This window comes from Triticum urartu, chromosome 7A (genome assembly GCF_056163025.1).
Source record: "Triticum urartu cultivar PI428250 chromosome 7A, HENAU_Tu73, whole genome shotgun sequence".
Lineage (NCBI taxonomy): Eukaryota > Viridiplantae > Streptophyta > Magnoliopsida > Poales > Poaceae > Triticum > Triticum urartu.
The window spans coordinates 47,395,627-47,467,715 of record NC_141879.1 but is presented as its reverse complement, the minus strand read 5'-3'; the positions used below and the strand labels follow the sequence as shown (position 1 = coordinate 47,467,715).

General features: G+C 43.6%; 2 protein-coding genes and 1 long non-coding RNA gene across 3 annotated transcripts; 2 read left to right on the top strand and 1 right to left on the bottom strand.

Annotated features, from left to right (window-relative positions):
- Window positions 1-8,599: 8,599 nt before the first annotated feature.
- On the bottom strand, window positions 8,600-9,331 carry LOC147957556 (uncharacterized). The gene is made up of 3 exons (XR_015610452.1): window positions 9,127-9,331; window positions 8,860-8,943; window positions 8,600-8,750 (listed from the first exon to the last, which is right to left on the bottom strand). It is a non-coding gene; the product is annotated as an uncharacterized LOC147957556 (long non-coding RNA).
- A 9,373-nt stretch (window positions 9,332-18,704) lies between these two features.
- Window positions 18,705-20,915, top strand: LOC125518261 (ribosome-inactivating protein 3-like). Its single transcript, XM_087537766.1, has 3 exons — window positions 18,705-18,877; window positions 19,725-19,783; window positions 19,875-20,915. The coding sequence occupies exons 1-3, from the start codon at window positions 18,818-18,820 to the stop codon at window positions 20,665-20,667; spliced, it is 912 nt and encodes a 303-aa protein (XP_087393892.1). The 5' UTR covers window positions 18,705-18,817; the 3' UTR covers window positions 20,668-20,915.
- Window positions 20,916-44,642: 23,727 nt separating this feature from the next.
- On the top strand, window positions 44,643-59,492 carry LOC147957555 (uncharacterized). The gene is made up of 4 exons (XM_087531763.1): window positions 44,643-44,960; window positions 47,337-47,339; window positions 59,042-59,122; window positions 59,223-59,492. The coding sequence occupies exons 1-4, from the start codon at window positions 44,643-44,645 to the stop codon at window positions 59,490-59,492; spliced, it is 672 nt and encodes a 223-aa protein (XP_087387889.1).
- Window positions 59,493-72,089: the final 12,597 nt, after the last annotated feature.

Below are 72,089 nucleotides of genomic sequence, written 5' to 3'. Positions count from 1 at the left end.
CCGCCTGTTCTCCCAGCTGGGCAACGGTTTTCCCGCATTTTTTGACAGCTGCTTGTTGTTTGCTCGAGCTCGAGCTCGCCTTCTTCTGTAGACGTTGTCGATGTAACTTCCTGATGTGGCGCTCATAGTCTGTGTCAACAGGCTTAGGAGCTGGTGGTTGAGCCATACGAATGAAGTGGTCAACTACTTCCACAGGCACTTTCTCCCTTGGCGGCGGTGGCGGTTTCGGTCCAAAATGGGCGTCGACTTCTGCCTGCACTATGGCATTGGTTTGCTCCTCGGTCCTGTCGTAAGCCCTCTCAGGAAGAGGAGTAGTGAGGTTTGGACCATATTTATATCGCTTGCCTCCGCCTGTACTTCCTGTACTATGACCTCGACTCGTACCGCTACGCACCATAGCTGCGGGGTGTCTCTTCTGTGATTGCTGAGGCGGCGGAGACGGCTGACGGGGCTGAGTTGAACGAGGAGGAGTGGCCTGAAGCTGTGCCGGACTTGCAATGGCCTGAGGTTGTGCCGGACTTGGAGGAGGAGTGGACGTCTGACGCTGTGTCGGACTTGGAGGAGGAGTGGCCTGACACTTTGCCGGACTTGGAGGAGGAGGAGTGGCCTCACGCGTTGGTGGACTTGGAGGAGCGGGAGTCTGCTGACTCGGTGGCGGACTTCGACGAGGAGTCGGGTGACGCGGTGTCGGTGGCCTTCGAAAGATGATGCAATCCTTTCTCCATAGGATGATACAATGTTTGGCATCTCCAAGTGTGTGTTCCTCGTCACCTCCAGGAATGTCAAGCTCTAGCCCCGAATATTGGTCCACCACCTCATCAACCACGACACGAGCATAGCCTGCTGGAATCGGGTTGCAATGGAAGGTTGCATCAGGGGAATTTGTATAAGCAACGCCGTCCGCCACCTTCAAGGATATGTTCTTAATTTTGAAGTGTAGCTCGCAGTTAGTGTTCTCCGCGATATCATCCACGGGGTATCTATCCAGCATTGCGTCAAATGGGGCGGAACCCACGCTGCTTCTCGGCATGGATGGGGCGGTGGTATCCAATGCTGGATCATCCGCTAGCTGCTGCAGCTGCTGAGACCCCCTTTGTTGGCTAAGTGAGTCGATCTGCTCCTGCTGCCACTGGAATTTGATTGCCAAGTCCGCGTGCGCTGATTCTAGGCCTTGAAGGCGTTCATAGTCGAGCTTCCTCTGCTCCTCCTCCATCTTCCTCTTCTTCTCCTCCGCAATATTCTTTCTCGCACGGGTTTTGTAGTCGGCGTTCCAGTCCGAAAACCCCTCATACCACGGAATAGCGCCCATGCCTCGTGTTCTTCCCGGGTGTTCAGGATTTCCCAGGGCACGCGTAAGCTCATCGTTCTCTCTGTTGGGCTCGAACAACCCGGATCGAGCCTCTTCTATTGCAACAAGTAGCTTATCTTCGGCTCCGTCCAGACATGCCTTCTTGGAAACTTTGCCTATCTTCGGGTCCAACTCCCCCCCATGCGCATAGAACCAAGTCCTGCACCTGGGGGGCCAGCTCAATGTTTCTGGAGTGACACTTACATCCAGCATCTCTTTCTCAGACTTATCCCACTTAGGCATTCCCACCGCATAGCCACCTTGCCCCAGCTTGTGGAACTTATCCTTTTTTGCGGCATTGGCCTTGTTTATTCTTGACCGTTCCTTAGATAATTCTGAATCCTTGAATTTCATGAAATCGTCCCAATGAGCACTTTGATTCTCTAGTGTTCCCTCGAATACTGGAGTCTTCCTTCCTCCCTTGACGTACTTGTCCCATTCACGATTCTTGTGGTTCTTGAATGCAACCGCCATCTTCCTAAGAGCAGTGTCCTTGACTTTCTGCACATCTTCTTCTGTGAAATGATCTGGTAGGGTGAAATGTTCCATGAGAGTATCCCAAAGCAGACTTTTTGTCTGTCGTCGACAAAAGTAAGATCTGGACGTGGCTTTGCTGGCTCTCTCCATTGTTGAAGGGAGATCGGGAGTTGGTCCTTCACAAGAACTGCGCACTGACGAACGAACTTGTCCGCAATCTTCTTAGGCGCTAATGGTTCGCCATTAGGTTTGATTGCCTCGATATTATACTTTACGCCCTCCTTCAACTTTTTGTTCGGTCCTCGTTTCGCCCTGTTGCCTGAAGATTTGCTCGATCCGGATGGCTGAAAGAAGAAAGATCGATTCGTTAATATATCTTCAACTCATTTAAAACATGTGATGATCACGAGATGCCTGCTTATATAAATATATATACCTCTCCGGTGTTGTCATAATCGTAGTTCATGACTTCATCAATTCGGTCGTCGCGATCGAATATCATATCACCCTCTCCGGTGTTGCTTAGAAATTCGGAGCCGTCATAATCTTCTTCATTCTGATCATCATCTGGCCCGCGTATTATATCGAACATGGTCTGTTCTCCATCTCTGTTGGTATTGTCCGCCATAGCTTTTATTTAACTATGCCAAAAGAAATATAAAACAATTTAGTATTCAAATTACATCGTCTCGAATAATAGATATAATCTTGAATACATCGTCTCGAATAATAGATATAATCTTGAATACATCGTCTCGAATAATAGATATAATCTCGAACACATCGTCTCGAATAATAGATATAATCTCGAATACATCGTCTCGAATAATATATAATCTCGAATACATCGTCTTGAATATTATATATCGAGTACATCACTGGCTAGGTAGCTAATAAAGATCGAATACTACAGAAGAATCTAGGACACTCGCGGTTCCTGCGGCGCGGGCGGTGGACACCCAAAGAGACGGAACCCTCACAGGATCATAGCTGAAGTGAGATCCCTGAAGAAACTGCCAGGTATTGGAGAACCTACCGCCCTCTAACGCAACCATGTAGCGATGGACATGCTCGTCCTCCTCCCTGACACGGCGACGTACCACCTCCGGCGGGGTCGGCTCCCTCCGCACCGAAACTGGCCCACGCGAACACCACCAAATGAGATCAGGGTCGACGACGGGACCCGAGGCCGGGTTCCTAATCAAGCGGCGCGCCCCTCCAGGCAGCACCTCCCAGTGCCAGCCCGGCGGAGCCCAGTCCCGGACATGGGTCAGTCGGACGTCGTCGCGGACGGGTCGACGGCGAGGATGCGGGCCGGGCATCGTCGAGAACAAATACTAGCTATATGCCCGCAAAAAGTAACATTTTTTTAATGATTGGATTTTGATAACTAAAATTTCTAACATTTCTATATAACTAACATTTCTAATATTTCTAGAACTAAAAAAAAGAAAAATTTCTAACTTTTTTATAACTATTTCTATAACTAAAAAACAGAAAGATTTCTAACAATTCTAACTTTTTTATAACTATTTCTATAACTAAAAAACAGAAAAATTTCTAACAATTCTAACATTTCTAATTATTCTAACAATTCTAACATTTCTAACTATTTCTAAAAAACAGAAAAATTTCTAACAATTTCTAAAAAACAGAAAAATTTCTAACAATTCTAACTTTTTTTTATAACTATTTCTATAACTAAAAAACAGAAAAATTTCTAACAATTCTAACATTTCTAACTATTCTAATAATTCTAACATTTCTAACTATTCTAACAATTCTAACATTTCTAACTATTTCTAAAAAACAGAAAATTTTCTAACAATTTCTAAAAAACAAAAAAATTTCTAACTATTTGTATAACTAAAAAACAAAAAATGTATATGTGTGTGTGTGTGCGCGCTCACCGGCGAGGCGAGAGGCGACGGGGGGCGGCGACGGGGACGGCGACGGGCGCGGCGACGACGGGGATGACGAGACGGGGACAGGAACGGGGCGGCGATGACGGGGACGGGGACGTACGGGCCGGGGCGGCGACGACGACGGGGACGTACGGGGCGGCGACGACGGGGACGGGGACGACGAGGGACGGGCCGGGACGGGGCGGCGGTGACGACGGGGACGGGAACGACGGGGCGGCAACAACAGGGACGGGGCGGCGACGGGGGCGGCGACAAGGGATGGAGACATACGGGGGGCGCGGCGGGCGACGGTGCAGAGGAGAAGAAGCAGACGAGAAACTGAAATTTTCGTAAGTGTTGTTTATATAGGAGGGGCCTTTAGTACCGGTTGGAGCCACCAACCGGTACTAAAGGCCTGTTTTGGCCAGGCCAAGCGGTGGGAAGCGACCCCCTTTAGTACCGGGTGGTGGCTCCAACCGGTACTAAAGGCCCCCCTTTAGTACCGGTTGGTGCCACGACCCGGTACTAAAGGGGGTGCGCTGGCGCAGGTGCGGTGCGGCAAGTTTAGTCCCACCTCGCTAGCCGAGGGGCGACCGCACTGGTTTATAAACCCCCGTGCGGTAGCTCTCTCGAGCTCCTCTCCAAAGCAGGCCTACTGGGCCTACATGTTCTGTGCTTCCCTGTTGGCCTACTGGGCATTTGCGGGCCTGCATCCTGGCCCAACAACAGGTTGGGTTTCTAGTCGTATGCCGGCCGCTTTGGCCTAGTAGGCGGGATTTTTTTATTTTTTTTGCTTTATTTATTTTTGAGTTGTTTTTTTGTGTATTTAGAGTTTCTTTGTGAATATTTTTGCTTTAGGTACAAAAAATTACAAACTTTCTGTTAGTGCCCGTAGTTTTCAAATTTGAATAGTTTAAATTTTGAATTATTTGAAATTAGTGTGAATCACTAGTTTGTGAATAACTTAACTTTAAAAATCAGTAAAGGCATGAAAGAATTTGTTTGCACATAAAATTTCTTCGCGTTTCAAATGCCAAAACACATAATTAACTACCCTAACTATTATAGAGATTCCCTTCTGTGTGTGAAACACAGAAGAAAGTGATGATAGTGAAGCCGATCACATCCCAGATCTTTGGGTGTGAAACTTTTTCTTCGCGTGTGTCCCTTTGCGCCGTAACCATGGAAAATCTTCATCATTTAACGGGATGCTCGGGTCAATATTCACTGTGAATGGAGCAATTTCATCAAACTTTTCATAATCTTCTGACTTGTCTGTCTTGTCATCCACTCCCACGATGTTTCTCTTCCCAGAAAGAACTATGTGCCACTTTGGCTCATCGTACGATGCATTCGCTTCCTTATCTTTTCTTTTTCTTGGCTTGGTAGACATGTCCTTCACATAGAAAACATGTGCCACATCATTGGCTAGGACGAATGGTTCGTCTGCATACGCAAGATTATTGAGATCCACTGTTGTCATTCCGTACTGTGGGTCTTCCGTTACCCCGCCTCGTGTCATATTGACCCATTTGCACCGAAACAAAGGGACCTTCAAACCACGTCGATAGTCAAGTTCCCATATGTCATGTATATAACCATAATATGTTTCCTTTCCCGTCTTGGTTTCTGCATCAAAGCGGACACCACTGTTTTGGTTGGTGCTCTTCTTATCTTGGGCGATTGTGTAAAATGTATTACCATTTATCTTGTACCCTTTTAAAGTCATTATATTCGAAGATGGTAACTGGGACAGCAAGTACAGGTCATCTTCAATAGAGGTGTCATGCATGGTACGTGTCTGCAACCAGCTGGCAAAACTCCTGGTTTGTTCACGTGTAATCCAGTCATCAGACCGCTCCGGGTGTTTGGAGCGTAGCAAATTCTTGTGTTCATCCATATACGGAGCCACCAAGGCGGAATTCTGTAGAACTGTGTAGTGTGCTTCAGTGAGAGAATGTCCGTCCATACATATTATTTGTTCCCCTCCTAGCGTGCCTTTTCCATCCAGTCTGCCCTTATGCCGCGATTCAGGAACACCAATCGGCTTAAGGTCAGGAATGAAGTCAATACAAAACTCAATGACCTCCTCATTTTGATGGCCCTTGGAGATGCTTCCTTCTAGCCTAGCACGGTTATGAACATATTTCTTTAAGACTCCCATGAACCTCTCAAAGGGGAACATATTGTGTAGAAACACAGGACCCAAAACGTTAATCTCTTCGCATAGGTGAACTAGGACGTGCGTCATGATGTTGAAGAAGGATGGTGGGAACACCAACTCGAAACTGACAAGACATTGCACCAAATCATTCTCTAACCTTGGTATGATTTCTGGATCGATTACCTTCTGAGAGATTGCATTGAGAAATGCACATAGCTTCACAATGGCTAATCGAACGTTTTCCGGTAGAAACCCCCTCAATGCAACCGGAAGCAGTTGCGTCATAACGTGGCAGTCATGAGACTTTAGGTTCTGGAATTTTTTCTCTGCCATGTTTATTATTCCCTTTATATTCAACGAGAAGCCAGACGGTACCTTAATACTGAGCAGGCATTCAAAGAAGATTTCCTTCTCTTCTTTGGTAAGAGCGTAGCTTGCATGACCCTGATGTATGCCGTCTTTTCCGTGCATACGTTGCTGGTCCTCTCGTGCCTCAGGTGTATCTTTTGTCTTTCCATACACGCCCAAGAAGCCAAGCAGGGTCACACAAAGATTCTTCGTCACGTGCATCACGTCGATTACGGAGCGGACCTCTAGGTCTTTCCAATAGGGCAGGTCCCAAAATATAGATTTCTTCTTCCACATGGGTGCGCGTCAGTCAGCGTCATTCGGAACAGGTTGTCCACCAGGACCCTTTCCAAAGACCACCTTCAAATCCTTGACCATATCATGTACATCAGCACCAGTACGGTGGCGAGGCTTCGTCCGGTGATCCGCCTCACCTTTGAAATGCTTGCCTTTCTTTCTTACGAGATGCCTGCTCGGAAGAAATCGACGATGTCCCAGGTACACATTCTTCTTACAATTAGCCAAATATATACTGTCGGTATCGTCCAAACAGTGCGTGCATGCGCGGTATCCCTTGTTTGTCTGTCCTGGAAGGTTACTGAGAGCAGGCCAATCATTGATGGTCACGAACAGCAACGCCTTTAGGTCAAATTCTTCCCCCATGTGCTCATCCCACGCATGTACACCTGTTCCATTCCACAGTTGTAAGAGTTCTTCAACTAATGGCCTTAGGTACACATCAATGTCGTTGTCGGGTTGGTTAGGGCCTTGGATGAGCACTGGCATCATAATGAACTTCCGCTTCATGCACAACCAAGGAGGAAGGTTATACAAACATAGAGTCACAGGCCAGGTGCTATGGTTGCTGCTCTGCTCCCCAAAAGGATTAATGACATCTGCGCTTAGACCAAACCATACGCTCCTTGCGTCATCTGCAAACTCCTTCCCGTACTTTCTTTTGATTTTTCTCCACTGCGACCCGTCAGCGGGTACTCTCAACTTTCCGTCTTTCTCACGGTCTTCTCTGTGCCATCGCATCGCCTTGACATGCTCTTTGTTTTGGAACAAACGTTTCAACCGTGGTATTATAGGAGCATACCACATCACCTTGGCAGGAATCTTCTTCCTGGGGCGCTCGCCCTCGACATCACCAGGGTCATCGCGGCTGATCTTATAGCGCAATGCACCACATACCAGGCAAGCGTTCAAATCCTCGTACTCACCGCGGTAGAGGATGCAATCATTAGGGCATGCATGTATCTTCTGCACCTCTAACCCTAGAGGGCAGACAGCCTTCTTTGCTTCGTACGTACTCTCGGGCAATTCGTTGTCCTTTGGAAGCATATCATTTATCATTACCAGCAACTTTCCAAATCCCTTGTCAGATACACCATTCTCTGCCTTCCATTGCAGCAATCCCAGTGTGGTGCCCAGCTTTTTCTTGTCACCTACGCAATTCGGGTACAACAATTTTTTATGATCCTCTAACATGCTCTACAACTTCTTCTTCTCCAAATCACTTGCGCAGTTTCTCTTTGCATCGGCAATGGCCCGACCTAGATCATCAACGGGCTCATCTGATGCCTCTTCTTCAGCTTCTTCCCGCATTGCCGGCTCGGCTTCGTCCCGCATTACCGGCTCAGCTTCTTCCCCCATTGTTGTATCATCGTATTCAGGGAACCCATGGCCAGGATAGCTGTCGTCGTCCTCTTCTTCTTCATTGTCTTCCATCATAACCCCTCTTTCTCCGTGCTTGGTCCAAACATTATAGTGGGGCATGAAACCGGACTTAAACAGGTGGACGTGAATGGTTCTTGACGTAGAGTAATTGTGACCATTCTTACAGCGAGCACATGGACAAGGCATAAAACCATCTGCCCGCTTGTTTGCCTCAGCCGCAAGCAGAAAAGTATGCACGCCCTCAACGAACTGGGGAGAGCATCGATCATCGTACATCCATTGTCGGCTCATCTTCATTACACAACACCGAATAGACCAAATTAATACAAGTTCATACATAAAGTTCATACAACACTTAAATGCAACAAACAAATAACTCTCTAGCTAAAGCATTTAAATGCAACAACAAATACGATCAAGATCGCAACTAAGGTAACAATGGATCCAACAGCATAATGATACCAAGCCTCACTATCGATGGCATATTTTCTAATCTTTCTAATCTTCAAGCGCATTTTCTCCATCTTGATCTTGTGATCATCGACGACATCGGCAACATGCAACTCCAATTCCATCTTCTCCCCCTCAATTCTTTTCAATTTTTCTTTCAAGTACTCGTTTTCTCTTTCAACCAAATTTAACCTCTCGACAATAGGGTCGGTTGGAATTTCCGGTTCACATACCTCCTAGAAAAAATTTCTATGTCAACTTGATGGGCATAATTTGTCATAAACACGAAATGCAACTAGTTTTAAAAGAGAAAATATATACCACATCCGAATCATAACAAGGACGAGGGCCGACGGGGACGGATATCAAAACCATGGCACTATATGTATAACAAACAACGTACGGGTAAGATAATTATACGAGTAACTATATATCCAAATCACACAAACATCAATTTTTATATAAAATTTCATGAACAAGAGGCTCACCACAAGGTGGTGCTGGCGACGGGACGGTGCGGGCGATCGACGGTGGTTACGACGGAGATTTAGAAGGCACTAAGTAAACCACACCTACATATGCAAACTAAGTGTTATTTTTGACCTCAAATTGCATATAAATCAAATACTAGCACATATATATATATATATGTATATATATATCCTCCCAAATTACTAAACTCACAAATTAATCACTATATAAAGCATTGCAAGAGCTAATCTAGCAATGAGAGATGAAAGGACAAAGTTGCTAACCTTTGTGATCATTTGAATGGATGGGGGCCTTCAAATCTTGACAAATTTTGGGCAAAATGTGTGATGAGCGCGAGAGGAAGAGGGGAAGAACAGAGAGGAAAGGGGAAAGGGGAAGAACAGAGCGAGCTCGGGTGGACGAAGGGTTTATGTAGGACGACCTTTAGTACCGGTTCGTGCCAAGAACCGGTACTAAAGGGGCTGGAGGGGCCCCGGTCTGACAACATCCTGCCACCACTCTCATTAGTACCGGTTCGTGGCACGAACCGGTGCTAAAGGTTCGTCACAAACCGGTACTAATGAAAGCGGCCCGGCTAGCCGTTGGAACCGGCACTAATGTATACATTAGTGCCGGCTCAAATATAAACCGGCACTAATGTGCTTCACGTTTGACCCTTTTTCTACTAGTGCGCAGTTAGGAATGCTTCATCCCAAAACTTTAATGGCATAGACGCAGCAACAAGAAGGGAGAAACCTACATCAACAATGTGCCTATGCTTGCGTTCAGCGGAACCGTTCTGTTGATGAGCATGGGGACAAGACACGTGATGAGAAATTCCTATTTGTTGAAAAAAGGAATTTAACTTCTCATACTCACCGTCCCAGTCCGATTGCATGGCAATGATTTTGCTATCAAATTTTCTCTCAACTAGGGCTTGAAAGTTTTGGAATACTTGAAAGACATCGGAACGTTTTTAAGCAAATAATCCACGTGTACTTGCTGTAGTCATCAATGAAGCTTACGTAATATGTGTGTCTACCAACGGAAGAGGGGGCAGGACCCCACACATCAGAAAAATAAGTTGCAAGGGTTTTGTTGACACACTAGTAGAAATAGAGTAAGGCAATTGATGACTTTTTGCTGTCTGACAAGCATCACAAATAGTTTCACGATCATGCTCACCGGCGAATGGGAGCTTATGTTTACTAAGAATTTGATAAACAATAGAGAAAGACGGATGGCCTAAACGATTGTGCCATCGTTCTGAAGAGACCTTGAAGGCTCCATGAACTTGTTTATTGGACTTGCAAAACTTGGGAATCAACGGATAGAGACCTTGCACACATCTACCGCGATAGAGGACCCTCCTTGTGACCTGATCCTTGATCAAAAAGAAGAACGGGTGAAATTCTATGAAGACACCATTATCAAGAGTGATACAATGAACAGAAACGAGATTCTTTGATGCAGCGGGAACATGTAAAACGTCTTTAAGCTGGATATCACAATGTGGGGTTTTAACAGTAGACTGACCAACATGACTTATCATCATACCTGGAGCATTCTTTGCCGTGTTGATCTGATCTTTGCCGTGGTATCTCTCATGCATGGTCACCTTCTCGAGATCCGAGGAGATGTGCTCGTTGGAGCCCGAATCAACATACTAGTTTGAGTCGGGACTACCATAGGAGATGTCTGCTGCAGCGGCAACACGCTTCTTCTGGGAGTTGTCCTCTGCATAGCGCCATTTGCATTCTTTTGCAATATGGTTAGTTTTTTTACAGATCTGACATTTATTTTCGTACTCTTCGTACCCAGCAAAACGGCGCCCTTGATTGTTGTTGTAGAAAGGGCGCGGAGGGCCGTTGTTGTTGTAGTAGTCCCCACCGCCGCCGTAGTTGTTGTTGTAGTTTCCACCACCGCCGCCACGGTGACCGCCGCCACTGTTGCTGTGATTGTTGTTGTAGCGCCGTCGCCGCCGCTGCTGTTGCTGTTGTTGTTGCCGCCCTTGGGGAAGCCGCCGCGGTTGCCTTTGGAGAAGCCACCGCGCCCTCAAGAGGCGGCGTTGGCGGATGTTTTGAAGGCACCCGATCCAGAGCCGTGGAACATCTCCACCCTTTGATCAAAGTTCGACACCATGCCGAACAGATCATCAACGGAGAGAGGCTCGGTGCGGACATCTAATGCAGATATAAGAGGTTGATAGTCCATATTGAGGCCAGAGATGAGAAAAGAGATTAACTCCCCCTCGAGAAGCGGCTTTCCAGCCATGGCAAGTTCGTCTGCAAGCGCTCGCATCTGACCAAAGTAGGCTGCGGCAGATTGGGAGCCCTTTTGGGCATTGGAAAGGGCAGCACGGCAATTGTCTGCACGTGATCTGGATTGAGCCGCAAACATGTTTGGGAGAGAAGACCAGATGGCATGGGATTTTTCTAGGGAAGCGGCCTGTACTAGGACTTCTTTGGAGAGGTTGCGGAGCAGATATGCCACAAGCTGTTGATCTTGAATCAACCAGGCGGAGTAGGCTGGGTTTGGTGTGGTTTGATCTTTTCCTTCTGCGTTTTTGGAGGTAATGGTGGCTGGTGGTTCTGGGACTGTTTGATCAAAGCATCCGAAGAGACTTGCCCCTATGATCTGAGATCGGGCTTGGACTCGCCACAAAACATAGTTTGTGTGAGTAAGAGGTTCTGAGATTGTATTGTTTAGGCCAGAGGAGATGATTTAGCTAGAGGAAGACATGGCGATGGGAGATGGGCGAAAGTTGAAGATGATGGCTAGATGAGATGGAAGAGGGAGGCTCTGTATACCATGTTAGGATTCGTAGAAGCGTCTCAACTGTCATATATGACAGCCCGCGGTTATATATTGATTGGGGCGAGGCCAGCTCTCGCAGAAGCATACATGATTCGGTTGCAACAACCAGAAGAGATACATGGAGATAAGGGAGTACAAAGATAAACATAAGAGAAAGGAGATCTCCCTAATTACCTAAGCTTGTGCGCCAAGTTCCTGGATGCTGAGCGTGACAGAAGGTTGTTTAACAGAATTGAGTCGGCGCTCAGCAGCCTGCTTGGCAAGCACATCGGGAGGAGTCTCTGCCACAGCCTCGTAGACGGAGGCGCGCCCCACCCACGGAGGAGGCGGCGGGGGGCGAGACCAGTTGATCTGGATCTCGGCGCGAAGAGGAGGCAGCGGGCCGTTGGAGAAGCTTCGGGGATGAGCAGCAGCGATGCATACCTGGGGAGGGGGGCTCTGGACGAAGGAGGAGGTAGGGGCATGGACCAGGAGGTGGCCGGAGCGGCGGCTGCCGGGAGGTCAACGCGACCGGCGCTGTGGATGGGGGACTGGGACAGGAGCCCAGGTTATTTTCTGATGTTTCAGACTTCAAATTAAGGGTTATGCTCGTTTCTTGCAGATATCAGAAGAATAAAGTTGGTAAGTTCACAAAATGGCTTCGATGATCAGCTTGCGGTAGCATTAGTTTGCAATTTTGTATAGTGCATATGAATCTCTGCTTTCGCGTTATCTTGAGCACCACCTGTCATTTTCTCTCCCCGGTCATAGACACACATGTCTGATAACTGTACCACCACAGGACAACGATGTCGTTGTCGGCAGCTTGTCAAGCAAACTCAAACAACAAAATCAAGATTGACAAACACAACCCAGATTAGTCTCTCAATTGTACAAAGACCATCATTCATACCACTTAATCAAATCTTACCCGTATGCCCATCTCACGGTTCAAGCAGCTCAAAGCACAAAATTCCACATCAATCCAGGATTATTGTCATTCTACAACCTTTCGCACATCAAGCAACGCCTTATTGAAAGATAAACACATTTGCTGGATCTATTACACAGGCAGCATGATCAAATGTTAAAACCCATAAACTTCCATTGCCAGACGTCACTACCAAGACAACGATTCATAGCAAAACACACTATGAAGACACGAGGGGATTGATTGGCCATATGACCAACTAGATCATTGATAGTGTGCATTGCCGTGCCCGCCCATTTTGGCGATAGAATAATAAGAATTTTCATAAATATATGTAAGCACTTGGCCTACTCATAAGCTCATAAATTAAACCATGATGAGGTTTGTTGGCACATCCATCCATTTATACAATAAAATGATATTAATTTCGCTTCGCATTCGCCATGCATGATGTGGTGTGGGCAGCGGCAAAGCCTGTGTCCTCATCGGTACGCGTGCTGCTCAAAACATGGCTTTCTGCTAGCCATGTTCGCCCTCGCCGTCGCGCCTCGTCGATCTTGACGGCGTTGATGTAGTCGGTGTTGGAGTAGCATGGGTTCTGCTTGGCTCGGACTTCTTGATGATGTAGTGGCTTTGTCGGGGTATGCAAGGGGTTCAACTCGCGGTAGTATTACTTGGTGGAGACCGGCGTCGGTGTAAAACCAAGGCGCGCTCATATCGGCATAGCCAGTGTGGTTGTCTCAGCTAGACTCCGAGTTTACGGCAGTCCACCAAAGCAAGGGAGCCGCTACACGGGGCCGCCTCCCACTGTCGCACCTTGTCTTCATGGGCTCCGGGTTGCGAGTAGCAGCATGTGGCATCGTCTTCTCCTTCGGGTCATGGACACCACTGAGTAGTGCCATCTTCTTCTTTGTGCTGCGGGCGTGTGTCGTCTTCATGACTCTGGGTCATATGCTCCATCTTGATGAGGTAAACATTGATGGCGTCATCCTTCAATCTCCACACCTCCATCCTTCATGGCACCAGCTTGATGATTAGCGTCGTCCTAGTGAGTTCCATGTCGCCATCCACCGCGGCACGGCGGCGGCATTCTCCCAAGCTCCACGCCTCTGTCCTGCGCGGTGCCGGCTTGATGAAAAAGACGACAGGCGACATCCAAGCGAGCTTTGTGTCGCCATCCTCTGCGGCACGCGGTGGCATTCCCGTGAGCTCCATACCTTCGTCTTCAATGGCGTCGTGTTGAAGAAGAAGAAGACGAGCGTCGTTCGGGCCACCTCCGTGTCACCATCCTCCGCGGCACCATCTTGACAAAGTGAATGTCGGGGGCATACCTCGAGCTCCACGACGCCAATCTCCGAGGAACGGCGGCAACCACCATGCGAGCTCCACGCCTCCGTCCTCCGTTCCAGCATGACAAAGTAGACGGCGGGCGTCCTCCTTGTGAGCTCCACGCCGAGATCCTCCGCGGCACCAGGTTGATGATATTGGCGATGGGCGTCGTCTTGGCGAGCTCCGTGCCTCCATTCTCCGCGGCACCGGCTTGATGAAGGAAGACGTCGGCGGCGTCCCTTCAGCTCCACGACGCCGTCCTCCGTGGCTCCGACTTGATGACTTAGATGACGGGCGTCGTCTTGACGAGCTCCCACGCCTCTATTCTTCATGGCGCCAGCTTGATGGAAGATCGGCGGCCTCGTCGCCAAGGGCAGCCACCACAAAGAAGTCCAACAAGCTGCGCGCCGGCAGCACCATCGGCATTGCCATCGTCTTCAACAGCGTCCTTTAGGAAGGTGGCGGCGGCCGGCGGCTGCGAGATCGCATGCTCCACAAACGTTGTCTCCGGTGCCGATTGTGTGATGACTTGCTCGTGCGCATGCATGTTGTATGCTAAGGAGAAAGAAAAAAAATAGATGAATTGGTTCAAAGTCTCACCCTCGGGGAACGTGAGCTTCATCATGGGATGTGTTGCTGGCTTGCTGCGCGCGTGTTGGCTGCGACGTGGTGGCTAGATGTGGTGAGTTGTGGTCTCCCTCCCGGTTGTAAGGTCCTCATGTATTTATAGGCTGGAGGTGGAATCATCGGCCGCCGCACGCCGGTGCAAACTTTTCAATACTTCTTCTTCTTGCACGCCTTGCACAAGCAAGGAAAGAAAATATAATACTTACCCTCTTTAAGTCATGCATGCCTTCCAATGATGATGAACAAAGTCGGTTTGCCTTCGTTTGTAAAATTGGGCAAACTTCCGATTACACGCACACGTCCGGTCATGCCTTGCACCAGGTATTCTTGTTTTTTCTTGGGATTGTACTAGGTATTCGGGTATACATATACACGCCAGCTTGCCGCGGGCCGAGATACCCGAATACGTATACATAATACTTGGCAAAGCTTGTCATATGAATGCCATACTTTTTTTTCTTTTGAACGTGCATGCATAAGATGTGTACACATGATAATAAGCCAATTATTATTACACGTGGGTAGGAGTACTTGGTACCTATGATCTGCACTTCAAATTCATCCAATATTAAAGAAAATTATGTGAGACCTTCAAAATAACAATAATAAAAATTTAACTAATAAAACTCATCGAACGAATGTCCCCTCGTCGAGTTGAGCTTGAGTGTGAAGAAAATCGAGGTTGACTCGACGAATACTTTTTATTCGGCGCATTGTTCATATGCGGTCTGGAGAGCAAACTCAGAGATGATATCTCCATGATGACGTACGCGTTGTTTTGAAGATGATTGGTTAATAATTATGTGATTAGTGTAGGCATATCCATCCACACTTGTGTTCTCTAGGGAGCTCGTTGGATCGAATAACATGCATGCTGCCAGCAAACAAAGCAACCCTATCATGTCTTCATTCCATGGCGAAACATCATGCCTTTTCCTAAAAACAAAAACAAAAAAATTTAGCAATCTCGTCGCGACCGTCTAGCTGCTACGGTGCCAGCCGACTTGATTGGAGGGTTTCACAGATTCACGCTGGCCGCACTGGCGCGTTGCACTGCTCCAGTGATCTCCTTGTGTTGATGTAGGCAAGGCATCGATAGACTGTCGATAGCTCCCCTTCATTGAATGAATCGCCACGCTTTTCACGGCGAGGCAATTTTGATGGTATGCCGGAATTCCATCGGCCTTATGGATGATTTGTGGGGTTGATGTTGCCGCCATGCTTCATTGTTGTTGGAGATGGGTGCCGGAGTTATATCGGCGCCACCTTTACAAGTGCACAGATGCCGCCTTCAAGCGCCCATCATGCTTGTCGGTGTAGACGATTGATCACCGGGACGTCAGTGGCGGCATCATGGATCCAAATTGTGATGGTCTGAGAAGAAGCGTGAAGATAAGAGGATAAGGGGGGTTCAAATTAGAGAAGATGAGAAGCGAAGTTGGAGTTGGAGGAACGCAGGATCCGCCTCGAGGAGACCAAGGCGAGGGTAAGCATCATTGTCGAGGAGAACTATGTGGTGATGGTGGATCTAACTACACTGGATCCTCTACAGAAAGAGTGGTGGGAGATGAGATGGGCGGAGATCATGCACGAAAGAAGTGTAGCAGCAGCTACTGATGTTGCTTCAGCTGCAGCTATTGCCGCTGCTGCAACAGCTACTGGTCATGGTGGTCGTGCTCTGGCAACCGGTAGCGATGGTATCGTCTAGGGCTCCGGTATTGCTTTACTTTTTTTTTGGAAAAACTTCTAATCTATTCATTTTTAATCATGGCAGTACAGCAAATACCAGAAATAAAAATTACATCCAGATTCGTAGACAACCTAGCGACGACTACAAGCACCGAAGCGAGCCGAAGGCGCGCCGCCGTCATCGCCCTTCCATCGCCGGAGCCGGGCACAACTTGTTATAGTATACAGTCGGGAAGTTGTCGTGCTAAGGCCCTATAGGACCAGCACCCCAGAACAGCAACCGCCGCCGATGAAAAATAACGTAGATCGGAAGGATCCAAACCGAAGACACACGAACGTAGACAAACAACGACGAGATCCGAGCAAATCCACCAAAGATAGATCTGCCGGAGACACACCTCCACACGCCCACCAACGATGCTAGATGCACCCCCGGAAGGGGGCTAGGCGGGAAGACCTTTATTCCATCTTTAGGGAGCCGCCGCCGTCTCGCTTTCCTGAGTAGGACACAAACCCTAACAAGATTGAAAAAAACGACTAAAAACGGAGCCCTCCCGCCGGCACTTGCCAGGATCCACCGCGCCTCCATGGCCCTAGGGCCACCGGAGACGAGGCGGACCTGCGCCGGCGCCGGCGAGAGGCACAAACCCTAACTTTCTTTCTTGGGGGAGGAGGAGGAGACGGGGACTACCTCTATTAAGTGGATGATGGGATTTCTACCGAAATCTTTTGAAAGTTTGAATAAGTACTTTGTCTGGCCCCATCTTCTAAAATATTTTGAATTTGCAATGTTTCAATTAGCTTTCGAATTAGTTGATGCATTCATCCTTTTCCCTAAAAAGCTTACAAACAACTGGAAATCTCTTTTGTGATACCTGAAAAGTGTCGGCGCAGACCAGATCCCGCATTGCGGTACAATTATGCGGGATCTGGTCTACGCCGACGCCTTTCAACGGCAGAAACAGCTTTGCGGTTTACCACTCGGGAGTAGGTTCCGCGAAATGCTGTATCTGCTAGAGTTGCTTTTACCTCCACCGTGTTTCCCAAACCTAATACTACTACAAGTATCTAAGCAATTGTATTAAATATACATAGAGAAACTACGAAAAAAGGGGATTTTATATTATGCCTACTATTTCCTGTTGTAAAACTTTCTCGGTAAACTACCTACTATGTTTTGTGATGTTTTTAATTGATCTGGAACAATTGGATTAATTTCAATTTGGACTGAAATCTAATTTTTACCTAATAATAAAGCAAATTGGATTTCTTTCGTCCGTCATGGCATTTTCCAGAAAAGTCACTGTCTTTTGTTGAAATCAATCCGCCGTCCGGATTTAAGTTACGCCCGAACCATTATTTTTCATTTTTTGAAACCCCCCCCCCCTGATGTTTTAGGTAATTCATCTGCGGATCATATTTAAGTCAAACAAATGCTTTTTAAAAGCATCCATATCTTTTAAACCGTAACTCCGATTTGAACATGTTATATATGAAATTTGATTAGAAAAATATGGAATATGAATATGAGATTATTTTTACCTGTTAAGTATTTTTAAATATTATTTTAAAATATATTTGAGTCAAACCAAATGATTTTCTAAATTATCTGTATCTTTTAAACCGTAACTTCGATTTTGACATATTATATATGAAATTTTATTAAAAAAATATGTGGAATCTAAATATGATGTTAATTTTACCTGTTAAATATTTTTAAAATATTGTTATGGAAGCAAACTTATAATTTATAGCGCAAGATTCATTTTTTTCATACCAGCGGCGATCCGGATTGTAAATAAACACCCCACTATAACCATATATGGAAAAGAAAAAATCGATAACTACACATGCATACCTCTGAAAAATGTCGCAGGGGAAAACAACATATTTCTCATCGCGAGAGTGAGAGAAAGTGAGAGAGAGAGAGAGTGGGAGAGAGAGACGCCTTAGGATTAACCATATTTAACACATGTTTTTTGTTGTTTTGTGTGAACACCGAGGCCATCGCCGGCGAGGGTGAGAAGGAGGATAAGCGGCAACACAAATATGATGCCTCGTAAAAATAAAGGAGATGGATCTATTGTGGTCTTGAGTGATGGTTGTTGAGTTAAGAGCGTGTATTATGTTTTCTCTCCCGTTGCAACGCACGGGCTCTTTTGCTAGTAACAAACAATTTGAGTTCTTTGGCAACATTAGTTAAATTTTATTTTTTTGATCAACGTTTTTCATTTTTTTAAACAAGTAAAATGAATATTTTGGGCGAAATTGAAATCCGAAATTGCTTGCCCGGTCTGCGAAGGACAGTTCCTTGCCATCCAAATCTCGTGCCCTGTAGCGCTGCCATGTATGATCATCCAGGAGCCGGGCACAATATTATCGTGTGTATAGCAGCAGCAGCACTCATGAAAATCTCACCCTGGGGAGACACGCCACCGATGCCCACTGTAGCTTTCATCTGCGGTCTGCCTCTCCTGCTAAGAACAATGAACCAGAAGGGCTCGGCGAAGCCCACGCCCCGTGCCTAGCTTGGACCATCCACAAGGCAACCAACGGGAGCAAGACGAGGAACGTCTTCTCCGGCCCGGCGTTCCACCGCTTGTATGGGCAGCTTCTTCCCCAACACCGGTTGCCGCGCTCAGCCGCCGGGTTCTCCTTCCTTGGTAAGCGCCGCCGCAATCCCTCTCTCCCACGCGAGACATGTTTCCTGCAGTAGTTCTCGCTGGACTTGTCTTAGTCGGCGTTATTGGAAGGTGATTTGACCCACTGAAGGGCCGCTTGATCAAAGCGGGCGGCATCTTGAGTCGGCGAACATTTTTTTTGGAAATTGGTGAAACAATTTTTCAAATTCACAAATATTTTTTTAACAAAATTTTTAAATGCATAATATTTTTTTGAATCAGTGAACAATTTATGAATGATTAACTATTTTGTATGTTGTGAACAGTTTTTTTATTCAGATATTTTCCATTCATGAATCATTTTTGAATTGGCCAAATTTTGTTCAATTTCATTAACATTTTTTAATACATGAACTGTTTTTAAATGATAATTTGTTTTGATTTCCTGAACATTTGTTTCAAAATTTCAAACATTTTTTGAATAAGCGAACTTTTTTACAAAATCGCGAATTGAATCCACAACATTTTATTTAAAAATTATTATTTTTATAACTTTTTATAGAGAAAAAAATGGAAAATAAAAAAATAAAAAACGAAATTTATAAAACAGGCCGCCTAGGTATGTGCTGCCCCAAAAGTGCACGCTGCGTCTTCTCCCAGCTCGCACACTATAGGAGGTCCCTACTGCATGGGCCAGCCCAGGTGAGCGATTCCCCTATATAGAACATTTTTTTATCACTTATAGGTAGCATTGGTGAGTAATATTTTGCAATTTTAGGCTCAATTTCTATGACGTTCCGACAGAATAGGTGCTAGGATTTTTTTTTGGGGGGGGTTAAAAAGAAAACAGGCATTACTGCCTACTAATGATCACTTTTGCGTATTGCAGTTTGCCATGGGTTTCTTTGCAAGTCTTGTAGTGTTCATGCTGCTGATAGCCCCTTCCAGGTAATGCCCGCCAGCAAACCTTTAATTTTTCCTTTACATACATATATCAAATGAAATATTTGTCTTGTTCCCTAATTAATTTCCTTTGCAGACAACAAGCATGGGGTCAGCCATCGTATGCAAGAACGTTCGAACTGGAAACAACCAATTACATTGAGGTGCCTATTTGGTTGGACCAAACGGCAGACCTCACAAGAGCATCACAAATAGTTTTTCACCCGGTATTACCGCCACAACAACTTCACCTGCCGCCACATCCATGGATCTTCCAGCTTCTAAGGGGCCTTCCACTACCTGGAGGAAATGGTCATGAAGCCATCGCGATGGCTATACGGCCAGACAACAGGTATTGGCTCGGCTATTTCACCTTTCGCACTGGTCGTTGGCATGCGTTTGCGGGAGCGGAGGGATTCTTCGAGAATCCAATTCCGCTGGGTTTCGACAGTAGCTACAAGACTCTGGTAGGAGGATGGAAGAATCTTCAGTACGTGCCATTAGGGAAAACTGCGGCAGAGCAGGCGGTTACAGCGCTCTATTGGTCTAACTTCGGAACCAAGAGAACAAAGAAAGCTCTTAAGAAGTCAGCAGCAGGACTGCTGGTAATGTTTCTCGAGGGCCACCGGTTTTTCCCCATCAGGAACCACGTGGAGCAACACTGGAATTCAGACAAGCCAGTATTCCTTTCTGAAAAACTAGCCCGGTTGGTGGTCAACTGGTCTGACATTAGCTGCTCAATATCATATTGGGCTGTCACCGGCGATTGGGCGTCCGGAGACGACGCACAATACCTCATTGGATTGAACATCGGGGTGAGCACCGTGGGGGAAGCGCTTTCAACTATCTACCCAATTCTGCAGGCAACATCCTGCAGGCAGTATCCATGATCCTGCAAAGGGGCCCCCAGTCAGTCACTCGACGGATGATCGAGAGAGTTAGACTAGATGCTGTGTGGTGTTGCTACGTACTAGGGTTGTTTTTATTTCAACAAATTTGCTTCCATGTATTTCCCTTTCCTTCAAAGTTGGCGACTGTGCCCGTCGGCGCTGTCCATGGCCAACAGCATTAGAGTAGTGTAGGGTTACTTTCTCTATCAGTGTATTCACAACCCTGTAACACCAACGGTTTAATTAAATTCTTCTGCAGTTTGCATCGTCCATTCTCACCTTGCATTTGCATAGCATGTCCTATTTGTAATACAAGTTACTCCTGGGACACTTGGTTTTTCCATTCCCACCTCTACCATACATTGTGGTCTAACTCTAGTTTCATCTACTGTTCTGGTGGAAACAACCAGGTGGTAAATAATTTTTAAATCACAAGAAAGTTACAAGCATATATTTGTTGCTACTTTCTAAAAATTGTTGTGGTGTTCAAGGAGATGCGCCTAACTGCTGTTTGATTGAATAGACAGGCCATCATATACGTTCTATATATTTCTACATGTTAGTTGATATCTTCTGTATGCAAAATTCTGCACTAGTCTTTTGGTATTATTAGGACTAGCACATATGCCCGTGCGTTGCAACGGGAGATTTTTATTTTTGCAAGAAGCATCGAGAGAGCTAATTGATGTGTCCATCAAAATGGTCTCCGCAGCGGTGGGGCGACATAGCGAAGAGTTGTGGTGTTCCCACGGGTCATGTTTGGCCCGCGAGATCTTCATAGTGGTGGGGTTGGTCGGTGTGGTGGGCACCACTCAACTCGCGCCCTTTTTTTCCTTCGGGTCCGCCTCCGTGTGTAGGTTAGGTTGCCTGCTCATTTTGTGGCTGCACGGTGACCTTCGGGGCATAGTTGTTTCGATGACACTCTCCTACAAGGGCGTAATCGGATGGATTACTAATTTAGTGAATCCCATTTCATTGCCATAATCGGCGCATAACCAGGTAGTCTTAGCGCTTACTTGCCTACATTTTTTTAATCAGAGCCAAACCAACATATCCTCTTTTATTGGCATGTGCCTGTAATTTCTTTTAATTATAGCCAACCAACATATTCTCTTTTATCATCGAATGGCAAGTGGAATGCACAACAGTTCGCGTCCGGGTTAGGCCACTGGCAATTAACCAAACGACATGTGTTTGTAACACACGAATAAAAATCCAAAACAACCACTGAGTTGAAAGATTAGACTCATGACCTCATTATCTCGAACACGTGCTGATTGTCATTCGAACAAACAGGTCTTGCTAAAAAATGGCCAAAACGAATGTTTAAGAAAATAATGTAGCGTAACAGTCGAAACATTTTCTCATTGTTTATCTTTTTTGAGATTTTCAAAAAATAAAGTAAAAATTATGAAATTCTGATTATTCTTCGAAATATGAACAATTTTTAAATCCTGATTCTTTTTCTAAAAAAATGCGAGCATTGTTTTTGAAAATTTCATTAAATTTTGAAAAATATGAACAAAAGTTGAAATGGTTTTTAAAATTTGACAAACATGTTTTGAAAACATGAACCACCATTTAAGAAAATAATTTTTTTAAATTTGTGAAAACGGAAACATGTTTTGAACATTGAAAACAATTTTTTAAACATGTTTTTCAAACACAAAGATTACTTTAAATTTTTGAACACTTCAATAAGCATGAATATTTTCGAATTTGTATCATTTTCTAAAATACGATTTATTTTGAAAATCTCAAACCGTTTTGGAAAACGTAAACACTTTTTTAAAAATTCGAACATTTTTTAAATTTGAAAAAAATGGAATCAGTATAAAAAATTTAAAGATCCAAACATATTTCAAAATTGGTGCAAAATTTTGAATTCTGCTGATTTTACGAAAATTTAAACAAAAAATGGAATTCTGAAAAAAATGAAAAACAGAATTTATGAAAAAATAGAAAAAGAAAAATAAACTTGGAAATAAAAATATAAAAAAGAAGAATAAAAGGAAAATAAAAACAGAAACAGAATAGAGAAAAAAACGAAAACGGGCGGATCCAATTTTGGCGCCATGTGCGTAATTTTAACTATTTGCCGCGCTGTGCGGTATATAATGTTTTTTCAGATGAACGGGCAGGAAAGAAACGGGCTTGCTTTCCTGGGCCGAAGCATGTGCGGCCCACGTAAAAATTTCGGAACAAAACTGTTTTTCTTTTACGGACGCATAAAAATTTAGTACCACCTTGGATAGAATAAAAATCTTTTCGATGATGAACGGATGAAAATTTTTAGAGAAACGAACCTTGCTTTATTAGTAGGTAAGATAAGATTGATCTTAAGACACTATTAGATGATGACTCACCAAGTACTCTCACAGTTTTCATGAAATTGCACAAGGTTCTCTCACAATTGTTATTTCTTTTTGCCGATAGAATTAATAACCTTTTAGATCCTATTGGTGCACAAAACTATTGTTTGTTTTATGTATATTTTAACTATCTTTACTACTGGCTAAGTGTCCATGTGTTGCCACGGAAGAGAAAAAATGCATGTAAAGATTACCAAAGATGAGCCCTACGCGGTCAACCACAGAGGAAGGATTTAGTGAAGTATTATGAGCCACTTTTTGTGCAAAAAAAAAAATTAAGTATCAAGCATAACTTCACCAGCGACAATATTCTTCCTTCACACTTAAAGAGGCTGACGTGTATACACAAAGATGAATATATTCTCTCATAGAACTTAAAAAGCATCGTCTTGTACAATCAATATTTGTGATGCTTTTAAAAAGCAAAAGAATTTAGGGGGGTAAAGATGGTAGCTTCTGTGTGCAATGTTCAGTATACTTCATAAATCGTGGTGATCCTGTTTTTGAAGCACTCATAGAAACAGGATCGCCATGATTTTTTTTCTTTTCTTAAGGCAGCTGCGTGGGAGCTACTACATGACGCTAGTTGCGTCAAATAGCGCGTGAGACGCACAACAGTTCGTGTCTAGGCCAGCCCACTCACAAGCACCGAAATAACCTGTGTTTACAAGACACGAGTAATAATCCAAAAAATGACGTGTTGAATGATTGAACACATGACCTCAAAGACCCGACCACGTGCCGCTAACCACAGCAAAAACGCCTACTGCTAACCAATGGCCAGCATGAATATTTAAGAACATAGTGCAATGTCGGATTTATGAATAACCGAATATTCTTTGAAACGTGAACATTTTTTGAAATTACGAACATGTTTTTAATATTCCGTCCAATTTGGAAAAATATAAACAAAATTCGAAACAACATCATTTTTTGAAGACACGGACCTTTTACCATAACCCAAACATTTTTAAAATTTGTGAACGACTTTTGAAAACGGAACATGTTTTGAACATTCAGAACAATTTTAAATGTTTTTTTAAACGTGAACATGATATCGAATCTGTAAGCATTTACTAAAATAAGAATATATTCAAAATTTTGAATATTTTTTAAAATAAAAGGTTTTAATCACAAACAATTTTGGGATATTTCTGAATTTAAAAAAATTGGGACGAGAAAATAAATTAATGTTGCAGACATTTTTGAAAACGGGAAGACAATATTGTAATTCGAATATTTTTCAAAAATTTACAAAAATTTAAATTCCGAATTTTTTTTGAAATTTTTGAATTAAAAAATAAGGTAAAAATAAAAATAAATTTGGACGGAAAAACAAAATGGGCCGTCCCAGTCTTGGGCGCCCTGTGTGAACTCAGAGTATGTACCGCGCAGTGCGAGAAATAGGATTTTTGCAGGTACATGGGCAGGCAAATAAGTGGGCTGGATTCGCTGGGCCATAGTGAGTGCGGGCCTAGTACGAAATTATGGATTGCTAAAAAAGAGATGCATAAAAATGTAGTACGACCTCGGATAGAAAAATAAATTTCGACGATGAACGAATGAAAAAATTGGAGAAACGTACCTTACTTTATTAGTAGGTATAGATATAGATAAAAAGAGTACATCATGTGAAACGTACAGAAAAACCAGGACTAACAGGTGTCTAGGAAACTTTGCAAAAAAACCTCAAATATAAGAATATTACAAGTAAGTCCTTTGGGGTCCCTGCAAACAAACTGATCTGAAACCGTCCTCGTTCGCCGGCATCACCGAGGTGCACACCAGAGAAAGCGACAGAGAACCAACAAGCCGAAATCCAGGCCAACGGCATAGCCATCAAGGCGTTGTGAACCGAAGAACATGCCTGTAGAACAGGCACTTTACGCTGTGGCAAGTCGGCCGGGGACATTCCCCACGCTGACCTAGATCCAAATCCAACGAATCCCGCGACTGTTGCTGGGGAAGAACACCAAAACTTGCCGTCGCCGGACCACCAACCTTGTTCCAGTAGCAACAAAGAGACCACCGCTGCGGGTTAATATGACAGTTTCTGAGGTCCTAAATAAAACTTCGAGAGTATGTGAATGCGAACCATACTTTTATAAAATGCAGAACAGAAGAGCTTACTGCAAACTCCACATCAAGGCTAGTACGAAGATAGCCACCACCTACAGCACAACTACAAAGCAAAAAAGGAGCATGTCCAAGGCAGAGTCACCTCGCCGTGTCTCGACCAATACCGGTCACCTCGGGAGACAACACCAACTTCGATTGAACTTCCTTTGTCGATGCACCATCCATTATGGCAGAACTTGGTCGGTCCACAAAAGCCACCGTCTTGGATTCACCGACGATAACGTGCGTTGTGCCACTGAAGATCACCTTGAACAGCGGCGAGCACCAGAAGTAGCGGAACATGGAACCTCAAGAACCGTGTCTTCAATCGCGATGCTCCCAACAAAGTAACGGCATTAAGGACGCGGCCATCACGCTGATTCAACTCCAAACCTAGGCATTCGCCTGAAGACAGCTATTAACCCCCAAGTGCGAGCGCGCGAGGGAGATGCCGAGACACTTTGGCGACACCTCCAAGGAGGGAAACGACACCCACGGGCGTAGTCGCCGCCAGCACCGACTGAGTATGGGTAGGAATTTCCTCTGAATCACTCCACACCTGCATCCCTTCCCAACAGATTAGGGCCACACCGTCCAAGTTGACCACTCCGTCGTTGCCGCCAGCACCGACCGAGTATGGACAGGAATTTACTCTGAATCACCGCACACCTCCATCCCTTCCCACCGGATTAGGGCCACACCGTCCAAGTTGACCACTCCGCCGTTGCCGCCAGCACCGACCGAGTACGGACAGGAATTTACTCTGAATCACCGCACACCTCCATCCCTTCCCACCGGATTAGGGCCACACCGTCCAAGTTGACCACTCCACCGTCGCCGCCAGCACCGACCGAGTACGGGCAGGAATTTCCTCTGAATCGCCGCACACCTCCATCCCTTCCCACCGGATTAGGGTCACACCGTCCAAGTTGACCACTCCGCCACCGCCACGGCACTTTGCCGACATAGCCGAGATGTTGAGGTCCAGCCAAGACCTGCACAAGTAAGAGCACACAGCCCAAACACCATCATCCCCATGGCTGGGAACACCACCGAGCTTCCTCCATGCCGACCAAGGTTCACAGGAACCTCACACCGTAGCCATTTGGCCTACTCTCGGTAGACGCCTGTGACGCGGCCCTACATCCCAAATCGGGCCCATCTGACCCGCGACGCCGCTTCTAACACATCCAACCATGAATCCTAGAGGAGGCACCCCGGGGTGCCATGAACCGTACCGTGCTCGGCCGCTGCAAGTGCAGCAACTCTTGGCCGAGCACCACCATGCCGCCAAGATCCCCGTCGTCGCCGCCACCTTGACCCGCGTTGTCGCTTCCAGGAGGAGATGGCGGCTACAGCCTTCTCCTCCCGCGAGCCCCAGGCGCGCACGACCAATCCGCGGTGAACTCCGTTGTGCGACGTCCCACTAGCACTCGAGCCTGCGGCGAGCAGCCCCACGACCCGTCGAACTTCAGATTCTGCCAGATCACGCGTGAACCAGATCCCGCGGCCGGCCGCCAACGGCCTTTGTCTACCGACATGTGCCATTGCGGCAAGGGCGGAGGGGCGGCGGCGGCGGTGGTTAGGGTTTCACTCGAGCCGCCCTAGGGAGCGACGTGGGGGGCGGGGCCCCAAATTAGGTCCTAAATTGAAACACTGCCGACAACATACGTTCGTCTGGGCGCCTTCCTACGTCGCAACGCGTCGTTCGTTTTTTTTTTGAGAAATTGTTTGTGTTGGAAACCACCGCGTTGGCCCAATCCTTTCTTTGGGTTGGGGTTTCCCTCTAGTTGGCCCCACATCTACCCCCGCCCCTAATATTTACCCGTGTATCGAAACTACTACAACATCGTTGCTCGTGTATTGTAGGAGAGAGAATACAATCGATAATAAAGATCAGTTCACCCTATACCTATGGAGGTAATATCACCGAAAGTTATAAAACTTACACTCGATGTTCAGTTTAGTGCTAGAACTTTGAAAATACGGAATTGCAGTCGTTTAACTTGACTCAAACATGCACATACGGTCACAAAATACATATGTAGGTGTATTCGTGTTTATGGCCCACCTGTCAGCGAGTGAAAGCACTTGGATGATGCATTTTTCATATAACACCCTTATATTTTTTAATAATTCAAGAAAAAGGAAACAGCTGCAATGATTTTTTCCACTAAATCCCCTCGCATTTTTTTGTATTCGCAGAAAAGTGAACCAGTGACCTGAGTTTAAAACGCGAACCAGCATAGCCACTCCAGCCAATGACATTCACCGTACAAGTTCGGATAACAAACAAATATGTATTGAATGATGACCCGCAATGTTATTTCTGAATTAAGATTAACACAAAAAGTTGTAGAAGCCAGGTCTCGTATACACGACCAGAGCCTAGAAAATAAGCCGCGCTAGCCACTACAACGTGCACATTTTACATGTTGAATATGCATGACCAAGAAAAATGTACTAGAATAAAGGCGCTCGTGGAGCTGGAATGGGCTATGACCAGTGTAGCCCATTTTGCACCTGTTCTTTTTTTAGAAATTTATATATAGCATGTAATGATAATTTCAGCAATAAAAATAACCTTAAAATAACCGCCTGTTATAAATATTGTACATACAAACTAAATAATCTACTTTTAAAATTCTATCTTTATTACTTAAAAAATATTTATATAATTAAAATAATATATTTATGAATTTTAAAAATGTTTGTATAAAAAATATATCCATAATTTATAGTTTAAACTTTTGATATGGATATTGAATTGTGTATAATATTTAAATTATATAATTTTAGAAATATAAGTCATGAGTAAAAATTATACACAAGTGAATAGTCAAAATATTTAGTAAATTTTTATTCATCATTTTTATATTGAAATATAAGCCGTGAATGTACAACTGTTTATGAATTTATTAGACATATTTATTTAATAAACTATTTATTATCCATATTCACTAAATATTTTTTATATAATATACAGGTATATATTTAAATACTTCTTTGAGAAATAATCATTGTCTATATGTATAGTACTTTTAACCCACAAATATTTGAAAACAACTTTTTTACTTACGTTTTATTTAGGAAGCAAAGGGCTTTATTGGATTATAACAATGTTGTCAGGAATACAAATAATCTCTGGTAAACAAACTAGCCAACATGGCGCACTTAATTTTTGTAAATATATATAAAAATTTGCTCATGCAAAATGAGCCGCAGTATCTGCAGCCCATTCTCGTTTACTACATATCGATTGGTTATCCATAATCGAACTTTGGGTGAGATTGTTCGGGTGGCTAGACCGATTTTATGTTTTAAAGTTCGGTCGTGGGTTCGAGTCCGCTAGCGGCCATTATTTGTATTTATTTTCGCAGTACAGTGCTGCTTCCTTTTTTGGAAATAAAATATTGTCAGCGGTTGGTGCAAAAATGCATCGCTATGGTTGGCTTTTCTCAGAAATAAAAAAAAATACAAATGTGTTTTGTACAAAAATGCTTCGGCCTAGAGCCATCACTCACCTTTTTTTTTTGCGGCAGAGCCCTCACTCACTGATGGGTAGGGCCATACACACGGATACATCTGCATACGAATTTTGTGATTATATGTGCACGTTGAGTCAAGTTAATTGACCACAATTTCATATTTTTAAAATTCTAGCAGCAAACCGAACATCGAGCAAGTTCTGTGACTCTCGGTGATATTACCTCTATACTTATGTGTTTCCTTTTACTTTTCGCATACGTGATTGCGTCGACTGTGCAAGTACAGTTTCGCTGCATGACCTTGAACTGGACTCGCCATCAAAGGTTGTGCAAGACGTTATCAGCACGTACCGCTCCGCCAACTGATCTACAACGAGCCTCCCTCACACACGCTCTTGTCGTTCGTTTCTGCTCCGGTGCTCCCCCCGGGCTGAACACGAGGTGGAAAAACACATCGACGGCCAGGATGAACCAAAAACGGTTCATAACGAGGGGCACGATCGTCTTTGTTGAGGCCCGTACGGGCCCGGTTAGATCGTATGCCCGGCCGTATACGTATTTGTATACGGCGGCCTTTCGTTCACGCGTGCAGCCGCCCGCGCGTGGGGCAGCACATGTCACAGGTATTTGCCAAAACTGTCCCATCATATAAATGTGGACGGCAACCACCTTCGGCCGCATCGCCCACTATTCCCCTCCCCCCCCGTCGCATCGTCTCCCTCTCTCCACTCCCCACTCCCTCTCCTCTCCAACCTCCTCGTCTCCCTCTCCCCAACCGCATCCTCTCCATCGCCATGGCGGACGCAGGAGGCGAGCGTCCCGCTTGGGGCGCAGATCTGGTGGAGCAGGCGCGGCAGGTCGCTGCGGGCACCTTTGTGAGGGGATGTGCCGGCATCCAACGCAGTGCTCCCCCCATTGCAGATCTGGAGAAGGTGGGGGCGGGCTGCAGCGGCGTAGTCCAGCCAGATGCGCCCGCTCTAGCGATCTCCGGCGAGGCGCAGAAGGTGGAGGCGGGCTCTGGCGAGGCGCAGAAAGTGGAGGCGGGCTCTGGCAAGGCGCACGAGGTGGAGAAGGTGGAGAAGGTGGAGGCCGGCTCCGGCGAGGAGCAGGTGGAGCAGAAGGTATTTGTTTATTCCTTTTAGTTGGTAGTTCTTAGATTCTAGGGTTTTCGGCCAGAAGTTTCTTGCACTAGTAGAAAAAGGGTCAAATGTGAGACACATTAGTCTCAGTTTGTAACAGAACCGGCACTAATGTGTCCATTAGTGCCGGTTCCAAAGGCTAGGCGGGAGGAGCTCTTTAATACCGGTTCGTGGCGAACCTTTAGCACCGGTTCGTGCCATGAACCGGTACTAAAGAAAGTGGTGGCAGGATGTTGTCAGAATGGGGCCCCTCCAGCACCTTTAGTACCGGTTCGTGGCACGAACCGGTACTATAGGTCGTCCTATATAAACCCTTCGTCCACCCGCACTCTGTTCTTCCCCCTTTCCCCTCTCCCTCTCCTCTGTTCTTCCCTTCTTCCTCTCGAGTTCATCACAAATTTTGCCCAAAATTTGTCAAGATTTGCAGGCCTCCATCCATTCAAATGATCATAAAGGTTAGCAACTTTGTCCTTTCATCTCTCATTGCTAGATTAGCTCTTGCATTGGTTTATATAGTGATTAATTGTGGGTTTTAGTAATTTGGGAGGAATTATATGTGGTAGTATTTGATTTATATGCAAATTGAGGTCAAAATAACACTTAGTTTGCATACGTAGGTGTGGTTTACTTAGTGCCTTCTAAATCTCCGTCGTAACCACCGTCGATCGCCCGCACCATCCCATCACCGGCACCACCTTGTGGTGAGCCTCTTGTTCATGAAATTTTATATAAAAAATTGATGTTTGTGTGATTTGGATATATAGTTACTCGTATAATTATCTTACCCGTACATTGTTTGTTATACATAGTGCCATGGTTTTGATATCCGTCCCCTTCGGCCCTCGTCCTTGTTATGATTCGGATGTGGTAGATTCTCTTTTAAAACTATTTGTTACATTTCGTGTTTATGAAAAATTATGCCCATCAAGTTGACATAGATATTTTTATCTAGGAGGTATGTGAACCGGAAATTCCAGCCGACCCTATTGTCGAGAGGTTAAATTTAGTTGAAAGAGAAAACGAGTATTTGAAAGAAAAATTGAAAAGAATTGAGGGGGAGAAGATGGAATTGGAGTTGCATGTTGCCGATGTCGTCGATGATCACAAGATCAAGATGGAGAAAATGCGCTTGAAGATTAGAAAGATTAGAAAATATGCCATTGATAGTGAGGCTTGGTATCATTATGCTGTTGGATCAATTGTTACCTTAGTTGCGATCTTGATCGCATTTGTTGTTGCATTTAAATGCTTTAGCTAGAGAGTTATTTGTTTGTTGCATTTAAGTGTTGTATGAACTTTATGTATTGTATTAATTTGGTGTTTTCGGTGCTGTGTATTGAAGATGCCCCAGGAAGAAGATTCCTGCCAAGGTGATGTGGTATGCTCCTATAATACCATGGTTGAAACGTTTGTTCCAAAACAAAGAGCATGCCAAGGCGATGCGATGGCACAGAGAAGACCGTAAAAAGACGGAAAGTTGAGAGTACCCGCTGACGGGTCCCAGTGGAGAAAAATTGAAAGAAAGTATGGGAAGGAGTTTGCAGATGACGCAAGGAACGTATGGTTTGGTCTAAGCGCAGATGGCATTAATCCTTTTGGGGAGCAGAGCAGCAACCATAGCACGTGGCCTGTGACTCTATGTTTGTATAACCTTCCTCCTTGGTTGTGCATGAAGTGGAAGTTCATTATGATGCTAGTGCTCATCCAAGGCCCTAAGCAACCCGGCAACGACATTGATGTGTACCTAAGGCCATTAGTTGAAGAACTCTTACAACTGTGGAATGGAATAGGTGTACGTGCGTGGGATGAGCACATGGGGGAAGAATTTGACCTAAAGGCGTTACTGTTCGTGACCATCAATGATTGGCCTGCTCTCAGTAACCTTTCAGGATAGACAAACAAGGGATACCGCGCATGCACGCACTGTTTGGACGATACCGACAGTATATATTTGGCTAATTGTAAGAAGAATGTGTAGCTGGGACATCGTCAATTTCTTTCGAGCAGGCATCCATAAGAAAGAAAGGCAAGCATTTCAAAGGTGAGGCGGTGAAGGAAATATTCCCTAGAGGCAATAATAAAGTTATTATTTATTTCCTTATTTCATGATAAATGTTTATTATTCATGCTAGAATTGTATTAACCGGAAACATAATACATGTGTGAATACATAGACAAACAGAGTGTCACTAGTATGCCTCTACTTGACTAGCTCGTTAATGAAAGATGGTTGAGTTTCCTAGCCATAGACACGAGTTGTCATTTGATTAACGGGATCACATCATTAGGAGAATGATGTGATTGACTTGACCCATTCTGTTAGCTTAGCACTTGATCGTTTAGTATGTTGCTATTGCTTTCTTCATGACTTATACATGTTCCTATGACTATGATATTATGCAACTCCCGTTTATCGGAGGAACACTTTTTGTGCTACCAAATGTCACAACCTAACTGGGTGATTATAAAGGTGCTCTACAGGTGTCTCCGAAGGTACATGTTGAGTTGGCGTATTTCGAGATTAGGATTTGTCACTCCGATTGTCGGAGAGGTATCTCTGGGCCCTCTCAGTAATGCACATCACTTAAGCCTTGCAAGCATTGCAACTAATAAGTTAGTTGTGGGATGATGTATTACGGAATGAGTACAGAGACTTGCCGGTAACGAGATTGAACTAGGTATTAAGATACCGACGATCGAATCTCGGGCAAGTAACATACCGATGACAAAGGGAACAACGTATGTTGTTATGCGGTCTGACCGATAAAGATCTTCGTAGAATATGTAGGAGCCAATATGAGCATCCAGGTTCCACTATTGGTTATTGACCGGAGATGTGTCTCGGTCATGTCTACATAGTCCTCGAACCCGTAGGGTCCGCACGCTTAACGTTACGATGACAAGTTTATTATGAGTTTATGTGTTTTGATGTACCGAAGGTTGTTCGGAGTCCCGGATGTGATCACAGACATGACGAGGAGTCTTGAAATGGTCGAGACATAAAGATTGATATATTGGACGACTATATTCAGACACCGGAAGTGTTCCAGGTGGTTTCGGAGAAAACCGGAGTGCCAGAGGGTTACCGGAACCCCCCCGGGAGAAGTAATGGGCCTTATGGGCCTTAGTGGAGAGAGAGAGGGGCGGCCAGGGTGGGCCGCGCGCCCCATCCCCCTGGTCCAAATTGGACTAGGAGAGGGGGGCGGCGCCCCCCTTTCCTTCTCCCTCTCCCCCTTCCTTTCCCCCTCCTAGTAGGAGTAGGAAAGAGGGGAGTCCTACTCCTACTAGGAGGAGGACTCCTCCTCCTGGTGCGCCTAGCAAGGGCCGGCCGACCTCCCCCCTTGCTCCTTTATATACGGGGGCAGGGGGCACCCTAGAGACACAACAATTGATCATTGATCTCTTAGCCGTGTGCGGTGCCCCCTCCACCATAATCCACCTCAATAATACTGTAGCGGTGCTTAGGCGAAGCCCTGCGTCGGTAGAACATCAACATTGTCACCACGCCGCCGTGCTGACGAAACTCTCCCTCAACACTCGGCTGGATCAGAGTTCGAGGGACGTCATCGGGCTGAACGTGTGCTGAACTCGAAGGTGCCGTACGTTCGGTACTTGATCGGTCGGATCGTGAAGACGTACGACTACATCAACCGCGTTGTGCTAACGCTTCCGCTTTCGGTCTACGAGGGTACGTGGACAACACTCTCCCCTCTTGTTGCTATGCATCACCATGATCTTGCGTGTGCGTACGATTTTTTTTGAAATTACTACGTTACCCAACAGTGGCATCAGAGCCTGGTTTTACGCGTAGATGTCATATGCACGAGTAGAACACAAGTGAGTTGTGGGCGATATAAGTCATACTGCTTACCAGCATGTCATACTTTGGTTCGGCGGTATTTTTGGATGAAGCGGTCTGGACCGACATTACGCGTACGCTTAAGCGAGACTGGTTTTACCGCCGTGCTATGCACACAGGTGACTAGCGGGTGTCAGTTTCTCCAACTTTAGTTGAACTGAGTGTGTCTACGCCCGGTCCTTGCGAAGGTTAAAACAGCACCAACTTGACAAAATATCATTGTGGTTTTTTGATGCGTAGGTAAGAACGGTTCTTGCTAAGCCCGTAGCAGCCACGTAAAACTTGCAACAACAAAGTAGAGGACATCTAACTTGTTTTTGCAAGGCATGTTGTGATGTGATATGGTCAAGACATGATGCTAAATTTTATTGTATGAGATGATCATGTTTTGTAACTGAGTTATCGGCAACTGGCAGGAGCCATATGGTTGTCGCTTTATTGCATTGTTCAAGAAATCGGTAACTGGTAGCTGCTCGGTCATCTTGGGAGTGGTGATTAATCGGCGAATCGGCCTATTAACTGGATTAATCGGTCGACCATTAATCAACAGATTAAATAGGAATTGCCAACATATATCTAGTTTTTTAATGTATTATACCATACTATCATGCTCTCAACTATGTAATGTACCAAAATATGCTACTGTTTGGTCGATCCCTAGCTATTGAGGAGCGAGAGGGGGATGGGAGGGATTACAGGAAAAAAATTAGGTTTTGTTTGCCCAGAAGTTAATGGGTCAGCAGCGATTAATCGGCCTAACAACTGATTAATCGGTTTAACTGGCCAATTAATCGGCTTGGCAAGTTAACACGATGAATAGGTGTTATTCGATTCTGTCACCCTATGAGTAGCGATTAACTGGCCCGTTAACTGATTAATCGGACGAATTCTTGAACAGTGCTTTATTGTATGCAATGCAATCGCCCTGTAATGCTTTACTTTATCACTAAGCGGTAGCGATAGTCGTAGAAGCATAAGATTGGCGAGACGACAACGATGCTACGATGGAGATCAAGGTGTCGCGCCGGTGACGATGGTGATCATGACGGTGCTTCGGAGATGGAGATCACAAGCACAAGATGATGATGGTCATATCATATCACTTATATTGATTGCATGTGATGTTTATCTTTTATGCATCTTATCTTGCTTTGATTAACGGCAGCATTATAAGATGATCTCTCACTAAATTTCAAGATAAAAGTGTTCTCCCTGAGTATGCACCGTTGCCAAAGTTCGTCGTGCCCAGACACCACGTGATGATCAGGTGTGATAAGTTCTACGTCCATCTACAACAGGTGCAAGCCAGTTTTGCACACGCGGAATACTCAGGTTAAACTTGACGAGCCTAGCATATGCAGATATGGCCTCGGAACACTGAGACCGAAAGGTCGAGCGTGAATCATATAGTAGATATGATCAACATAGTGATGTTCACCATTGAAAGCTACTCCATTTCACGTGATGATCGGTTATGGTTTAGTTGATTTGGATCACGTGATCACTTAGATGATTAGAGGGATATCTATCTAAGTGGGAGTTCTTAAGTAATATGATTAATTGAACTTTAATTTATCATGAACTTAGTGCTGGTAGTATTAGCATATCTATGTTGTAGATCAATAGCTCGCGATGTTGCTCCCCGTTTAATTTTGATATGTTCCTAGAGAAAACTAAGTTGAAAGATGTTAGTAGCAATGATGCGGATTGGATCCGTGATCTGAGGTTTATCCTCATTGCTGCACAGAAGAATTATGTCCTTGATGCACCGCTAGGTGACAGACCTATTGCAGGAGCAGATGCAGACGTTATGAACGTTTTGAGAAAAGCTCGGTATGATGACTACTTGATAGTTAAGTGCACCATGCTTTACGACTTAGAACCGGGACTTCAAAAATGTTTTGAATGCCACGGAGCATATAAGATGTTCCAAGAGTTGAAATTGGTATTTCATACTCATGCCCGTGTCGAGAGGTATGATACCTCTGACAGTACTTTGCCTACAATATGGAGAAGAATAGCTAAACCAGTGAGCATGTGCTCAGATTGTCTGGGTACTACAATTGCTTGAATCAAGTGGGAGTTAATCTTCCAGATAAGATAGTAATTGACAAAATTCTCTAGTCACTATCACCAAGTTACTAGAACTTCGTGATGAACTATAATATGCAAGGGATGACGAAAGTAATTCCCAAGCTCTCCGCGATGCTAAAATCGGTGAAGGTAGAAATCAAGAAAAATATCAAGTGTTGATGGTTGACAAGACCACTAGTTTCAAGAGAAAGGGCAAAGGGAAGAAGGGGAACTTTAAGAAGAACAACAAGCAAGTTGCTGCTCAAGTGAAGAAGCCCAAGTCTGGACCTAAGCCTGAGACTAAGTGCTTCTACTGCAAAGGGACTGGTCACTAGAAGTGGAACCACCCCAAGTATTTGGTGGATAAGAAGGATGGCAAAGTGAACAAGCTATATTTGATATACATGTTATTGATGTGTACCTTACTAGTGTTTATAGTAGCCCCTGGGTATTTGATACTTGTTCGGTTGCTAAAAAATTAGTAACTCGAAACAGGAGTTACAGAATGAACAGAGACTAGTTAAGGGTGAAGTGATGATGTGTGTTGGAAGTGGTTCCAAGATTTATATGATCATCATCGCACACTCCCTATACTTTCGAGATTAGTGTTGAACCTAAATAAGTGTTATTTGGTGTTTGCGTTGAGCATAAATATGACTTGATCATGTTTATTGCAATACGGTTATTCATTTAAGCACTACAACAAAAAAAACCCCTATAACAACGCATATGTACCAACGAATCAGGACTATGTGTTGTTTGGTCAACCTCCACCTCCCACCTCGCATGACTTGCTAACCTCTCCCCATACCCACCTTCACATCTACAGGAAAAAATACTTCACATTATCTCTAACTCCCCCCGTCCAAGTACCACGCAGCTAGCCCAATCTTATTTCTCTGTGACCACAACGCCGCCGCCCCAAAATCTGGCGAGCTCCGGTGCTCTGCGGCACCGCCGCCCATCGGATCGGCTACTTCTCACTGCTCTTCTCCGATCCCCCGCCATGGCGACGTCCTCCGCGGTCCTAGTTGCCATAGGCCGCGTCTCCTCTAGTTTGTCGCCCTACTACCCCGTGCCACATCGCCGCATGCCCGACTGCCGGCCGGCCTTGGCGGGTGCTGCTCCAGTGCTCCACCTTGGCTACTTCAACCCCGACGTCGCTGCCGGTTCAGTAAGCCACTCCTCCCCTGACCCCCTCTTCTCTTACCCTATCTTGTTGTTTGTGTGTGGAAGGCCATGGCGGATTCTTGCCAGTCATCGTGACGATGATGTGCGCTACCCTGATCACTCAGCCTGATCCGCCACCACCGGCGCTGGCTTGCACCGGTATACATATGACTACACTCCGTAAATCAGAGGATGCCTAGCCATGATGGTTTGTCCCGTCCCCTTTTCATTCCTGCCTTTGAGACTCTGTAATTCTGAGTGTTTACTTCTACCTTTACCCCTCACTTGTACTACTGCCACCATGTGTAACACCGAAGACATGCATGGAGTACCAGAGCAAGGATCTAGTAGGCACGCATCAGCCCCTCTGTTCATCCAGCCAAGGTATGGGACAACTACCGACTCCCTCCAATCCTAAATCAAAGTTGTATCTGCCCACTTAATCCCCTCGGATAGGGGTACACACTAGAGCATGGACTCATAATATATTCTATTATTTTGATGCTTAGCAGTAGAGTGGAGTTGTTTGGTCCAACTTGTTTTGGCCTCAGATCTACTACAGAAAACCGTTGGGAGCCGTGAATTACCAAATGGAGTGCTTCTGCAAGTTTAATTCAGTTGAATTATAGCTTCTTAATATTTTTCATGCTAATGCCTAATCATGCTGATGCAGTACAATCGGGGAAATTGTTAATGCAAACTAATGTACACACAAAAAACCAGCACATGGTACTGCTTTCAAACAGTGTGTAATTGATCCATTTATTTTTATGCTTGGAATGATTGATTCGCTGGGATAGTCTAATGAGTTGTTCTCAGTCAAAAAAGTTTTTTTATAATGAATCTGCTATTTTAGTTCATTTGGTGATTGATTAGTTTTGTGTGTGATTGATGATGCTTATGTTAGTGGCTAGCTGAGTAAATCACTATATTCATGAGGCAAATTGTGTTTTGTTGATTACGCTCTAAATCATTGCTAAATTTGAGGTGAACAGAGAGAATGATTTTCGGCTAATGCCTAAGAACTACTGCTAATCCTAGCACTGAGGTGATGTGCATCATATATGTTAGCACCAAGGAGTAGTTAGTACCGGCTAAAACTATGCAGTTTGAATATGCAACAGTAGAGATGCATTAATGGGTGCATAAATTATGTTAGTACTCTCCATGTGGGTGGTCGCTGCATGTGATGGGTGCTTCAGAGCTCTATTTTGCATTTCTAGTTTAACTGTTTACGAAAGGCACTTATAATATAGAAAGCATTCTAGAAAGAAGGTATATCATGAGCTGCATTGACTGATACTTCTATTGATTAGGATACCAAATTTGGGTTCCTTCCAGACTTTCTTGGAGGAAGTGGTGACAAAATTCGCAGAAACCTAGTTTGTTATTTACACGGACTGTATTCCCAGCTACCCAGATAGGAATATTCCTACAATACTGGTGTACAATGAGAATGCTGTCAAAGGGACTTGTGTCGGTCTGCAGAAGTTCGGTGGAACAAAATGTACACCTAAATGTAAGTTACACAATCAGTTTCATTATCTTGGTTCTAGTTTTATTTTGGTGAGGTTAGTTCAAGTTATCTTCTTTATTTAGATGTTTGGACAAAAAAAGAACATTGCGTGTGGCTATCTTAAAGTTGCAATTAACCAGTGGCAGTATACAATTTACAATTTTTCTGTATATTACAATCTAGATGCCTTAACGTGACCATACTCTTTGACCTTAGGATGAGAATTTTCTTTTTATGCCAAGAGAAAAACATGTTCATTATGACATGCACGTCTGCAATGCTAGATATATGGTACTAATGTATGTTTGGCTTGCGACATGAGAAAAGGAAAGAAAAAGATCAAGGGAACAAATTTTGAGACGAGTGCCTAACACAGTGGGATGCCTACGCTTGAATCAATTTTCTTATGGGAATAAGAAACGACAAGGATTTTTGTTGATCATTCAGATTAAACTGAACTGATGTGATCCTTCAACAAAGGATCAACTCCAGAATATTGAAGTGTTACAACCGGGCTTCTAGCTCTATATGCTATATTTATTTCAGTTATGTTGGCCTTTGCCAATCAGACCGAATACTGAGTGATGGACAGGGTGGTGATCATCTCGTAACAATGTCATAGAAGGTTATCAACCAGAATGAATCGTGGGAAGACGAAGATGGTAGTGCCTAAAACTTAAACATGGCCTTCAACCTTTGTATGTTTCTCCTTTTTAATTGCTCTATTGACCTGATTTTTTTTCTCTAATGTTACTTTACTCATTCATGTCAGTTCTTTGTTGCTGAAGATTGCCAAGATTAATGGACGATACATGGCTAAAGTTTTCATTGCAAGGTGGAGAATGGGGATGCTACCATATAGTTTTACGTCAACAGTGTAGTATGTCATTTTCATGGTCAATGTATAGAAAATCATGTATGTACTGTTTGGATTGCGTTCCATGTAATGCAACAGAGTTGATTTAATATATGAAGTATTTCTGTTCGTTGGATCACTGCTCCTGTGCACTATCAGTATTGGCATAGTAATTATTGTTCGCAATATATAAAATAGTTCCTCATACTATGTAACAATGAATAGAAGCATCTATTATGTCTGCTTGAAAATTAGTTCGTGTAGGCAAGCCACCAACGCATATGAAGCATTGTTAGGCTGCAAATATATATGTTGCTACATTGCAACACATCTTCACGTGGTTTACCAACACAATTATATACGTTGTTGTAGACCCTTGCAACGCCACCAACGGCAACGCATAATAATCCGTTGGTGCGAGAAATAGGATTTTTGCAGGTACATGGGCAGGCAAATAAGTGGGCTGGATTCGCTGGGCCATAGTGAGTGCGGGCCTAGTACGAAATTATGGATTGCTAAAAAAGAGATGCATAAAAATGTAGTACGACCTCGGATGGAAAAATAAATTTCGACGATGAACGAATGAAAAAATTGGAGAAACGTACCTTACTTTATTAGTAGGTATAAATATAGATAAAAAGAGTACATCATGTGAAACGTACAGAAAAACCAGGACTAACAGGTGTCTAGGAAACTTTGCAAAAAAACCTCAAATATAAGAATATTACAAGTAAGTCCTTTGGGGTCCCTGCAAACAAACTGATGTGAAACCGTCCTCGTTCGCCGGCATCACCGAGGTGCACACCAGAGAAAGCGACAGAGAACCAACAAGCCGAAATCCAGGCCAATGCCATAGCCATCAAGGCGTTGTGAACCGAAGAACATGCCTGTAGAACAGGCACTTTACGCTGTGGCAAGTCGGCCGGGGACATTCCCCACGCTGAACTAGATCCAAATCCAGCGAATCCCGCGACTGTTGCCGGGGAAGAACACCAAAACTTGCCGTCGCCGGACCACCAACCTTGTTCCAGTAGCAACAAAGAGACCACCGCTGCGGGTTGATATGACAGTTTCTGAGGTCCTAAATAAAACTTTGAGAGTACGTGAATGCGAACCATACTTTTATAAAATGCAGAACAGAAGAGCTTACTACAAACTCCACATCAAGGCTAGTACGAAGATAGCCACCACCTACAGCACAACTACAAAGCAAAAAAGGAGCATGTCCAAGGCAGAGTCACCTCGCCGTGTCTCGACCAATACCGGTCACCTCGGGAGACAACACCAACTTCGATTGAACTTCCTTTGTCGATGCACCATCCATTATGGCAGAACTTGGTCGGTCCACAAAAGCCACCGTCTTGGATTCACCGACGATGACGTGCGTTGTGCCACTGAAGATCACCTTGAACAGCGGCGAGCACCAGAAGTAGCGGAACATGGAACCTCAAGACCGTGTCTTCAATCGCGATGCTCCCAACAAAGTAACGGCATTAAGGACGCCGCCATCATGCTGATTCAACTCCAAACCTAGGCATTCGCCTGAAGACAGCTATTAACCCCCAAGTGCGAGCGCGCGAGGGAGATGCCGAGACACTTTGGCGACACCTCCAAGGAGGGAAACGACACCCACGGGTGTAGTCGCCGCCAGCACCGACCGAGTATGGGTAGGAATTTCCTCTGAATCACTCCACACCTGCATCCCTTCCCAACAGATTAGGGCCACACCGTCCAAGTTGACCACTCCGTCGTTGCCGCCAGCACGGACCGAGTACGGACAGGAATTTACTCTGAATCACCAGACACCTCCATCCCTTCCCACCGGATTAGGGCCACACCGTCCAAGTTGACCACTCCGCCGTTGCCGCCAGCACAGACCGAGTACGGACAGGAATTTACTCTGAATCACCGCACACCTCCATCCCTTCCCACCGGATTAGGGCCACACCGTCCAAGTTGACCACTCCACCGTCGCCGCCAGCACCGACCGAGTACGGGCAGGAATTTCCTCTGAATCGCCGCACACCTCCATCCCTTCCCACCGGATTAGGGTCACACCGTCCAAGTTGACCACTCCGCCACCGCCACGGCACTTTGCTGACATAGCCGAGATGTTGAGGTCCACCCAAGACCTGCACAAGTAAGAGCACACAGCCCAAACACCATCATCCCCATGGCTGGGAACACCACCGAGCTTCCTCCATGCCGACCAATGTTCACAGGAACCTCACACCGTAGCCATTTGGCCTACTCTCGGTAGACGCCTGTGACGCGGCCCTACATCCCAGATCGGGCCCATCTGACCCGCGGCGCCGCTTCTAACACATCCAACCATGAATCCTAGAGGAGGCACCCCGGGGTGCCATGAACCGTAGCGTGCTCGGCCGCTGCAAGTGCAGCAACTCTTGGCCGAGCACCACCATGCCGCCAAGATCCCCGTCGTCGCCGCCGCCTTGACCCGCGTTGTCGCCTCCAGGAGGAGATGGCGGCTACAGCCTTCTCCTCCCGCGAGCCCCAGGCGCGCACGACCAATCCGCGGTGAACTCCGTTGTGCGACGTCCCACTAGCACTCGAGCCTGCGGCGAGCAGCCCCACGACCCGTCGAACTTCAGATTCTGCTAGATCACGCGTGAACCAGATCCCGCGGCCGGCCGCCAACGGCCTTTGTCTACCGACATGTGCCACTGCGGCAAGGGCGGAGGGGCGGCGGCGGCGGTGGTTAGGGTTTCACCCGAGCCGCCCTAGGGAGCGACGTGGGGGGCGGGGCCCCAAATTAGGTCCTAAATTGAAACACTGCCGACAACATACGTTCGTCTGGGCGCCTTCCTACGTCGCAACGCGTCGTTCGTTTTTTTTTGAGAAATTGTTTGTGTTGGAAACCACCGCGTTGGCCCAATCCTTTCTTTGGGTTGGGGTTTCCCTCTAGTTGGCCCCACATCTACCCCCCGCCCCTAATATTTGCTCGTGTATTGTAGGAGAGAGAATACAATCAATAATAAAGATCAGTTCACCCTATACCTATGGAGGTAATATCACCGGAAGTTATAAAACTTACACTCGATGTTCAATTTAGTGCTAGAACTTTGAAAATACGGAATTGCAGTCGTTTAACTTGACTCAAACGTGCACATACGGTCACAAAATACATATGTAGGTGTATTCGTGTTTATGGCCCACCTGTCAGCGAGTGAAAGCACTTGGATGATGCATTTTTCATATAACACCCTTATATTTTTTAATAATTCAAGAAAAAGGAAACAGCTGCAATGATTTTTTCCACTAAATCCCCTCGCATTTTTTTGTATTCGCAGAAAAGTGAACCAGTGACCTGAGTTTAAACCGCGAACCAGCATAGCCACTCCAGCCAATGACATTCACCGTACAAGTTCGGATAACAAACAAATATGTATTGAATGATGACCCGCAATGTTATTTCTGAATTAAGATTAACACAAAAAGTTGTAGAAGCCAGGTCTCGTATACACGACCAGAGCCTAGAAAATAAGCCGCGCTAGCCACTACAACGTGCACATTTTACATGTTGAATATGCATGACCAAGAAAAATGTACTAGAATAAAGGCGCTCGTGGAGCTGGAATGGGCTATGACCAGTGTAGCCCATTTTGCACCTGTTCTTTTTTTAGAAATTTATATATAGCATGTAATGATAATTTCAGCAATAAAAATAACCTTAAAATAACCGCCTGTTATAAATATTGTACATACAAACTAAATAATCTACTTTTAAAATTCTATCTTTATTACTTAAAAAATATTTATATAATTAAAATAATATATTTATGAATTTTAAAAATGTTTGTATAAAAAATATATCCATAATTTATAGTTTAAACTTTTGATATGGATATTGAATTGTGTATAATATTTAAATTATATAATTTTAGAAATATAAGTCATGAGTAAAAATTATACACAAGTGAATAGTCAAAATATTTAGTAAATTTTTATTCATCATTTTTATATTGAAATATAAGCCGTGAATGTACAACTGTTTATGAATTTATTAGACATATTTATTTAATAAACTATTTATTATCCATATTCACTAAATATTTTTTATATAATATACAGGTATATATTTAAATACTTCTTTGAGAAATAATCATTGTCTATATGTATAGTACTTTTAACCCACAAATATTTGAAAACAACTTTTTTACTTACGTTTTATTTAGGAAGCAAAGGGCTTTATTGGATATAACAATGTTGTCAGGAATACAAATAATCTCTGGTAAACAAACTAGCCAACATGGCGCACTTAATTTTTGTAAATATATATAAAAATTTGCTCATGCAAAATGAGCCGCAGTATCTGCAGCCCATTCTCGTTTACTACATATTTATTGGTTATCCATAATCGACCTTTGGGTGAGATAGTTCGGGTGGCTAGACCGATTTTATGTTTTAAAGTTCGGTCGTCGGTTCGAGTCCGCTAGCGGCCATTATTTGTATTTATTTTCTCAGTACAGTGCTGCTTCCTTTTTTGGAAATAAAATATTGTCAGCGGTTGGTGCAAAAATGCATCGCTATGGTTGGCTTTTCTCAGAAATAAAAAAAATACAAATGTGTTTTGTACAAAAATGCTTCGGCCTAGAGCCCTCACTCACCTTTTTTTTTTGCGGCAGAGCCCTCACTCACTGATGGGTAGGGCCATACACACGGATACATCTGCATACGAATTTTGTGATTATATGTGCACGTTGAGTCAAGTTAATTGACCACAATTTCATATTTTTAAAATTCTAGCAGCAAACCGAACATCGAGCAAGTTCTGTGACTCTCGGTGATATTACCTCTATACTTATGTGTTTCCTTTTACTTTTCGCATACGTGATTGCGTCGACTGTGCAAGTACAGTTTCGCTGCATGACCTTGAACCGGACTCGCCATCAAAGGTTGTGCAAGACGTTATCAGCACGTACCGCTCCGCCAACTGATCTACAACGAGCCTCCCTCACACACGCTCTTGTCGTTCGTTTCTGCTCCGGTGCTCCCCCGGGCTGAACACGAGGTGGAAAAACACATCGACGGCCAGGATGAACCAAAAACGGTTCATAACGAGGGGCACGATCGTCTTTGTTGAGACCCGTACGGGCCCGGTTAGATCGTATGCCCGGCCGTATACGTATTTGTATACGGCGGCCTTTCGTTCACGCGTGCAGCCGCCCGCGCGTGGGGCAGCACATGTCACAGGTATTTGCCAAAACTGTCCCATCATATAAATGTGGACGGCAACCACCTCCGGTCGCATCGCCCACTATTCCCCCCTCCCCCGCCGCATCGTCTCCCTCTCTCCACTCCCCACTCCCTCTCCTCTCCAACCTCCTCGTCTCCCTCTCCCCAACCGCATCCTCTCCATCGCCATGGCGGACGCAGGAGGCGAGCGTCCCGCTTGGGGCGCAGATCTGGTGGAGCAGGCGCGGCAGGTCGCTGCGGGCACCTTTGTGAGGGGACGTGCCGGCGTCCAACGCAGTGCTCCCCCCGTTGCAGATCTGGAGAAGGTGGGGGCGGGCTGCAGCGGCGTAGCCCAGCCAGATGCGCCCGCTCTGGCGATCTCCGGCGAGGCGCAGAAGGTGGAGGCGGGCTCTGGCGAGGCGCAGAAAGTGGAGGCGTGCTCTGGCAAGGCGCACGAGGTGGAGAAGGTGGAGGCCGGCTCCGGCGAGGAGCAGGTGGAGCAGAAGGTATTTGTTTATTCCTTTTAGTTGGTAGTTCTTAGATTCTAGGGTTTTTGGCCAGAAGTTTCTTGCACTAGTAGAAAAAGGGTCAAATGTGAGACACATTAGTCCCAGTTTGTAACAGAACCGGCACTAATGTGTCCATTAGTGCCGGTTCCAAAGGCTAGGCGGGAGGAGCTCTTTAATACCGGTTCGTGGCGAACCTTTAGCACCGGTTCGTGCCACGAACCGGTACTAAAGAAAAGTGGTGGCAGGATATTGTCAGAATGGGGCCCCTCCAGCACCTTTAGTACCGGTTCGTGGCACGAACCGGTACTATAGGTCGTCCTATATAAACCCTTCGTCCACCCGCACTCTGTTCTTGCCCCTTTCCCCTCTCTCTCTCCTCTGTTCTTCCCTTCTTCCTCTTGAGTTCATCACAAATTTTGCCCAAAATTTGTCAAGATTTGCAGGCCTCCATCCATTCAAATGATCACAAAGGTTAGCAACTTTGTCCTTTCATCTCTCATTGCTAGATTAGCTCTTGCATTGGTTTATATAGTGATTAATTGTGGGTTTTAGTAATTTGGGAGGAATTATATGTGGTAGTATTTGATTTATATGCAAATTGAGGTCAAAATAACACTTAGTTTGCATACGTAGGTGTGGTTTACTTAGTGCCTTCTAAATCTCCGTCGTAACCACCGTCGATCGCTCGCACCGTCCCATCACCGGCACCACCTTGTGGTGAGCCTCTTGTTCATGAAATTTTATATAAAAAATTGATGTTTGTGTGATTTGGATATATAGTTACTCGTATAATTATCTTACCCGTACGTTGTTTGTTATACATAGTGCCATGGTTTTGATATCCGTCCCCTTCGGCCCTCGTCCTTGTTATGATTCGGATGTGGTAGATTCTCTTTTAAAACTATTTGTTACATTTCGTGTTTATGAAAAATTATGCCCATCAAGTTGACATAGATATTTTTATCTAGGAGGTATGTGAACCGGAAATTCCAGCCGACCCTATTGTCGAGAGGTTAAATTTAGTTGAAAGAGAAAACGAGTATTTGAAAGAAAAATTGAAAAGAATTGAGGGGGAGAAGATGGAATTGGAGTTGCATGTTGCCGATGTCGTCGATGATCACAAGATCAAGATGGAGAAAATGCGCTTGAAGATTAGAAAGATTAGAAAATATGCCATTGATAGTGAGGCTTGGTATCATTATGCTGTTGGATCAATTGTTACCTTAGTTGCGATCTTGATCGCATTTGTTGTTGCATTTAAATGCTTTAGCTAGAGAGTTATTTGTTTGTTGCATTTAAGTGTTGTATGAACTTTATGTATTGTATTAATTTGGTGTTTTCGGTGCTGTGTATTGAAGATGAGCCGGCAATGGATATACGATGACTGATGCTCTCCCGAGTTCATTAATGGCGTGCATACTTTTCTGCTTGCGGCCGAGGCAAACAAGCGGGCGGATGGTTTTATGCCGTGTCCATGTGCTGGCTGTAAGAATGGTCACAATTACTCTACGTCAAGAACCATTCACGTCCACCTGTTTGAGTCCGGTTTCATGCCCCACTATAATGTTTGGACCAAGCACGGAGAAAGAGGGGTTATGATGGAAGACAATGAAGAAGAAGAGGATGACGACAGCTATCCTGGCCATGGGTTCCCTGAATACGATGATACAACAATGAGGGAAGAAGCTGAGTCGGTAATGCGGGAAGAAGCTGAGCCGGCAATGCGGGAAGAAGCTGAAGAAGAGGCATCAGATGAGCCTGTTGATGATCTAGGTCGGGCCATTGCCGATGCAAAGAGAAACTGCGCAAGTGATTTGGAGAAGAAGAAGTTGCAGCACATGTTAGAGGATCACAAAAAATTGTTGTACCCAAATTGTGTAGGTGACAAGAAAAAGCTGGGCACCACACTGGAATTGCTGCAATGGAAGGCAGAGAATGGTGTATCTGACAAGGAATTTGGAAAGTTGCTAGTAATGATAAAGAATATGCTTCCAAAGGACAACAAATTGCCCGAGAGTACGTACGAAGCAAAGAAGGCTGTCTGCCCTCTAGGGTTAGAGGTGCAGAAGATACATGCATGCCCTAATGATTGCATCCTCTACCGCGTTGAGTACAAGGATTTGAACGCTTGCCCGGTATGCGGTGCATTGCGCTATATGATCAGCCGCGATGACCCTGGTGATGTCGAGGGCGAGCGCCCCAGGAAGAAGATTCCTGCCAAGGTGATGTGGTATGCTCCTATAATACCATGGTTGAAACGTTTGTTCCAAAACAAAGAGCATGCCAAGGCGATGCGATGGCACAGAGAAGACCGTAAAAAGACGGAAAGTTGGGAGTACTCGTTGACGGGTCCCAGTGGAGAAAAATTGAAAGAAAGTATGGGAAGGAGTTTGCAGATGACGCAAGGAACGTATGGTTTGGTCTAAGCGTAGATGGCATTAATCCTTTTGGGGAGCAGAGCAGCAACCATAGCACGTGGCCTGTGACTCTATGTTTGTATAACCTTCCTCATTGGTTGTGCATGAAGCGGAAGTTCATTATGATGCTAGTGCTCATCCAAGGCGCTAAGCAACCCGGCAACGACATTGATGTGTACCTAAGGCCATTAGTTGAAGAACTCTTACAACTGTGGAATGGAACAGGTGTACGTGCGTGGGATGAGCACATGGGGGAAGAATTTGACCTAAAGGCGTTACTGTTCGTGACCATCAATGATTGGCCTGCTCTCAGTAACCTTTCAGGATAGACAAACAAGGGATACCGCGCATGCACGCACTATTTGGACGATACCGACAGTATATATTTGGCTAATTGTAAGAAGAATGTGTACCTGGGACATCGTCAATTTCTTTCGAGCAGGCATCCCATAAGAAAGAAAGGCAAGCATTTCAAAGGTGAGGCGGTGAAGGAAATATGCCCTAGAGGCAATAATAAAGTTATTATTTATTTCCTTATTTCATGATAAATGTTTATTATTCATGCTAGAATTGTATTAACCGGAAACATAATACATGTGTGAATACATAGACAAACAGAGTGTCACTAGTATGCCTCTACTTGACTAGCTCGTTAATGAAAGATGGTTGAGTTTCCTAGCCATAGACATGAGTTGTCATTTGATTAACGGGATCACATCATTAGGAGAATGATGTGATTGACTTGACCCATTCTGTTAGCTTAGCACTTGATCGTTTAGTATGTTGCTATTGCTTTCTTCATGACTTATACATGTTCCTATGACTATGATATTATGCAACTCCCGTTTATCGGAGGAACACTTTTTGTGCTACCAAATGTCACAACCTAACTGGGTGATTATAAAGGTGCTCTACAGGTGTCTCCGAAGGTACATGTTGGGTTGGCGTATTTCGAGATTAGGATTTGTCACTCCGATTGTCGGAGAGGTATCTCTGGGCCCTCTCAGTAATGCACATCACTTAAGCCTTGCAAGCATTGCAACTAATAAGTTATCGAGGGACGTCATCGAGCTGAACGTGTGCTGAACTCGGAGGTGCCGTACGTTCGGTACTTGATCGGTCGGATCATGAAGATGTACGACTACATCAACCGCGTTGTGCTAACGCTTCTGCTTTCGGTCTACGAGGGTACGTGGACAACACTCTCCCCTCTCGTTGCTATGCATCACCATGATCTTGCGTGTGCGTAGAATTTTTTTTGAATTACTACGTTACCCAACAGGCGGATCACCGGATGAAGCCTCGCCACCGTACTGGTGTTGATGTACATGATATGGTCAAGGATTTGAAGGTGGTCTTTGGAAAGGGTCCTTGTGGACAACCTGTTCCGAATGACGCTGACGGACGTGCACCCATGTGGAAGAAGAAATATATATTTTGGGACCTGCCCTATTGGAAAGACCTAGAGGTCCGCTCCGCAATCGACGTGATGCACGTGACGAAGAATCTTTGTGTGACCCTGCTTGGCTTCTTGGGCATGTATGGGAAGACAAAAGATACACCTGAGGCATAGGAGGACCAGCAACGTATGCACGGAAAAGACGGCATACATCAGGCTCATGCATGCTACGCTCTTACCAAAGAAGAGAAGGAAATCTTCTTTGAATGCCTGCTCAGTATTAAGGTACCGTCTGGCTTCACGTCGAATATAAAGGGAATAATAAACATGGCAGAGAAAAAGTTCCAGAACCTAAAGTCTCATGACTGCTACGTGATTATGACGCAACTGCTTCCGGTTGCATTGAGGGGGCTTCTACCGGAAAACGTTCGATTAGCCATTGTGAAGCTATGTGCATTCCTCAATGCAATCTCTCAGAAGGTAATCGATCCAGAAATCATACCAAGGTTAGAGAATGATTTGGTGCAATGTCTTGTCAGTTTCGAGTTGGTGTTCCCACCATCCTTCTTCAACATCATGACGCACGTCCTAGTTCACCTATGTGAAGAGATTAACGTTTTGGGTCCTGTATTTCTACACAATATGTTCCCCTTTGAGAGGTTCATGGGAGTCTTAAAGAAATATGTTCATAACCGTGCTAGGCCAGAAGGAAGCATCTCCAAGGGCCATGAAAATGAGGAGGTCATTGAGTTTTGTATTGACTTTATTCCTAACCTTAAGCCGGTTGGTGTTCCTGAATCGCGGCATAAGGGCAGACTGGATGGAAAAGGCACGCTAGGAGGGGATCAAATAATATGTATGGACGGACATTCTCTCACTGAAGCACACTACACAGTTCTATAGAATTCCGCCTTGGTGGCTCTGTATATGAACGAACACAAGAATTTTCTACGCTCCAAACACCCGGAGCGGTCTGATGACTGGATTACACGTGAACAAACCAGGAGTTTCGCCAGCTGGTTGCAGACACGTACCATGCATGACGCCTCTATTCAAGATGACCTGTACTTGTTGCCCTAGTTACCATCTTCGAATATAATGACTTTCAAAGGGTATGAGATAAATGGTAATACATTTTACACGATTGCCCAAGATAAGAAGAGCACCAACCAAAACAGTGTTGTCCGCTTTGATGCAGAAACCAAGACGGGAAAGGAAACATATTATGGTTATATACAGGACATATGGGAACTTGACTATAGACGTGGTTTGAAGGTCCCTTTGTTTCGTTGCAAATGGGTCAATATGACACGAGGCGGGGTAACGGAAGACCCACAGTACGGAATGACAACAGTGGATCTCAACAATCTTGCGTATGCAGACAAACCATTCGTCCTAGCCAATGATGTGGCACAGGTTTTCTATGTGAAGGACATGTCTACCAAGCCGAGAAAAAGAAAAGGTAAGGAAGTGAATGCATCATACGATGAGCCAAAGAGGCACATAGTTCTTTCTGGGAAGAGAAACATCGTGGGAGTGGATGACAAGACAGACATGTCAGGAGATTATGAAAAGTTTGATGAAATTGCTCCATTCACAGTGAATATTGACCCGAGCATCCCGTTAAATGATGAAGATTTTCCATGGTTACGGCGCAAGGGGACACACACAAAGAAAAAGTTTCACACCCAAAGATCTGGGATGTGATCGGCTTCACTATCATCACTTTCTTCTGTGTTCCACACCTAGGAGGGAATCTCTATAATAGTTAGGGTAGCTAGTTATGTGTTTTGGCATTTGAAATGCGAAGAAATTTTATGTGCAAACAAATTCTTTCATGCATTTATTGATTTTTCAGCTAAATGACCCTGAAATTGAAAAGCATTTCAAATGAACTCAGAAAAGGTTGAAAGTTGGCATGGTATCATAATTTCACCCACATAGCATGTGCAAAAAAGTAGAGAGGGTTACCGCAAAAACTGGATGCACTTCGTGTACAAAATGGACAATCTCTTTTGAAGTATCAGGGTTTCGGACAAAAACTCATCCGTTACAAAGGCATTTCATTTTTTAAATAACCTAAGCATTACCAAATTTAATATAATGATAAAACACACTAATATTAAACATAAGAAAAAAGAATCACTGAAAAATCTATTTTCAAAGTTAAGTTATTCACAAACTAGTGATTCACACAAATTTCAAATAATTCAAAATGTAAACTATTCAAATTTGTAAACTACCGGAACTAATAGAAAGTTTGTAATTTTTTGTACCTAAAGAAAAAATATTCACAAAGAAACTCTAAATACAGCAAAAAACAACTCAAAAATAAATAAAACTGAAATAAATAAAGCAAAAAAATAAGAAAATAAAAAAGCCCGCCTACTGCACCACAGCGACCTGCATATGACTAGAAACCCAACCTGTAGTTGGGCCAGGATGCAGGGCCGAAAGCCCAGTAGGCCCACAGGCAGAGCAGGAGAGGTAGGCCCAGAAGGCTTGCTATTGAGAGGAGCTCAATGCAGTGCCCGCGCCGGGGCTTATAAACTGGTCCTGGCGCTCCTAAACTAGCGAGGTGGGACTAAACTTCTGCGCCCCTCGCCTGGTAGCGCACACCCTTTAGTACCGGGTCGTGGCTCCAACCGGTACTAAAGGGGGGTCTTTAGTACCGGTTGGTGCTACCACCCGGTACTAAAGGTGGGCGCTTCCCGCCGCTTTGCCTGGCCAAAACAGACCTTTAGTACCGGTTGGTGGCTCCAACCGGTACTAAAGGGGTGTTCTATATAAGAAAACCCTTCAAAAAATTCGTCAGTTTCATTCTCCCTCTGCTTCTTCTCCTCTGCCCCGTCACCGCCGCCCCTCGTCGCCGCCCCCGTCGCCGTCCGTCGCCGTCCTGTCGCATCGCCGTCGCCGTCCCCGTCCCCATCGTTCCCGTCGCCGCGCCCTGGCCCGTCCTCGTCCCCGTTGTCGCCGCCCTGTCTCCATCGCCGTCGTCACCGCCCGTCTCCGTCCCTGTCGCTGCCCCCCCGTCGCCGCGCCTCGCCGGTGAGCTCCTGTGCCCCGGCCGCCATGTCCACACACACACACACACATTGTTATAGAAATGTTAGGAATTTTTCTGCTTTTTAGTTATAGAAATATTAGAAATGTTTTTTAGTTATAGAAATATTAGAAATGTTAGTTATATAGAAATGTTACAAATTATTCTGTTTTTTAGTTATAGAAATATTTATAGAAATGTTAGCAATTTTTCTGTGTTTTAGTTATAGAAATATTAGAAATGTTAGTTATATATATAGAAATGTTAGAAAATTTAGAGTTAGTTTTAGCTATATGAATTAGATTAATGTCAAATTGTTAGAATTTGCATATAGAATTTTAGTTATCACAGTCCAATCACATTAAAAAATGTTACTTTTTGTGGGCATATAGTATTTGTTGTCGACGATGCCCGGCCCGCATCCTCGTCGTCAACCCGTTCGCCACGATGTCCTGCTTCAGAGGACCCATGTCCGGGACTGGGCTCTGCCGAGCTGGCACTGGGAGGTGCTACCTTCAGGGGCGCGACACTTGGTGAGGAACCCGGCCCCGGGTCCCGTCGTCGACCCTGATCTCCTTTGGTGGCGTTCGCGTGGGCCACTTTCAGTGCGGAGGGAGCCGACCCCGCCGGAGGTGGTACGTCGCCGTGTCAGGGAGGAGGACGAGCACGTCCATCGCTACATGGCTGCTATGGACGTCAGGTTCTCCAATATCTGGCAGGTTCATTGGGGAGATCACCCGAGCTATGATCCAGTGATGGTTCCTTCACTTTGGTTGTCCACCGCCCGTGCCTCAGGAACCGCGAGTGGCCTAGATTACTCTTTAGTGTTCGATCTTTATTAGCTAGCTAGCTAGTGATGTATTTGATATATAATATTCGAGATGATTTATTCGAGATTATATATATTATTCGAGACGATGTATTCGAGATTATATCTATTATTTGAGACGATGTATTCGAGATTATATTCGATGATGCTTATTATGTACTATGATTTATTCAGTTTTTCCTTATTAATTGATTGCATCCATGAATTGTAATTTGAATACTAAATTGTTTTATATTTATTTTGGATTAGTTAAATAAAAGCTATGGCGGAAAATACCGATAGAGAGGGAGAAGAGGCTCTGTTCGATATCATATGCCATCCTCGCGGGCCAGATGATGATCAGAATGAAGAAGATTATGACAGCTCCGAATATCTAAACAACACCGGGGAGGGTGATATGATATTCGATCGCGACGACCGAATTAATGAAGTCATGAACTATGATTATGATGATGACGAAGAAAATGTTGATCTTGAAACAACAAAGACCGGCGAGGTATATTTATATAAGCAGGCATCTGGTGATCATCACATGTTTTAAATGACTTGAAGATATATTAACGAATCGATCTTTCTTCTTTCAGCCATCCGGATCGAGCAAATCTTCAGGCAGCAAGAAACCAGGCCCCAACAAAAAGTTGAAGGAGGGCGTAAAGTACAATATCGAGGCCATCAAACCTAATGGCGAACCATTAGTGCCTAAGAAGATTGCGGACAAGTTCAATCGTCAGTGCGGAGTTCTTGTGAAGGACCAACTCCTGACCTGCCTTCAAGAATGGAGAGAGCCAGCAAAGCCACGTCCAGATATTACTTTTGTCGACGACAGACAAAAAGTTCTACTTTGGGAAACTCTCATGGAACATTTCACCCTACCAGATCATTTCACAGATGCAGACGTGGAGAAAGTCAAGGACGCTGCTCTTAGGAAGATGGCGGTGGCATTCAACAACTAGAAGAATCATGTATGGGACAAGTACGTCAAGGGAGGAAGGAAGACTCCAGTATTCGAGGGAACACTAGAGAAGCAAAGTGCTCATCGGGACGATTTCATGAAATTCAAGGATTCAGAATGATCTAAGGAACGGTCGAGAATAAACAAGGCCAATGCCGAAAAAGGATAAGTTCCATAAGCTGGGGCCAGGTGGCTACGCGGTGGCAATGCCTAAGTGGGATAAGTCTGAGAAAGAGATGGAGGATGCAGGTGTCACTCCAGAAACATTGAGCTGGCCCCCCAGGTGCAGGACTTGGTTCTATGCGCATGGGGGGCAGTTGGACCCGAAGACAGGCAAAGTTTCGAAGAAGGCATGTCTGAACGGAGCCGAAGATAAGCTACTTGTTGCAATAGAAGAGGCTCGATCGGGGGTGTTCCAGCCCAACAGAGAGAACGACGAGCTTACGCGTGCCCTGGAAAATCCTGAACACCCGGGAAGAACACGAGGCAAGGGCGTTATTCCGTGGTATGAGGGGTTTTCGGACTGGAACGCCGACTACAAAACCCGTGCGAGAAAGAAGATTGCGGAGGAGAAGAAGAGGAAGATGGAGGAGGAGCAGAGGAAGCTGGACTATGAACGCCTTCAAGGCCTAGAATCAGCGCACGCGGACTTGGCAGTCAAATTCCAGTGGCAGCAGGAGCAGATCGACTCACTTAGCCAGCAAAGGGGGTCTCAACAGCTGCAGCAGCTAGCAGATGATGCAGCATTGGATAGCACCATCCCATCCATGCCGAGAAGCAGCGTGGGTTCCGCCCCGGGCGACGCAATGCTGGATAGATACCCCGTGGATGACATCATGGAGAACACTAACTACGAGCTACACTTCAAAATGAAGAACATATCCATGAAGGTGGCGGACGCCGTTGCTTTTACAAATCCCCTCGAGGCAACCTTCCATTGCAACCCGATTCCAGCGGGCTATGCTCGTGTCTTGGTTGATGAGGTGGTGGACCAATATTCGGGGCTAGCGCTTGACATTCCTGGAGGTGACGAGGAGCACACACTGGGAGAGGCCAAACATCGTATCATCATATGGAGAAAGGATTGCATCATCTTTCGAAGGCCACCGACACCGCGTCAGCCGACTCCTCGTCGAAGTCCGCCACCGAGTCAGCAGACTCCCGCTCCTCCAAGTCCACCAATGCGTCAGGCCACTCCTCCTCCTCCAAGTCCGGCAAAGCGTCAGGCCACTCCTCCTCCAAGTCCGACACAGCATCAGACCACTCCTCCTCCAAGTCTGGCACAACTTCAGGCCACTCCTCCTCCAAGTCCGGCACAGCTTCAGGTCACTCCTCCTCCTCCAACTCAGCCACGTCAGCCGTCTCCGCCGCCTCAGCAATCACGGAAGAGAGCCGCCGCAGCTATGGTGCGTACCGGTACAAGTCGAGGTAGTATGGGAGGTACAGGCGGAGGCAAGCGATTTCAATATGGTCCAAGCCTCGCGCCTCTTCCGCAGAGGCCTTACGACAAGTCCGAGGAGGAAAACACAACCATAGCGAAGGCCCAGGTGGAAGCCCATTTTGCACCGAAACCGCCACCGCCGCCAAGGGAGAAAGTGCCTGAGGAAAAGATTGACCACTTCATTCGTATGGCCAGACCACCAGCTCCCAAGCCTATTGACACAGACTATGAGCGCCACCTCAGGACGTTAAATCGATCACGTCTACAGAAAGAGGCGACCTCGAGCTCGAGCAAATCAGCTGGCAAAAAATGCGGTAAAACCGTTCCCCAGCTGGGAGAACAGGTGGCACAATCAATCCCCCCGCTTGTTGTGCCAACAACACATGAGAGTAGGCGCGCCCAATATTATTGTGGGCAAACCGTTAACGTTCCCTAGCTGGGCGATGTGGTAATAACCAGGAGCATATAAGGCAGGCTGAAATCCTCAAGATCACTGTTGGACAACTCCTCGAGATCAAGCCCATGTCTTCGCTTAGAGAGGAGGAAATAAAACGGAAATATGTCCGGGGCCAACCTTTGGTCGAGCCAGACGAGGTCAAGAAGCTCCCAACGAGAATGTATGAATTGCATCAATGGTACATGAACATTACCAAGATTTCCAATCGAGAGTCCCTCATGGTGAATGTCAAGAAGGATCATTACTTCCATGAGAAAGTTGTGTCCGTTGAGTATTCAGAACTATTTCAGTTATACAATCAAGACGCACTCAACAAATCTATCATCAGTTGCTATTGTCTATAAGTGATTTCTTTCTGTAATTTAAGTCTCAAGCTAGCTGTAGTGATCATTTTGATCAATCATTACCTTTAATTATCCTTATTATATTCTTTTCTGTGGTATTATGCAGGATGAAGATGTATGAAATGAAAAAAGGTGGATGCTATGGCATTGGGTTCATTGACCCAAATACCATTAATGAATGCACATGGAAATTAGATGCATATTATGAAAAAAGTGTAGAGGAAAGCATGCTAGAGTTCTTCAAGCGCCTCAATACCAATGAAGATATACTACTTCCTTACAACTTCGAGTGAGTCACACTGTCTTGTACTACAAATTCTGTTTTTGCCTACTAGCTAGCTACATGTTTTTGCTTACATATGTCCGCTTAATTAGGAAATGCAAACGTGTGTGCATGCAGATTTCACTGGATCTTGTTAATCATTAAAGTTGATGAAGGAACAGTTGAAGTACTGGACTCACTACTTAAAAAAGAAAGTGACTACACCATCTTGTTTGGGATAGTTAACAGGTAATTTCAATCATTATTAACTATATCTCGGCCTATTTAGTCCGCCATTTCCTGATATGAACTATTTAATAACCCCTTTATTCATTTTCTTTGTCGGCGGGCAGGGCTTGGGCAAAGTTCATCAGCATCACTCCAGGCCAATGGAAACGAAAGCTGAAATGGTATCGACCCAAGGTAAGTAATTAAGTAGTACTAGCTAGCCAGCTGCCATCTCTTTAATTATCATGCTTGATTAATTATTATCTGATCAAATTCCATTCTCATAAAGGCCCTGAAGCAGGCGTCGGGGACTGGTCTGTGTGCATACTACGTTTGTGAGAACATTCGCATGATGGCGTCCGAAAGGAGCAGATCTGAAAGACAGGACTGGGTACGTTTGTCAGAACACTATTCACAATTTTTACACCATTGTCGATATCTAGCCACACAACCAATACACATGCATATTGATCTCCTTCTTAACAGTTCAGAGAGGTGCGGGAGTAGCTCCTACCAGAGGAGCGCATACAAGCAATTCAAGAGGAAATAGCGGGATTTTTGCTCGACCAGGTCATAGATCCCAAAGGAGAATACTATTACCCGCTACCGCCCACATGAACCACTTCCAATTGTCATCGTGCTCCGAAGGCACCAATTAGGCTAATGCCACTGGCTCCGAAGGCACCAATTAGGAGAAATTGTATATAGCTAGCTAATTTTATATATATACATCTGTGTATATATGTATGAATTAATGGTGGTTGTGAGACATTCGATGATATATATATATATATATATATATGATCGGTTCTACTAGAAATTCTATTTATATATATGCATAACGTGTACAATATGTAGTATCGTAAACTACCAGCAAACGAAAAAGAATTAAATGGAAAACACAAAATTAAATGAAAAAGAAATCATAAACCCAAAACCCCCCAACCTTTTAATACCGGTTGGTGTCACCAACCGGTACTAAAGGGCTCCCTGCCCCCGGAGCTGGCTTGTGCCACTTGGTTGCCCTTTAGCACCAGTTCGTGTTGAACCGGTACTAAAGGGGGGGACCTTTAGTGCCCACACTTTACTGCCGGTTACCAAACCGGCACTAAAGGGCCTTACGAACCGGTGCTATTTCCCGGTTCTGCACTAGTGTTGGGTTAGATTTGTTGGATGTAGGGTTTTCTCCGCATTAGGGTTTTTTTGTATTTGATTCGTGCAAGAATGGTGGACCACATATGATTATTAGATTAGGTTAGAAGTAGCCGGATTGAGGGATGGTTTTTTTCCAGATGCTTATTAGATTTGTAGTGGAATTTTTGCTTGTTAGATTTTAATTAGTATGAGGTTGAACACCTTATTTAAGGGCGAATTTAGGGTCAGATAGACCATCTATGATTATTAGATCTGTAGTTCAATGCTGCGGACATATATGATTATTTGATTTGATCTGTGGTTCAATGATACTGGATGGAAACATATTTGATTTGGAATGCATTAATTTTGATGTGCCAATGAATTGATTTTGATGATACAAGATTCATCTATAGCATAATTTGTTGTTGTTTAGTTAAGTAATGAAATTTTAGATGTTTGTTGGAGATGTATGCATTTATAGTTAAAGTTGTACCTAATTAGCTACTGCATTATGTTAATATGTGTAGGAGCTTTGCTACATTATCCCAAAAAATGCTTAGGTACATCTTAATTATTCTTTTGTGTAGGTTTCCTGTAATTAGAAATTTTTCCATAATATGTATTTATATTAGCTATGTTGTTCAGATTGTGTGCATGAAAATGGAAAATGCAAGTATGATCATAGTTTGGATAAGCTGATCAATGTGTCATGTGTGCATATTAAAATTTGTAGTTGGCTTCTGTAATTAGTAGCAATGGATGTAATTTTATATTTAGGGGGCTAAGAGATAACTCACTATACAATTGCAGAAGGGTGGCCTTAAAAACAGTAACATGGCCTTGAAATATTGTCCTTGTACAAAATTTTATAAACCAAATGTTGTAGGCAGGCCTATTGTCCAGCCTCGTAAAATTAACCTGGCCAGAGATTTTTCTCTTGTGCAAATACTTATGATGAATTACAAAAATATGCGGCTGGGATGTCACCATTGTATAACTATGAAGTAAACATTCGAAGGCAGGATCCTAGAAACAAAATATACTATATGTTTCCACTAAGTAGTGTGGGGAAATTCCCTCAAAAGAAAAGTGTTGGGTTAATCCAGGGAATGTCAAGAATCCAGCTTGGATTTTCATTAACATTTATGAAGGAAAGCATTTGTCTGTTGATTGATTGCTTAGATTCTGTATTTATAAGGAAAGCATTTATTTGTATGTACATATCAATGAACTTGTATGTTGATAACCCTACTGTTTAATATGTAGATAGCTTAATATATAGTCTATCAACTAGTTGTTGAAATGTACATACCATGTGTAACCAGTGCACTTTTTCAATATAGATTGGAGCTTTCCATCATTATGCAAAAACAAATTGTTTAGGTAGCTTTATTTGTTTATCTATAGGTTTCATATTAAATTATTTTGCATTGGAAAATATATTGACAATATTGGTCACTTGCAACATACCAATGTGGTTCACATTCACAATTTTGTTTGTAATGACATTCTTTGAACTGTAATTCAATTCATTGTAATTGATGTGCTTGTTTGATAATATAACATGAGGAGGATCTTGTGGGCAACAAGAGGAAGTGGGACAAGACTGGGTTCTACCCATATGACAGTGATGAAGATGAGCCATATGAGGTAAGGCCTAGTTGAAATGTTATTTGTGCATTGAGTTAGTCTTACGTGTTTATAGTATTTGAATGCATAATGTATTAATGTCAGTCATTAATGTGTGCAGTATGAATCTGGAGATGATGTGGTCGAGGGGAACATCGAGTCCTTTGAAGAGAAGGTGGTGGAGAAGATCCGGGCCCAAGGATCTGGTATGTACCACAATTGGAGGACGGACAAGTTTCGCTACCCCTACTGCAGCAGGCCCAAGCCCAGGTCTGGGTTAATGGAGCAACTGATGGAACATTGTCGGGCTACATCGATTAGTGGTGATGACTACAAGATCAGGGCTCAGCATTCTGCCCTCCTGAAGGTCATGAGAAACCCTGACATCTAGTCCTACATCATACTGATCATCAGAAGCTGGAAGCCGTACTCATCATAAGTATATTTGATGATGTTTTACTTTTGGAAAGCTGCATCTAGGTCTGAACTTGTGGGGAACTAGCTCTAGTAATATAATGTAATGTATTGTGTGTCTGAACTAGATCTGTTGTGAACTGGTTGGTACCTATGGTGGTAACCTAGAATGCTATCTATATTTGCGTGGCCTTAACTTTATTGGCGGTGAATGCTTCCTTCATGTTTAGTTGTTGTTTCGATCGTGCAATGATCACAAATGGCGCTTCAGTGTTGCTTCAGACATGCTGCAACACTTGTCTATGCTGTGGGCAAGTGCAACATGATGTGCCCATGTGCAAATCATACCAAATATTGAATCCGGCAATGTTTCAAATTGGGTGTCATGAATTATAGTACATGGGGTTTAGTAAAGTTACAGATAATTGTTCATCCCCACACATTCCATCAATGCATAATTTGAATAAGCAAAAAGATCAACTGTTCCATCATGTGAACATAAGTTGCAATAACAGAGCAAATATTCCATCATCAAAGTGTGAAGGAATTAAAATGTACATTTAGAATAGTAATGTAATACAAGTTAAAAATAGTGTGTGCAAAAAAAAGGAATTTGAAATAAGATGTACTTTATTTTTTAATAAAGTTATATTACCCTACTTATTAGAATTTTGAAAATGCCACTTATTTATAAGAAAATAAAATATAAATATTCAAAAAGACGTGTTTGATAAAAATACCTTTTGAATTTTTGGTATGTTATTATTTGAGGGGTCATGTAATTTTTATGTTATTTTTTGAGTGGTCAGGTAATTTTTATGTAAACAAAAGGAGAAGGAAAAAATAAACAAAAGGAAAAGCATGGGCCAGCCTAGCCATCTTGGAAACCTAGCTTTATAAATAAAAAAATTCAAAAAAATAAGAGGGCACTAAAAAAATAAACAAATATAAGAGGGCATTAAAAAATAAACAAATATAAGAGGACATTATAAATTTAAAAAATTCATAAAAATACAAAGAAAATATAAGAGGGAATTTTAAATTTCAAAGAAAATATAAAATGGTATTATAAACAAATATAAGAGCGCATTAGAAATTTCAAAGAAAATTTGAAAATATATATTTTACAATGCCCCCTTGAGGTATAGACCGATGTTTTAACCAGTCAGTCTAGAGGGCATTATAATTAAAAAAAATCATAAAAATATAAAACCTTGGAAACCTAGGTTTTTTTGTGCAAGTGATCATGTGTGCAAAAATTGAGGTGATTTGGAGGTGGTCGAAAAAATGACCGCATTTCGGACGGACCATTTGGTCAACTTAAGCCAGTTTTTGAACAAAGGTGATTTTTTCCACCACCTCCAAATCACCCAAATTTTCTTGTACATGGTGACCCACATATGCCAAACATGGCTATGAAAGAAAATTTTGAAAAAATATATTTTACAATGCCCCCTTGAGGTACAGACCGATGTTTTTGACCAGTTAGTCTAGAGGGCATTATAAATTTAAAAAAATTCAAAAAATATAAAACCTTGGAAACCTAGCCTTTTTTGCGCAAGTGTTCATGTGTGCAAAAATTGAGGTGATTTGGAGGTGGTCGAAAAAATGACCGCATTCTAGAGGGACCATTTGGTCTAACTTAAGCCAGTTTTTGAACAAAAGTGATTTTTTCCACCACCTCAAAATCACCCAAATTTTCTTGTAAATGGTGACCCACATGTGCCAAACATGGCTATGAAAGAAAATTTTGAAAATAAAGATTTTACAATGCCCCCTTGAGGTATAGACCGATGTTTTGATCAGTCAGTCTAGAGGGCAGTATAAATTAATAAAAATTCAAAAAAAATATAAAAACTTGGAAACCTAGCTTTGTTTGTGCAAGAGATCATGTGTGCCAAAATTGAGGTGATTTGGAGGTGGTCAAAAAAATGACCGCATTCTGGAGGGACCATTTGGTCTAACTTAAGCCAGTTTTTGAGCAAAGGTGATTTTTTGCACCACCTCCAAATCACCCAAATTTTCTTGTACATGGTGACCTAAATGTGTGCCAAAGATGGCTATGAAAGAAAATTTGGAAATAATATATTTTACAATGCCCCCTTCAGGAATAGACCGATGTTTTGACCAGTCAGTCTAGAGGCCATTATAAATTAAAAAAACTAGTCGTCAACCCGTGCATTTGCATGGGCTAGTAATCTTTTTTATTCAATCTATATTAGGAATAAATATATTTTCTAATACGAAACACTATAATTGAGACGTTTGTGAAGCATATACATTTAGAAATATGGAGATTACCAAAGAAGCTATGCATATCAGTTAGATGAAATCATAATCTAATGCCACAAAACTAATGTATTTTCTAATAATATGGTATCACATTATATTGCTCAAAGCTCAGTCCATCAAGATGCAATCGTCTGTGAAATTTTTCTCAAATCGTTTGCAATCGCTTGTTTTCACCTATGTACCCAACGTCTTGTAATATTCTACTCAAATGATGATACTGTTTTCATTGCCAGGTAACTAATTAGCATTTGGTCGAACTTCTCCTAAGAATACATAGAATTTATAACCTTGTATATGCTTATATTCCAAAAAATATTTAATATACCTAGGTGTCTCAAAAGAATGGTTAGTTCTAGAAATCCATGTTGACTAATGACTGAGAAATTTGAATGTGAAATATTATGCCAAAGAGCAGAAGATATAGGTTCGTTGATCAAAATGTAGAGTTACAGAAAGAATAACTTATGAACACTTGATAAAAACAAACCATGACGATCAAGGATCCAGCAGCAGTGTTGAACTTTGGCAATATGAAGAAAATAAGACACTCTGGAGCCGGTTAGAAGTAGGAATCAAAATCATTTACAGTATTGACGAACCCTCTAGACATATAAACTAATGGATTCCGATGAAACTATAATAAATCATCAGAGGATGGAAGAAAAATAGTATGGTAGTTTCATTTGTTAAGAATTGTACGTTTGCAATCTAAAAGCAACATCATAATAGTGCTTTCGAATTTGCCAGAAAAATACTACTTTTGTTGTTTGAAAGGTTCCATCGAGGGAAGAGATAAGAGAGATATATAGAAATCTCACAATCAGTAGCCATACACCATGATACCGGACATAGGAAAATTGCATGCTATTGGAAAAAAATTAGTGACATGTATCAGCTTAGCAGCTCCTCACCCACATGCAAGAAAACGAACGAAATAGGGCCAGTGTAATTTTTGAATATCTATGCTCGGTCAAAGAGAGCTTACTGAGGCACCCATCAGTGAAATTAGGTTGAGAATAGTATTGTCAAAATATTAGAGTGCCACATCGAGGTTCATACACAGAATAGGAGCCTGCAACAACAACGTGTTCCTGCGTACTATCTCAAACTGGCTATTTCCAAACCCACCTTAAAATAATTGGTTCGTGTGATTTAGCCAGTTTGATTCACATGCGTACCATGTAAGTTATATTATTTCTCATGCAGTTAATTAAGAAAGACATAAGAATTTAATATGATTCAGGTGATGTAATATCAAAGGAAGGGACCAAGTGATGTTTAGCGTTTACGGAATTAGGTGTATACTACTGCCACCAAACAAAAGTAAATTCACCATGTCCCAGTTCAGAAATTAATAATGGTACTGAAAAAAAACATATCAGCACATAATTGAGTTTTGAACCATCTCCTAATGAAGTGATAATTAGACAATGCACATCCTTGTGAAGCAGTTCCTAGCGAGCTGTGTGTTTTACGTACATAGCTAGAAGCAAATAATTCAGAATTAGGGACATGAGCTTGTTCTGCTTGTTCTCGTCAAAATCTCGTCAGGGGATACAAAATAAATTCCGAAGAAAATCTTTTTGTGGCAATTTTTTTTGTAAAGCACACAGCTCGCTTGGAACTGCTTGTGTGTTTTTCAGAATCAGGGATACAAAAATAAATTTTGAAGAAAATCTTTTTATGGCAAGAAATTTTTTTGTATCCCTGATTCTTGTAGATGTGAGCTAGTTCTGCTTGTTCTCGTCAAAATCTCGTCTCCTTTAGTTCCTTGTCCATCACCATGGCGACCACAGGCATGTATGCACCACATAGATCAAATTACCAAGAAATTGTTTGCTAGGGCACATCACTGCATGCCATTAGAGCTATTGTTTAATCCACACACTTGTATTTGTAGCACTATGTTTGGGCCAGCGAGCTCATCACCTGATAGGGAGTCGGCGTTTCACTGCAGCATGGCTGTTTGCAAATTCCAACGATTGGCTTGAATAACCATGGCAGAGCGTGCTTGGAACAGATAGAATCAGAGCTTCACCTAAGGAGAGGAGAAGAGCTGGGATCATCTCAGTACGCATGGGACATGTCTGGACAGGCGAGCTGGTCACCTGAGAGCGAGTCGGTGTTTGCACTGCAGCACGGCTGTGTGCTGGAACACATGTATTGTGTTTGAAAATTCCAATGATCGGCTTGAATAACCATGGCAGCACATGCTTGGAACGGATCGGATTGGAGCTTCACCTAGGGAGAGAAGAAGAGCTGGGATCATCTCAGTACCCACGGGTCTGAGGCTGGGGCGCATGAACCTAGGTTACCGAGAGCCTGATTGTGTGTTGTGTGATGCAAGGACTCGATCCAGCAGCTCGGTAGCTTCGTCGATCAACTCCCAATTAATCCCAGCACTTGCTTCATTGTCAAGGTTGGGCCTTCAGCCTGAAAGAGATGGTGCGGTTTTTCCATGGGATAAGAGAGAGACGATATCCAAGCTGCAAGATTGCTTCGGAAGCGGAAGATGCCATGGAGTATAATACGTAGAGATTTCTTCAGATTGTTGATCTTGACTAATAAGAAGGAAGAGGTCGTGGAGTATTGTTATAGATTGCTTCAGGTTGTAGATTTTCTGGAAAAGGAGAAGATGTCGTACGTGGAGCTTTTTCAACAGGGAGAAGATGTAGTGGAGTTTTAGATAGATTGAGACTCCTTCTATTTTCAAACGTGAAAAGAGATTGAGTTAGAATTTTTTTCCTACTTAAATTTTAACTACCAAGAGAGGATTTTTGGCTCGTGGGATACATTGAGATTCCTTCTATTTTGAACGGCGCAAAGAGATTGAGTTATTTTTTTTCCTACTTCTATTTTTACAACCGATAAAGGATTTTGGGCCTTCTTGATCATTTTTTGTCCCTGGAATTTGTAGATTGATCTACACCGTAATAATTTGGTCCCACCAGATGAACGGCTCCTAATTTCTAATTAACGTCAGAATTATTAGGGAGTCTGTAATTAGTATAGGTATAGATTCAGAAAAATATATAAAACCTTGGAAAGCTAGCTTTGTTTGTCCAAGAGATCATGTGTGCAAAAGTCGTGGTGATTTGGAGGTGGTCGAAAAAACCCCAGAACACTGCCCCGGCGTGACGCAACGTGCGTTTTGTGTCCGAATTCGTGAAGACCTTGCCTGTGGGGCCACATTGGCCATGCCCACATGCTGCCAAAAGTTGGGGTCATCTCATGCATGCCTCCACGTGCACCATGTACAAGCCGGACCATTCGGGTCTGCAGGAGGGCAAGTCTGAAAGAGGTTTTCCTTGCCGGTCCCGCCAAATGATCCCAAACTTTATGCACACCCTACCATGACCATGGCATGCATGTGGGAGGAGAATTCATACACCACGACCTCATTTTTTTTGAAGTCCCATTGATAGCCATGTGTATTACATGTAAGTGAGCATCTGTAAAATTTATTAGGTGATTTGAAGGTCAAAACATTAACTTGTCATATATGCAAAAAATATGTATTGCATGCAAGTGAGCATGTGTATAATTTAGTACGTGATTTGAATATCAAAACACATGGCAATGTGCCAAAAAATGCCCACCTACCAGAGAAGCAGAATTCATACACCACGGCTTGCATACGACTAGGAACCCATCCGTTCATGGGCCAGGATGCAGGCCCGTGGTGCAGAATTATGTGCTGCTGGTAGGCCCCACAGGGCAGATGGGGTGAGAGTTAGGCAATGTACTGCCTGCATATGATAGGAGGTTGAGAGGGGAGTCGCAGCAGGGTATATAAACCGATGCGGCGCTCTCTCGCTTGGCAAGGTGGGACTAAATTCCCACCACCCCACGGCTGTGCCCTGCGCTGAGCCCTGCGCGGCTCTGCCTTGGGCCCAATTCGGGCGGGCTGGCCCAAGGCAGCCTTACCCGCGCGATGAAATAATTAACTTTTATAAATTCTTAAATTTGTTTCTGTTTTATACTCTTTTTTTACTTCTTAACTCCAAAATTTATTTTATTTTTTTATTTCTAATATTTCAAATCAAATCTCTTTTTTCTATATTATTTCTAACAGTGTTTACTAATATTAAAAAATATGCCAAATTCTGTTGTGTTTTATTTCATTTATTCGTTCTCTTTTTTATATTCATAATATTTACGAAATATAAACTAAAATGGTGTGTTTTATTTCAATTATTTATTCTAATATTTCTTATCTTTATAATGTTTGAAATATTTTTAGTTTGTAAGATAAAATGTTCTGTTTTATTTCACTTCTTCATTCTAATATATGTTCTCTTATTTATATTTGAAATATTTTGAAAATGTAAGATAATATGTTATCTTTTATTTCACTGATTCATTCTAATAGATCTTATCTTTTTTATATTTGAATTATTTTTTAAATGTAAGATAATATGTTGTCTTTTATTGCACTTATTCATTCAAATTTTTCTTCTGTTTTCTATATTCTCCTCTTTTCTTTGTTCTGACAGTTATAAATTTAAATAATGTATGATATAATGTTGTCTTTTATTTCACTTTTCAAGGTTGTCCTTCCTAATTATAAATTTTCTTTTCTGTTTGATACTTGAAATATTATTAAATCAAATCTAGTTGGGATAATCGCATGCATGCCTCCACTTGGACCATGTACTGGAAGTAGTTTTTTCTTCTCCGTCTCACCAATTGATACCAAACTTTATGCAACCCTACGATGACCATGGCTAGCATGCATGGCAAGTACCATTCATTTCCGACACTCGATGCATTTTGTAGGGGTTTTGCAGCGATAAAACCCTAGAACAGTGCCCCGACGTGACGCAATGTGCGTATTGTGTCCGAATTCATGCACACCTTGCCTGGGGGACCACATTGGGCATGCCCACATGGTCCCAAAAAGTTGGGGTCATCTCATGCATGCCTCCACATGAACCATGTACAAGCCAGACCATTTGGGTCTGCCGGAGGGCAAGTCTGAAAGAGGTTTTCCTTGCCGGTCCCACCAAATGATCCCAAACTTTTTGCACACCCTACCATGACCATGGCATGCATGTGGGAGGAGAATTCATACACCACGGCCTAATTTTTGTTGAAATCCAATTAATAGCCATGTGTATTACATGTAAGTGAGCATGTGTAAAATTTATTAGGTGATTTGAAGGTTAAAACATTAACTTGTCATATTTGCAAAAAAATGTGTATTGCATGCAAGTGATCATGTGTATAATTTAGTACGTTATTTGAAGATCAAAACACATGGCAATATGCCAAAAAATTCCCACCTACCAGAGCAGGAGAATTCATAGACCATGGCCTGCATACGACTAGGAACCCAGCCATTCATGGGCCAGGATGCAGGCCCGTGGTGTAGAATATCTCTGCTGCTAGTAGGCCCCATGAGGCAGAGGGGAAGAGAGTTAGGCAATGTACTGCCTGCATATGATAGGATCTTGAGAGGGGAGTCGCAGCCGGGTATATAAACTGGTGCAGCGCTCTCTTGCTTGGCGAGGTGGGACTAAACTCCCACCAGCCCACGGCTGTGCCCTGCGCTGTGCCTTGCGCGGCTCTGCCTTGGGCCTAATTCGGGCGGGCTGGCCTAGGGCAGCCTTACCCGCGCGCTGAAATAACTTCTTAACTCCAAAATTTCTTTTCTTTTTTATATTTCTAATATTTCAAATCAAATCTATTTTTTCTATATTATTTCTAATAGTGTTTACTAAAATTAAAAAAATATGCCAAATTCTGTTGTGTTTTATTTCATTTGTTCATTCTCTTTTTTATATTGATAATATTTATGAAATATAAACTAAAATGGTGTGTTTTATTTCAATTCTTCATTCTAATATTTCTTATCTTTATTATATTTGACATATTTTTAGTTTGAAAGATAAAATATTCTGTTTTATTTCACTTCTTCATTCTAATATTTATTCTCTTCTTTATATTTGAATTATTTTCAAAATGTAAGATAATATGTTATCTTTTATTTCACTTCTTCATTCTAATAGATCTTATCTTTTTTACATTTGAATTATTTTTTAAATGTAAGATAATATGTTGTCCTTCCTAATTATAAATTTTCTTTTTTGTTTGATACTTGAAATATTATTAAATCAAATCTAGTTGGGACAATCGCATGCATGCCTCCACATGCACCATGTACTAGAAGCAGGTTTTTCTTCACGGTCTCACCAATTGGGACTAAACTTTATGCACACCCTACGATGACCATGGCAAGCATGCATGGCGAGTATCGTTCATTTTCGAATTTTGTAGGGGTTTTGCAGCGGTAAAACCCTAGAATAGTGCCCCGACGTGATGCAACATGCGTATTGTGTCCGAATTCGTGCACACCTTGCCTGGGGGACCACATTGGCCATGACCACATGGTCCCAAAAGTTGGGGTCATCTCATGCATGCCTCCACATGAACCATGTACAAGCCGGACTATTTGGGTTTGCCGAAGGGCAAGTCTGAAAGAGGTTTTCCTTGTCCGTCCCACCAAATGATCCCAAACTTTATGCACACCCTACCATGACCATGGCATGCATGCATGACAAGTATCGTTCATTTCCGACACTCGTTGCATTTTCTAGGGTTTTTCCGGTGACAAAACCCTAGAACACTGCCCCAACGTGACGCAAGGTGCGTTTTGTGTCCGAATTCATGCACAACTTGCTTGGGGGACCACATTGGCCATGCCCACATGGTCTAAAAAGTAGGAGTCATCCCATTCAAGCCTCCACATGCCCCGTGTACAGACAGGACCATTCGGGTCTGCTGGAGGACAAGTCTGAAAGTGGTTTTCCTTCCCGGTCCCACCAATTGATCCCAAACTTTATGCAGACCCTAGGATGACCATGGCAAGCATGCTTCACAAGTATCGTTCATTTCCGAGACTCGATGCATTTTGTAGGGTTATTCCGGCGAAAAAACCCTTGAACACTGCCCGGACGTGACACAACGTGCATTTTGTGTCCGAATTAGTGCAGACCTTGCCTGCGGGACCACATTGGCCATGCCCACATGGTCCCAAAAGTTGGGGTCATCTCATGCATGCCTCCACATGCACCATGTACAAGCACGACCATTCGGGACTGTCGGAGGGCGGGTCAGAAAGTGGTTTTCGGTGCCAGTCCCACCAATTAGGAAGTCATAAATAGGACAACATTTAATCATCCGTATTTGAAATTGAAAACTATGAGAAGAAATGATATGGAAATATGAAACATGAAAAAACAATTAGGAATAAGACGGAGAAAACATAAAATAACAGCAAAAAAAGGAAAGAGAAACATTACATTTGAATTTATAATATTGCATATATGAGAGAGATACTATAAATATTGTTAAACATATACAAGTATAGAATAACTAATAGGTGAAAACAAAGATTATATATTGTTTTTTGAGGGAAGAAAAAATGATATTTATTTTGAGGAACAGAAACAAACATTATATGGTTACGGATGTAGGTTGGTGGGCCGGCCCAGACCGCAAATACCTCTCGGATCCATTTTGCAAGGGCCCACAACGGTGCGCTTTCCATGCACGTCGATCACATGCACATCGATCACGGGAGTAGTTGCCGTTCTGTTACACAATTCCGGGATCGTGCTAATCCATATTTTCCTTATCCCTACGATTGAGGAGCACATTTAGCGTCGCTTCAACCGAGGAAAATATAGATCCCGCGATTCACCTCAGGGAAGTTACGACGACCTAGGAGTCGACCTCGTATGTAATCTCCACCTGATCGCATATGTCGTCGACTAGATCGCCTCCTGCCGGCGAGTCGTCGACAGCTCCTTCCGCCGCATCCCACATGCCAGAAAACCCCCGAGAAGATCAAGGTCATCTGCACGTGGTGGCCGCCCTCGACGAACTACGTCGACACTGCATCGCGGACTTCTTTCATCTTCATCGACCGATCAAGTAAGTTTTCCTCCTTACCGCCTTCATAGCAAGCTAGTTCCTCCGTGTCATTGTTTTCATGGACTTAGGTTTAGCACATTATTTCAAGTAGTATCAACTCCACTAGATGCATTCTTACCAGATGATGTAGATGAACTCAACTATGGTTCTTTCATAGCATGGTAGAATAAGATGTTGTTCCCCGAGAAGCATGATGCAATAGATTTTTTGTCACATGATCCAATTATATTTTGTCACACGATCCAATTGTATTCTTGTGCACATAGAACATTAAAGAGTTATGCATTAGATGTTGATGAACCTCAAATAGGTACCATTGCTATAGACTGTAGTTATTTACAACTGATCAATTTGTCACCGTGTTAATAAGACAACCGGACAAATTTCTAACAGTTTACCATATTAAATTAATTGATTATATAATTTATCTGATACTCAAAGAACTTGATCAGATGCAAGTAATTTCAATTACCAATTGTAGTTATGTTTTTATAGCCTCATATCAGCACACACTTGGCTGCATGTTGTGGTATACATGGTGCTAGTTTAATATTTGCATTAGCGTTATTTTTGCATTAGTGCTAGCTACTATCAGAAAGTTTTATATATTTGCATGTCTATTGTTATTTTTGCATTAGTGTTCGCTTATGTCACGAAGTTTTATATTTTGTTTCAACAAGATGGATGAGCTGAATGGAGAAATTGTATGTGCCATTGAAAAATGGTGCAAGCTTGTTAATCTTCTATTGAGCGATCAATGCACAAGAGTCACCGATACAACATTGCGCAACATGCTTCAGATACCATCTATTAAAATGCGTACCCTACTGATTAGGTATATGGTTGAGAATTTTGAGGCCAGCACGACTAGATTCATTATACAAGAGCAGGTTGGGGAGGTGACTCTTGGTACGGTCGACGTCGAGTGCATCTTTAACCTGGAGAACCAAGGATTGTCCGCTTCGGACATTCTGATTGAAGAAGGCGAGGACATTAAGGAGCGGGTGCCGCCACAGTTTCTCAGTAAGACAACAGGAAACATAGTGATAGATGATCTCATAGGGGACATAATTAAAAATAAATCCACTGATGACGATTTCCTTCAGAAATTAGTCCTTGTCCTGTTAGGAACAATTATTGCTCCCATGTCGAGCAATATTGTGCCTAAACAATACTACGCTTTGGTCGATGATGTGAAAAGTATTTCAAAGATAAACTGGAATGCGTTCACCCTCCGTGTTCTCCTCGATTGCCTTCGCATAGTCAAAAAAGGCAAACACCTCCGCCAATGGCCGAAAGGTAATTTGGCTCTCTTGCATGTACACATATGAGACCTGTTGCATAATGTCAATTATTATATCACTGCAATTTTATGTGATGTATTGTACTAACTCTATATCTTCCTTTCTTGATGTACTTGTACTGGGAGAAGGTGCAACCTCTGGAAGGTGATTGCACTTTCAACCCCAACTTTTCCATACAACCTCTGATGAGGAATTGGACCGAAGGTGCAGCCACTAGGAGAGATCGGTTTGACTATGACAATGGGCGCGACCGTGGTAACGTCAAGGTAAGTCATTATGTTCTGTCTTTCTTAAATGTTTTGTAAGTAAATAATATTTATTTTTAATTCATCACATGTACTTCAATATCGCATGATTGAAAATAATATAACCCAAGAATATAGGGTGCAGGAGCCCAACATCCCAAATAATGTGCCTGCACAGAAGCCAAAAACCAAGCCCGCCAATGGAACCGCATAGAAGGCCAAGACAACCCCAAACAAGGATGAGGTGATGGAGCTTCTAATGAAGCGGTTTATGGACTTCATACACACCCAGATGAGGCAAATACCTGATCTAGTTGCTGAGGTGTCACACCCTAACTTTATTGTTTACAGTATGTTTACTGTTTTAAAAACCATGCAGGCATTACTAACTTTATATTTCTATTGCAGAGATCGCTAGAGAAGTTGAAGAAAGCAAGTGTCATGTACAAGCCGGCTGCCGCCGTGCCATCCATGGAGAATGATGCGGACAAAGTGGATTCGTTCGAGAATGGTCCATATGAAAATAAGGAATTCGTGTACAAGGAAGACATAGACAGTGATGGAGAGCCGGTCATCGACATGACGCAGCCTGATGAAGTGGTTCCCAACCATAAAACCGTACCTGAGGTACTATGTATTTATCTTCCTGTCTATAATTTTCTCGTTCAATTTTTTTACGTGCTGAAATGTTCACACGATTTAGTTTGCCAAACAGAAAACCCCACCGAAGATGAATAGACACAAGGAAGCTTCACCTGTTAAGCGTAATGATGAATGTGGGGGTACACCGGAAAA

Excerpts from the sequence above, each read along its gene's own strand:
- LOC125518261 (XM_087537766.1), top strand. The coding sequence starts at position 18,818 with ATGGGCAGCTTCTTCCCCAACACCGGTTGCCGCGCTCAGCCGCCGGGT. Across the intron at positions 18,878-19,724 it reads CGCCGGGTTCTCCTTCCTTG|TTTGCCATGGGTTTCTTTGC; the intron begins GTAAGCGCCGCC and ends TGCGTATTGCAG. Across the intron at positions 19,784-19,874 it reads CTGCTGATAGCCCCTTCCAG|ACAACAAGCATGGGGTCAGC; the intron begins GTAATGCCCGCC and ends TTTCCTTTGCAG.
- LOC147957555 (XM_087531763.1), top strand. The coding sequence starts at position 44,643 with ATGGCGGACGCAGGAGGCGAGCGTCCCGCTTGGGGCGCAGATCTGGTG. Across the intron at positions 59,123-59,222 it reads ATGAAGATGAGCCATATGAG|TATGAATCTGGAGATGATGT; the intron begins GTAAGGCCTAGT and ends TAATGTGTGCAG.